The 72,089-nt window shown below is 40.1% G+C and overlaps 1 protein-coding gene across 1 annotated transcript; it reads right to left on the bottom strand.

Annotated features, from left to right (window-relative positions):
* Positions 1-21,753: 21,753 nt before the first annotated feature.
* PSAT1 (phosphoserine aminotransferase 1) lies at positions 21,754-56,017 on the bottom strand. Its single transcript, XM_060762164.2, has 9 exons — positions 55,564-56,017; positions 49,957-50,017; positions 47,920-47,989; positions 44,242-44,447; positions 42,001-42,173; positions 39,655-39,824; positions 28,811-28,939; positions 24,787-24,924; positions 21,754-23,640 (listed from the first exon to the last, which is right to left on the bottom strand). The coding sequence occupies exons 1-9, from the start codon at positions 55,885-55,887 to the stop codon at positions 23,535-23,537; spliced, it is 1,377 nt and encodes a 458-aa protein (XP_060618147.2). The 5' UTR covers positions 55,888-56,017; the 3' UTR covers positions 21,754-23,534.
* Positions 56,018-72,089: the final 16,072 nt, after the last annotated feature.

Genomic DNA, 72,089 nt, shown 5'->3' with positions numbered 1-72,089 from the left:
CTATAGATTTTCATCAGCAATTTTTTCATTAATGGGAAATTGTCATTTTTTTAATATAATCCTAAAAGGTACCAAACAAAGTGGCCCTCTTTTGCCTTTACTCTTCATTTTAATATTTGAAATTATATTGAGAACCAGAAGAAGAGAAATCAAATGCTTGAAGATAAAGATTGAATCATTCAAACTAAGAGTATTTGCAGACAATCAACTTGTAGTGATTGAAACCCCTTAAAAAGTATTAAAACATTACTAAGTAGGTTGGAAGAATATGATGATATAGCAGGTCTTAAAATAGAGAAACCAAAAACAAAAGATTTATTGAAAATAAGATCAAACTGCAAGGAACACCTAGCCTACAGTAGCAAAGAAATTGAAGTATTTAGGGATAACATTGTCATATAACAATTCAACTCTTTCAAAATAATTATGAGAAAATGTGGAAGGTATAAAACAAAACTTTCTCTGCTTGGAAGAATCACAGCTATTACATTTAATATTCACTCAGAATGCTATTCCTTTTCCAAGCAGATCCAGTTTTAATTAATGATACGCCATTTAAACAATGCTAAAAAGATGTGTCAAATGCATATAGTATGGTAAGAAGCCCAGAATTAGGTTCAAATTCCTTCAGGATGATAAACATAGGGGAAGCCTAGCAGTCCCAGATCTGAAGTTATACTTTGAAGCATGTGCTTTAATTTGTCTGAAGGAACGGTAAAGACATAACAATGAGATATTGCTGCAGCTAGAAGGATACAATCTATATTTTTGTTGGCACACCTACTCGTATGACAAAAGGAAAGTATATGCTAGGTTTATAAAGCAAGCTATCTTAAGAATGTGGAATAGATACAAACCTAAGCTGTGCTCAAAGATACCACACAGAAGAAGCATTTATAAACTCAATAGAAAGAAGAAAGAAATGTGAATTACTTATAAAGTCCTGCTAATTTTTTAACAAAACTAATATAGATTCAAAACACCACAAGAAATAATAGAAACTGGATATAATTTAAAATCATACAGAATATTGATTTGTGATTAATGGAAAAAATGACTGGCTTGGAAAAGAAAATACTACATTTGAAATAAAATTCTGTACAATTATGGGAAAATATATAAAATGTTGCTGAGAATGGAGCTAGAATCAGAACAGGTCAAAGACCTTATGGTCAAGTGTGCCCAAAACATAGATCATATCACTAAAATAGAGAAACAGGAGACAATGTATTATCAGCCGCTTTGAGTCTCCTTTAGGGGGAAAAAATTGAGAAATAATAATAATAATCATCATCATCATCATCATCAAAGTATGGATCATTGATGTCGCAATCCCAGGTGACAGCAGGATTGCAGAGAAACAACTGGAAAAGCTGACGCGATATGAGGATTTAAAAATCGAACTGCAAAGAAATCAAACAGCACAAAACTGTAAAGGTGGTCCCAGTGGCAATCGGCACACTGGGTACAGTGCCTAAAGACCTTGGCCTGCACTTAAACACAATCGGCGCTGACAAAATTACCATCTGCCAGCTGCAGAAGGCCACCTTACTGGGATCTACACGCATTATTCACCTATACATCACACAGTCCTAGTCACTTGGGAAGTGTCCGACGTGTGATCCAATTCAACAGCCAGCAGAGTGTCTGCTGTGGACTCATCTTGTGTTTCAAATAATAATAATAATAATAATAATAATAATAATAATAATAATAATAATAACAATAATATCCTGTTATAACCTTAAAGAAACCATTTACAAAATGATGCAAAGGTGCATTGCACTTCAATTAACATCAGCCCAGCAATCAGAATGCAATGCAGTTGTAAAATGCTGTTTGGGAACCAAATAAGCTGACAACTAAAGTTACCTTTGTTTCCCCTGGCTTCTTATTTTAAAACTAATTGCTTCCAACTTCCTTAGGTCAGCAAGAACGACTTAATTTCCCCCTTTCAAAAAATCTACAGTAATAAACAAATATATAAACATAACATTCCATGTTGTTAGGGCCCTTCCAGACAGGTCCTATATCCCAAGATCTGATCCCAGGTTTTCTGTTTATCCCAGATTATCTGGCAACGTGGATTCATATAATCCAGTTTAAATCAGAAAACCTAGAATATAGGGCCTGTCTGGAAGGGCCCCTAATCTCAACCTTGCCATTTTCACAGCTTCTTTTATAAGATGATGCCTCAACATTGTCCTTCTTGTGCTTGATGCTATGTGTGATCCTTTAAATAATATCAAGTGTTCAATTCTTCACATGAAATCAGTGAGATATATAAACAGTTGAATTTGTTATTGTGGATCATGTGAAACTAGACCTAACATGGGAGATGTATCAATACTCTTACATTTGTTTGACTATGGACAGCCAGCAAAACATGCTTTCTTTCCTTTATCACAATTAAAATTATATTCTATCTTCTACTTTGCACTTTGTTACAGTTTCCAGGACAATGCAATAAAGGGAACATGCATACCACTAAAATCAGGTTTCCTTTATAAAACAGTACAATCTGTGCACATAGGGGAACATTCTTGGATATCTCATGGACGCTTGATATTGTAGGCAGTAACAATCCCTTTTCTTTTCAATGGAAGAAACAATGGAGTTACTGATTAGATGTTGTACTTGTATAGGAGGCCCTAAGTCAGTAAATGAAACCATGGATAAATGAAACCACATATATTAGTTCTACATAAGGATCAGTATGTCATTTTCCTCCTATGTAATTCTTCTTTGGCATAAATCAAAGTCCCTAGATATGAATGTATTGTTGAAGGCTTTCATGGCTGGAAACACTGGGTTGCTGTGAGTTTTCCAGGCTGTATGACCATGTTCCAATAAGCATTCTCTCCTGATATTTCACCTGCATCTATGGCAGGCATCCTCAGAGGTTGTGAGGTCTGTTGGAAACTAGGAAAATGGGGTTTATGTATCTGTGGAATGTCCCTAGGTATGCTTTAGTTTACAGCAGCGGTTCTCAACCTGGGGGTCGCGACCCCCAGGGGGGTCGCTGGGTCATTTTTGGGGGGTCGCGAAGGCACCTCGGTTAGCCCCGCCCCTCCAAAATGGCTGCCGGCCCCTGTGCCAGCCAAACATGCAGGCACTCGAGGTCGGCTCCTCCTCCTCTTCCCACAAGGCTGCATGGAGTCAAGAAGAGGAGCTTAGAGGCAAAGGCGCGCAAGGGAGAAGGTACACTATTTTTGGAGACCTTCTTGGGCCCTCCCCTCCCCGTGAACTTAGAAGGGGTGGGGGTCGAGTGGAAGGCTCCCCATATGGGCTGGCTCTTGCTGCCCAAGTTTGACCCAGGACCATCATGGGGGGAGGTCAATTTCTCTGGTGTGGGTGAACTACAACTCACCAAAACAAAGGTCAGTTCCCCCATGAAGAAGAGGAGGAAGAAGAGGAGAAACCGCGGAGGCCGCACAGGGGCTGCTGCGGCTATTTCTCCTCTTCTTGCTCCTCCTCCTCCAGCTGGCCATCAAGGAGAAAGAGAAGGAAAAAGAGGAGAAGGGGCTCTGCTGCTGTTTCTTCTCCTCCAACTGGCCATGGAAGAGGAAGAAGCGGAGAAACTGCAGCAGTGTCCCTTCTCCTCCATGGGCAACTGGAGAAAGAGGGAAAGGGTCCTGCTGCCTTGCCCCGCCTCCCCCCTCCCTGGCTCCAAGGCTCTGCCTGTTGTTGTTGCTGCAAGTTTAGTGAGTGGACCAGCTGGTTGCTCCCTGGGTAAGAAACGTCTTAGCTGTTGGGGAAGGGGGAGCCCACACAGCCAGATAATCCACTTCAATGTGTATTTTATGCAGCTGTATGGAAGGGGACCCAAATAACCCAGGCCTCTTCCACACAGCTGAATGAAATCCCACATTATCTGCTTTGAACTGGATTATCTATGTCCACACAGCCAGATAATCCACTTCAATGTGTATTTTATGCAGCTGTATGGAAGGGGACCCAAATAACCCAGGCCTCTTCCACACAGCTGAATGAAATCCCACATTATCTGCTTTGAACTGGATTATCTATGTCCACACAGCCAGATAATCCATTTCAATGTGTATTTTATGCAGCTGTATGGAAGGGGACCCAAATAACCCAGGCCTCTTCCACACAGCTGAATGAAATCCCACATTATCTGCTTTGAACTGGATTATCTATGTCCACACAGCCAGATAATCCACTTCAATGTGTATTTTACGCAGCTGTATGGAAGGGGACCCAAATAACCCAGGCCCCTTCCACACAGATGAATGAAACCCCACATTATCTGCTTTGAACTGGATTATCTATGTCCACACAGCCAGATAATCCACTTCAGTGTGTATTTTATGCAGCTGTATGGAAGGGGACCCAAATAACCCAGGCCCCTTCCACACAGCTGAATGAAATCCCACATTATCTGCTTTGAACTGGATTATCTGTGTCCACACAGCCAGATAATCCACTTCAGTGTGTATTTTATGCAGCTGTATGGAAGGGGCCTCAGAGAACCCAGGCCCCTTCCACACAGCTCAAGTTTGGTCCAATTTAATTGTGGTTGAATTTCAGAATGCTCTTTGATGGCTGGGGAACTATACATCCCAACAACTCCCAAATGCCAAGGTCTATTTTCCCCAGACTCCACCAGTCTTCAGATTTGAGCATACTGAGTATTTGTGCTGTCCACCAGTCTTCAGATTTGAGCATACTGAGTATTTGTGCCAAGTTCTGTCCAGATCGAAATTGGGTTCACAGTGCTGTCTGGATGTAGGTGAACTACCTCTCGCATAATTCACTATCAGTTCCCCCCAACCCCCTCCAGTATTTTCTGTTGGTCATTAGGGTTCTGTATGCCAAGTTTGGTCCAAGCCTGTATTTCGGGGGGGGGGAGGGGTGTCTCAGTGGTCTCTGGAAGTCAGAGCTGCATCTGTTGAAGGTACTTCAGATCCCATCATCCGTTGCCCACACTCCCCCAAACATATTGTTTTTGTGATTTATCACTATGCTTTAATTATGTTCAATTTGTAACAATGAAAATACATCCTTCATATCAGACATTTACATTACATTTCATAACAGTAGCAAAATTACTGTTGTGAAGTAGCAACGAAAATGTGGTTGGGGGTCACCACAACATGAGGAACTTTATTTAGGGGTCACGGCATTAGAAAGGTTGAGAACCACTGGTTTACAGCAATTACTTCCTGCCTTATCTAAGTCTTTGTCTCCCCCCTGTGTTCATACTTTGAATGACAGATGATAAAATCAAATTCTGGGAAACTTAAAATTTTGTCATTAAACAATTACAGAAAACGCTTTAAACGTTTTTAAACATACAAAATGTTAAAGAAAGACAAAGGAAAGTATGTTTGAGTCTTCTAGTAAAATAAAAACCTTGAGCCTCGTCTGAATAAAATCAGTGCAAAAGCTCCATGGCTGCCCAAGAAATTGAGGATGGATTATTTTTCCCTTTGTACTCCTCAGTTAGAGATTACATTTAGTATTTCTAGGCTATCTTAAAATATTACATTCTATCATAGCTTATGTAGTGAAGATATCTAAAAATGTTACTTTCCACAGCTAAATAGCTTAATTGGCATGATCTCACCAAGTATTGTCTTATAATGGCATCAGGTATTAGTCATAGAATCATAGAATCAAAGAATTGGAAGAGACCTCATGGGCCATTCAGTCCAACCCCCTGCCAAGAAGCAGGAATATTGCATTCAAATCACCCCTGACAGATGGCCATCCAGCCTCTGTTTAAAAGCTTCCAAAGAAAGAGCTCCACCACGCTTTGGGGCAGAGAGTTCCACTGCTGAACGGCTCTCACAGTCAGGAAGTTCTTCCTCATGTTCAGATGGAATCTCCTCTCTTGTAGTTTGAAGCCACTGTTCTGCGTCCTAGTCTCCAAGGAAGCAGAAAACAATCTTGCTTCCTCCTCCCTGTGGCTTCCTCTCACATATTTATACATGGCTACCATATCTCCTCTCAGCCTTCTCTTCTTCAGGCTAAACATGCCCAGCTCCTTAAGCCGCTCCTCATAGGGCTTGTTCTCCAGACCCTTGATCATTTTAATCGCCCTCCTCTGGACACATTCCAGCTTGTAGATATCTCTCTTCAATTGTGGTACCCAGAATTGGACACAATATTCCAGATGTGGTCTAACCAAAGCAGACTAGAGGGGTAGCATTACTTCCCTAGATCTAGACTCTATGCTCCTATTGATGCAGGCCAAAATCCCATTGGCTTTTTTTGCCGCCACATCACATTGTTGGCTCATGTTTAACTTGTTGTCCACGAGGACTCCAAGATCTTTTTCACACGTACTGCTCTTAAGCCAGGTGTCCCCCATCAATGTAATCAAGAATAACCTGAAATATTCTCCGATTAAGCATTCATATTTTTTGTTGTTAAAGGATAAAATATCTGGTACAGTGTAATTAAATGATTCACAAATTTTATGTGTCTGCACATTGTAATTATGCCCTTCAAAGCAAATTAACATCAATTCCAGTAGAATACTGTTTATTTATAAACTCTGTAACTGGCTAGCAATTGGATTAGAATAAGCTAATGTTCATCAGCCAATGGGCACACTACATACTAGTTGTTTCAAGCACTGTGCATTCTAGGTAGTCCTATGCCTGCTGATTACCTAGAATGTACAGAGCAAACTCATTTGGTGTACTCAAAGTTTGCTGAGAAACTCATAAAATATTTCAAGCTTTCAATGAATCATCTGCACCTCATAGCTTGTGAATGCACAGGGAATGAGAAAGGTTTAAATATGTTTCCTTTCCAGTTGCTCTTCCAGTCTTGGAATTCCTATTAAGCCGTTTTGCAGCAAATAATCCTTTGACAGCACAGGTGGCTGTCAAATGATTATTTATTATTTAGGGTATTTGTATACCACCTTTCACAACCCTGAAGGGGACTCAGGGCGATTCACAGTGTTGACTATAATGCAGTTTTTTTCAGCACCACATAAAGGATTGCCAGTATGCCTGAGTTAATGAAGTAGATATACAGGGTTAGTCAAAATGCATAGGCCAATAAGCCATTCAATTGAATGGCTTATTGGCCTATGCATTTTGACTAACCCTGTATTCTTGAACATTAACAGAATGCCAGAGATGGAAACAACATAAGTAAAACAGCCAGGAGGTATGTGCAGATTAGAGTAGAGAGTGAGCCCTGGCATCACAATGACTGCAAAGAAAAGAACTAACTTAAGTAAATACATAGATGCTCTCTTGGGGTTACAGCAACAGAGGAATTAAGCCTTGCAAATTGTAGCAGACTGCTACTCTCCTAATTGGGCTAGAGACTACCCACACATCTTTCTTCTAACTTGGACTCGAGAACATCACCATCCCCTGCCAAATGGGAAAATTAGCATCCTTGTCTCTCCCTGGAGATGATCCATGGAATCTGGAGACTCAGGGCCAGTTCCTGAGATCTGACCTGTTCATGGACAGTATAGGCAGTCCCCAGGTTATGAACAAGATCAGTTCTTTATAGGTTTATTCTTAAGTTGAATTTATATGTAAGTTGGAACAGGTACATTTTTTGAGTACAGTGCTAGCCATGTTTTGGATAGCATAGGGAACTTTTAACACCCCTGTAATGTTTGTTTTGCTGTCTGTGCCCCTATTCAGAAGATTTCAATTTACTTTCTCTGCCTGTGACAATTTGATTTTGGAAAAATTTGGGTTGTTGTGGAAACCAGGATTTGGGATAAAGCTTCAGTGGAGACACCTTTTACCCATGAGTGAATTTCCCTCTCAAGCAGTAGATTTTCTCTCACTTCCTGTTGTCTCACCACGGTTTGTAACTAGGGGTCCATCCACACAGCCCTATATCCCAGAATATCAAGGCAGAAAATCCCACAATATCTGCTTTGAACTGGGTTATCTGAGTCCACATTCAGATAATGTGGTATTTTCTGCCCTGATATTCTGGGATATAGGGCTGTGTGGAAGGGTCCTTGGAGTCAGATGAAGTCAGATGTTTCTAACTTGGGGGATTGTATATTTTCATGTATTAGTTGGCCTTACACGTAAGTCGAAGTCAGGTTTTGGGGCCAATGTTATGGATGTTGATAAGTCAAGGGTCATTTTGCAGAGAAGGGAAAGCACCAACATTGCCTCAAGGAGACAACCACCTCTTGCCAACTGTTCCCCACCCAGGCATTCAAACAGGCCAGAAGCAGCACCACAGCAGAGAAAGAAGATAGGGTCAGTGTTTCTTTCAGGTTCTCCCAGGATGGGAAAGTTTTTGCTTTTTGCCACTCTCCTCAGAAGGGGGATGATTCCTTTCTTGACAAGAATTAAGATATAGTACTCACATTGGCTCATGGAAAAGTCAACCGAGGTTTTTAAAGTTGATTTTTATTACATTTCTAGACTTATATATGAGCATATATTAGGGGTATGCGAGGCACCAAAAATTGTACCATTTTCAATTCTGTTTTTGGCTGCCCCCCCCCCCCCCCCCAAATTTGGTTTGCCAGGAAATTCCTGAAATCAGGAGGAGACAAATACCATTCCACAATAAGGCAGCCAGAAGCTTCGTTTACATCCCTTTGGCAACAATGGGGGAACTCCTCTTTAAGTCATTTTTATGGCTATCAGGACAAAAATGGCTAAACTTGGAGGACATATTTACAACTGCAAGCCCCCCAAGTTTCAGAAAATTTCCACTGACTTTTTGAAGTTTCTACAAATAAAGGAGGAATACTGCTAGACTGGTGCAGGAGCACACACAAGACAGAAGATAGGGCTGGGGAGGGAATGGCAGAGAGTCAAAGAGGCGAACTAGAAGAAAGGGCTTTCTTTTGTAATTTTTAAATATTTGGGTGGGGGGGGGGGGTGGAGAGGAAGACTGCTGGTGCAGGACAGAGTACAAAAGCCAGAAGGTAGGGCTTGGGAGGGATTGAAATTAAAATAATATTCTCACTGTGGGGATTCAAGGGAATCAGGCTATCCCTCCCTTCCCTAAACCTATCCCACACTCATTCAAGTTAAAGTTTTTTTTAAAAACAAACACACAAAAATACCCTTTTAAAACTCACAGCCACCAGCCCTGAAATGCACACCCACCTACACCTCCCTAGCAAAATTAGTAAAATAAAAGAAGAACTAAAAGGAAGATAATAACTAAGAAAATGTAATGATATAAAGCAGAAGAAAATGATTGGAATTCTCAAAAAGCAATCCTGAGCAGCAACGACACTGAGATAAAACACGGAGCTAGCTAGCATACAATCTCTTTCTCAAACATCAGGACACCACAAACAAATGGAGGAGCTCACCCTGGTATGTATAGACCAGCTTTGCAAAAAGACATGTGATCTGCTTTCTTCTTCCGATTGGCTCTGGCAAGGCTAACGGGGGGAAAAACCTGCACGAGGCTGCTGTTTTCAGTCATGGAGCAGTCAAATCTCCTGAATGTAGCAGAAAGATCCAGTGTCACATTGTTTGTTCCAGCTAAGCCTTCAGCTGGCCCCCACCCGGTCCGTTTTTGGGTGGTCCAGCTGCCAGATCACCAAATTTCCCTGAATCTCGTATTGCATCTCGTATATACACCCCTAGTATATATGGTAAGTATAATTCCCTTCCTTCAACTTCTTGTAGGCAATCTAGAATATATTATTATGACTCAACAATCTATTTTAGTAATTCCACGCAAAGGCTGAATTGCCTGTGTGACAGTTTTGTTGTTCTGCTATAAAAAGAAACTAGGAATGTGCAGATATAGAAAACAGTCCTTTCAACATAGGTAGTAACCCTTAGACCCTATTTTTCTCAGTCCTATTATCTGATATTACTATTCACATTCTCCTGTCATCTGAGCAATCTATAAAGAGCCTGCAAATTAATGACCATTTTCATAATTGTTTGGCCTGGTGAGCCCAGCTATAAACTGAACCACATGGCTACTCTGCTCAGCCGAGGAACTAGCTAATCTTGATGGCTACCTGCAAAGAGACAGATGCAGTACAGAAAATCCTTTTCCTAAACATGGATGTTATATCTTGTTGACATATGTGACCTAGGAGAAATCAGTCTATTATCAAACACCTAGGAGTACATTCCCAAACCATTCTAAAGATGTCTGTCATTGTATAGCTTGCCCTAAAATCGATAAGCCAGTGTCTGAGCTCATTTATAACAGAGAGTGGTGTGTCAGCCGGGCGATACTAAAAATGTGCCCGGCTCTTTCTATTATATTGCCGCTCTTCTTAGCTATTACAAGATAAGGGTGGGATGGGAGAAGTCAAATATTTTGTGAACCCCTAAACTGTAGGATTTGTGAAGCCTTAAAGTGTTGTGATAACAAGTAATCCTGAATCCTCCCAACCCAAATTTCAAATATTACATCCCATTCTTCACATAGAGACAGCATTGTCGAAACATTTACCTTTTGTTGCCACATATTGAACCGTAGCAGGAAATGAGCCCGCCCTTCCTAATAGAGTTGTCTTTGAAAAGTGGAGCTTTAGTATCCAGTATTGATCCAGATCTTGCATGAGAGGATTCACAGCAGTTTCCCAGACATAACAGCAGGAGGGCTTCTCCTCAGCTTCACAAAGGAAGGATGGAAGGATATGGAAGCTCATATTGTTTTGATCATTAATTGTCTATCTTAGCCACAGGTTTAGCGAAATAAATAAGCTGTGCTGAGTGAGGGTTTGTTGACAAGCCTCCTTGCAAAATGAGATCTACCCATCAGTGTTTGTGGACATTACACAGTAAGTTTAATGAGCCCACAATCCCCTCACTCTTTTAAATGCCATCTCAAATAAGGAAGTGAAAAAGAAAACTTCTCTGAGGCATTCAGGCTCCAACTAATAGGCTTATATAATGGACGAGCAACCCTTAAGGTGGCCTTTTGTTTGGAATAAAAATAGCATGTTTGAATGTTGACATACATAGAATGCCATGTAGCCACAGTGGTAACTACATTTAAACTGATTCATTCAAATATGTTCCACTTGGGGTGTTGCCTTTTGAAGAGTGAACAATGCAAGAGTGGTGTTCAGCAACTATGGTGTTCATAGGGACACAGCTGTATGAACTATGTCCCTAGTTTGCGACTACAGGCAGTCTCCAAGTTACAAACAAGATAGGTTCTGTAGGTTTGTCCTTGAGTTGAATTTGTATGTAAGTCAGTACATTTTAAGTGTAACACCAGCCAAATATGTGTGTGTGTGTGTGTGTGTGTGTGTTAGATAGGATAGGGAAGGGTTAACGCCCTTGTGGTGTTTGTTTTGCTGTCTGTTCCCCTGTTCAAAAGATTTCAACTCACTTTCCGTCTCTGTGATAATTGGATTTTGAAAAGTTTGGCTTGTTGTGGAAACAAGGATTAGGGAGAACGCTTCAGTGGAGACCCTTTCCCCTCATGATAACCTTCTCAGGAGTGTATTTCCCTTCCAAGGGGCAGATTTCTCTCACTTCCTCTTGTCTCAGTGCCGTTCTTATCTATGAGTCATTTGTAAGTCGGATGTTTGTAACTTGGGAACTGCCTCTATTTTGAGGGATCTGGACAGCAACAAACTAAAGATCAGGTTATCAACTTGAAAGTCTGAAATAACTGGGCCCCCTTCCACACAGGTGAATAAAATCCTATGTTTTCTGCTTTGAACTGGAATATGAAGCGTGGACTCAGATAACCCAGTTCAAAGCAGATACTGTGGAATTTTCTAGCTTGATATTCTGGATTATATGGCTGTGTGGAAGGGCCCTTGATGTAAGGCTAGCCAAAAGATTGCTTCTTTCCTATCCTGACATTTTCAAGATTCTCTCCTCAGACTGGTGCCTAGATTGCTCAGGAGTCTCAAGGTAAGGGAGCCTCTAGTCACCTCTGCATCAGGGATCTCTCCATTGGTGGGTTGATAAAATATACTTTCTCAGTTTCTGTTTCATTTCAGTTACCCAGAAAATGAGGCTGCTTTGAATGCCTATTTTTAACCTTAGTATTTTAAGTCACCTCTGGTTTTAATTGTGGAAGGATAGGAGAAGATGGGTTGATTTTTACTTTTCTCTACTTAGGCAAAGGCAAACTGCTGCATCCTCACTTATTTGGCTCCTTCTAGGACCCTTTTGACATCTTAACCATAATCTGATATAACGTGGTCACCTGTATCCCAGTTTTCATCTGTGAAATGGTGGCAAGTAATGGAAGCTTCCCTGCTACTTGCAATCCTGATATTTGGATTGAAATAGTAACAGAAATAGAAATTTCCAAATATATGTATCATATCCTTATTTTTAAAAAAACATAAAAGATTTCACTCATATTTTTGAGATTATGTGGGCAATTATTTCAAGCATAACTTTCATGGATACAATCTAGTTCCGCAGATCCTAGCATTCGTCTATGTAATTGAATCTATGTTCTTAGTTTACTAATTCAATTATATGTATTGCTTTTGCCTCTACAGGGTATGCCAAAGCTAGGCATGAGTGTCTTGGATTTGTTCTCTTAAAGGTGGACGGGGAATATCTGACCCTCCAAATGTTTGGGTCTCTGGAAACCTCAAATAACTTGGTCAATGATAAGGAAGGAAAGGGTATCTCAAAACATTCTGGGAAGAGGAAAAATTTCCCATAATGACAGGCTTAAACAGAATTTCATCTATATATCCAGTAAACTAACAGTGCTCAGCTGTGCCATGTCTCCAGCAGAGTTTGGAAATTTTAAATTTTTGTCATGTTGTCTGGAAAATTAGTAGAACTGTAATAAAAAAACATAAAATAAAGTGGCATTGTTTCCAAGCTCCCATCTGCACAATGCCATTCTGTAGTTGATGTTTAAGTATTTAATACTTCCTTTGGCTCTTTTGAATGATAATTTTGTCTACTTGGAATGTGTGTATGTGCATTAAATCAAATATTCAGCCAAATAACCAAAATTACATGATACATAATTAAGTGGAATAAAGTAAACCAATGAGATAAAAAAAGGCTGCAGCATGTATCTGTGTGTATACAGTATATTGAATATATTTCAACTGATTTCGCATTATTTTCTTCCTGTTCTTTAAGGCTGCAACTCTATGGTTCCTGAGAGATGTTCCCATAGGGGGCCTGGCAAAGAACAGATGTACTTTGTTCTCCCCACACAAAGGGATATATCCATCCTTGCAACCACCTCACTTGTGCTCCACCATAAATGCTCCGCCATCACTAACAGAAAAGGGAAGTAAATTGGGAGTCTAAAAACCACATTCATGCTCAAGACAAGATGGAAGGGAAAGCACTTGTGCCCTGGAAGAAGTATACTTCTTTTATCTGCCAGAAATGAAGGTGGAAAATGGGTTTCAGCCCAGCTTACCTGTCCAAATGTTTCTCCTCCTATGAATGAAGGTTAAGATAATCTGGGGAGGCCCTGCTCTCAGTCCCGCCTCCACTGCAGGCACATCTGGTGGGAACAAGAGAAAGGGCCTTCTCAGTGGTGGCCCCTCAGCTGTGGAGCTCCCTCCCTCCTGGCCTTCAGAAGGAAAGTGAAAACCTGGCTCTGGGGTCAAGGCTTTGGAGATTAATCTATAGTGCAATAATAGCATCGAAATATGTACAATTGATCTTTAAAATGGCTCCAGATTGTGATTGAGGATGGTGTGGTTTAATAGCGAATGCAATGTTTTATATGCTTTAATGTGCATTTAATTTGAATTTGAATTTTGATTTTTTTTAAACTTAAGTGTATTCTGTTTGTTGTCCAAAGGCATTGAATAGTTTCCATATGTAAAGCCTCCTTGAGTCCCCTTCGGGGTAGAGAATGGTGGGATACAAATAGAGTAAATAAATAAATACAACACTTTTCCTTTAGTTCCTTTGGTGAAAACCCAGTTGGGCATAGGGCGGCCTCCCATGGACTCTCCGTTCTCATCTACAGGATTGCATTGATCACTCCCCACTGTTCTTACACAGGCCACTGAAGTTTGTTAGATTCACATGGGCAGAACTGTGGTCTGAAAACACATAATGCTAAAATACTTCTGAAGACAAGTAGTTCTGGCTTTGGTCAGTGCTTGCATGGAAAGCTACATTTGCTGCTTCCTACATTTGCTTCCTAGTGCATGATGGAAGAATGGTAGCTATGGCATCCTAAAGTAAATATCATCACCTTTGCTTACTCTTTCTCTTTACTCCTCCTCTTTCCCCTCTCTATATTCAGAGGAAGACAATGGCAAACCACCTCTGAGTATATCTTGCCTAAGAAAACCCTATGGAATCCGTGGGATCAACATAGGTGCATAGAAAATATGTACTTTATCTTTGCCTCTTTCCCAATTGCTTCAATGGCAAACCACTTAGACAGGAACCCTGTTGCTTCTGTCTCATTTCTGTGGTATGTATCACTCTTAGAATTTCTCTGGAGGCGGATAAATGTTACCACCATTTTTTTTATTAACAAAACAGCTCTGCAGTAAAAGCTTATCATAGTGTAAAGGATAGCATAAATTATTATGATATATTGAAGGCAAATCTGACAGCTTCTAAAACTATAGACTGCAAGACAATTTCACTTAGGATTTTAAAAACAGTTTTTGAATTTGTCAATATAGTAGAATTTAAAATAGAGCTATAGCCAACGTTAAATCCCCTCCTAGCATTCTCTTGTCACTGCTGTTGGCTGTTGGTTCCCATAGCAGTGAGGTATTGAATGTACTCTGGGATTTTCAACCTCATCACACAGGGTGTTTTGGGGTGGTGGTGAGTTTTTGACAGTTCTGCCATGGAGTCCAATGGCAGTCAACACACCCCAGAGAAGTACTTCTGGGGTGGCTCCATGGCTGAATTCCAAAAAAAACCTGACACCGCCAAAAAAATGCTGGTGGCAGACGACAGGAGCCTCCCTATCTTTCCATAAGGAAAGATGGAGTTAGTCAGCTTAAACAGGCTTCTCCCCATGTGATGAGGTGGGGGGGGGGGAGCGGGATAGCATGGAGTGTGGGGTGGCAGGTCCCCACGCCCCCTGGGTGGGCATTGCCAAGGTTGCTACAATTAGCAGTGATACTGGCCGATTCCAGTGGCACATGTGAAGAGGCCCCTAGTCTAAACTTTAAACAGACTATCTAATGTGCTGAACCCATTTTAGAGATAAAGCTGACCATGTTGGATAGTTCTCTGAAAGTTCAAACTAAAACATGGAGTGGATTCACAATCCAACTGACATGAAAGCTACCAACCTCTATAAGACAAAAAGGCAAGAAGCACTTTCTAGAGGTAAAGAAGAAGGCTGTCCTTCTCTTTTTGGCTTTTTGTCTATTGATAATTAATTCAGTTAATAGAAGAAATAATCAATAATGACGTGTACAAATTTCAGTGAAACTATAACAAGGGCAAATAATTAAATATATTTCATTTAAATGCCAAGGAATTGTTCTTCAGAGCCAGCTTTTAGAACCATTTCCATACTTGTCCAAAAAGGATCAGTAAGACCCATCAAGTAACATTGGTCCCTAAGCTGAAAAATTTTGTAAGGCAGATGAAGTTTACTTGGGGTCCGTTCATGCTACAGAATCATAGTGCTATGATTCCACTTTAATTGCCATGGTCCCATTCTGTGGGATTAGCAGTTTAGAGAAGGGCTTTTCAAATTCTCAGACACAGAACTTAAAGACCTCATAAAATGTCAATTCCACAAAATGGAACTATGGCAGTTAAGATGGAAAATTACTCTAGAAGACAAAAAAAGGATACTGTTAACCCTCTGTCTAACTTAGACAGAACTGTTATCTAGTCTTAATAGTGAATGACAGCAGTAATTTCCCTAATCCATTGGGAGCATGCTCACATTTTGACAGAAGGTTAACTATCCACTTTTCAACACTATTATTTTTGCTGTTTCTCAACAGAGATGTACAGCATCAAGAGATGCCTAAAATCACATTCAGACACAAGAGTGCAAATGGCAAAGGAATGAGACACACAGTAGATGTGGGAATATAAATGTGTGAGTGACTAGTGTTTTTTTCCCATCACTATACCATAAGATTTAAAAATAAATGAGGGAGTTGATTGATTTCTCTTTATTTTCAAGATCGTATAAATAAAACACAAATTCAGGTTGCACCTTTTTGTGACAGGTTTAAGACATAATCTAAAGCTATAATTTTAGGAACACCCAAGAGCTCAATCATTCCCAATGGAAGTTGTCTTTTTTCCCAAATAAGTGACAACTGCTTTTGAAGTCTGCCTTAGTTTTAAATGTCAGTTCCAATGTGGCATGGTAGGGACAACTTATAACACAAGCCTAGAGACCTCTCTGGATATGTGGACATAGTTACATGTGCATACTATTCTACAGTGAAACTTAAGGTTCATCTATACCAGGGGTCCTCAAACTAAGGCCTGGGGGCCAGATGCGGCCGTCCAAGGTCATTTACCCGGCCCTCACTCAGGGTCAACCTAAGTCTGAAATGACTTGAAAGCACACAACAATGACAACAATCCTATCTCATGAGCCAAAAGCAGGCTTCCCATTGAGATACTAATAAGTTTATATTTGTTAAAATTGTTCTTCATTTGAATTATTGTATTGTTTTTAAGTGTTTTTGCACTACAAATAAGATATGTGGTATGCATAGGAATTCATTCATGTTTTTTTCAAATTATAATCCGGCCCTCCAACAGTTTGAGGAATTGTGACCCGGCCCTCTGTTTAAAAAGTTTGTGGACCCCTGATTTATACAGATTGCAATTCAGATACATACAGAGCTTGTGGGACTGTCAATATTTTTCAGACAAGCAAATTCGCTGGTGGAATGTTTCACAGTGTGGATAAGAAGTAATAAGGAAAGGCCAATGTTGACCTCTTTGGAGAGGTTATTTGTTATAGGAAAGCTTCTAAGAAAAAATGGAAGTCCTAGGAGTTAAACAGAAATGCTGCTAGATGTATGGGAATGCTTTGGCAACAGGGAGAAAAAATACCTACCCAGTCCACATTTACTCTGACTTTTAATTCATATTCTATGTTTAATGTCTTTTACCTTTTGTCTCATGTATTCTAATATATGTATGTTTTAATATATGCTTTTATGGTTGCATCTTAACTATGTTTTAATATGTGATATTATAAGTGTATTTAACTATGTTGTGCCCCACTTCGAGCCAAAGGAGAGGCCGACAATAAATAAATAAATAAATAATTCATATGTGCCCATGGATAATATTCAGAAATGTGGTGGGTGGTTAGAGAGTTAAATAGACAAGTTGGAGAGAAAAAGATTTTGGAATGAATGGAGCCCCGTACACCCACCCTCTTTTCCCCACCACATAGGGGGAACGGGACAAGGTGTGTTGGCGCACTGTGCCTGCCCCCATCAGGCAGGGGAAAGGCAACAAAACACATTGCCACATTGCCGCCCTTTCCCCCACCTGATGGGGACAGGGACAGTGCACCAACATGCCTTGTTTCACATTGGTATACTGTCTCTGTCTCTATCAGGCAGGGGAAAGTGTGCCAACATGCCTTGTTTTCCCCATCAGATGGGGAAAAGGACAGAAAATGTGGGTAGCTCCATCGGAGCTCTGTGAAACACACTTTACCTTTCGTCGTGGCCAAGGAAGCATCTTGCAATGCTTCCTCAGCACTTCAAGCATCAATGGGGTGGGGCTTGCTGAGCATCATGTGATGGCACTCGGCAGGCCATATCCCCAAAGTATTGCAAAGGACAATTTGCCCCAGTGTGATGAGCTGGTTGGCTAAACAAAAGTTTCATAAAATCATAGAGTTGGAAGAGACTACAAGGGGCATCCAGTCCAACCTCTTAAAACAGCTTTGTGGAGGTACATGTTACTCTGGAGCCACCCTTGGTTTACCCCTGCACTAGTGGTATCATTCTACTAGCAGAATGCATTTTGATCTTTTGTAGGGACTCAATTTCATACTTTAACATGCAGGATATGACACAAGAATACCCACCAACATTTGACACACAACATCAGAGTATAGTCAAGGTTGCAAAAATTATGAATGGAGAAGAACACACATTTAGGAGATGGTGCAACAGGTAAGCTAAGGACAAAACAATAAGGTGGAAGGAAGAGAGAAGAACTAGGGCCCCATCTACCTTGACATATAGTACAGTTTGAAACTGCATTATATGGTCAGTGTAGATTCATATAATGCAGTTCAATGCATTTAAACTGCATTATGTAAGTCTAGCCTAACTGGATAATGCAGTTTCAAACCGCATTATATGGTAGTACAGATAGGACCCTAGATATTTTTTAAGCAACTGAGCCAGTGGGATGAGAGATAATGAATTGGGACTGCCCCTGCCAAATTGAGAGAATTGGGAGGAGATATGCATGAGTGTATTCACAGTCCTTTAGCCTAGAAGTTGGCTTGCATGAGCTCTCCTTGTGCAACCCCCAAAGGAATGTATTAACAAGTAACTAACTACCAGGACAACAGATGCACTCTTGTATTTCTCCTGATAACATTATGTTTCATTCAACCCATCACAATTCATTTGTTCGGCTATACTAACTCTTAATCCATTGACCTTTATCATGTGAGAGGAAAATGAAGCTTAGTTTTGTTTCACTGGCTTGTGGATAAAGCTGTTATTAATTAATATGTATGTATCAGCTTGTTGAGCTTTCCTATACATCTCTTATCAGAACTTTTCCAGAGCTGAAGGTGAAAGGTCTCTTTGGCTACAGCAGCAAGGTGCTAAGTTAGAAGAAATAGAACATGTTATCAACTACTATTCCAAAAAACATAAGAGTCTGGGTTTTGCTGCGGTTTTAAAATGTGACAAACTCTGAGAAAAGTGTGTCATAGCTTTAATTAGCTATAACCTTTTAAAATCTCTACATGCAAAAGCTAAAACTGTAGGTATTGGGAGCACACGAGTCTCTGAGTGTGGGGGCTTTTAAAGACTTCCATACAAATTTATTAAGCTTTGGAGGAGATTGTTATATAAATTTCCACAACTCAACATGAATTGAAACCTTGCCATATTGGTTTCCATAGTTCTAACACACCATTTGAAAACATTGACAAGCAACCTTCAGGGCTTAGTGCTAAAGATAAGAAGCCCGAAGGAAGAGTCAGAGCCATGGGAACATTAGGGAAAGGAATTCCATACATGCCCCCACCATCGCCACAGTTTAGGTCACCTGCATTTATAGATGTATGGCGCCATCATTCAATTTTGACTTATCTAACCCTCAGCTGAGAACAAAAACCTCATTGTTTTCGAACGTAGAGTCAAAGGCTCAAAGAAGCAGCATTAGGCCAAAATATATTTACATTAGTGAAGGTATGTTCCAGTAAGTTTGTTTTTATTGTCATTGTCATATTTAAGTGAGAACTTCTTTTTTAAAATCATGCATACAATTAATGAGAGCTGTGCTAGAGTGTTTCTTTAAGAGTGGTCCAAGACAGCATAGAGACTTGGTGGCATGTGAACTCGGCTAAAAGAAGCCGATTTATCACAAACCGTCATGAATCCTGATTTAAAATTATCAAGAGTCCAATTACCAATAGAAATAAGGGATTCTTCTTTCCAATTAAAGTGATTGATTTCATATAAAAAGCAAGTAACATTTCACTTTTTAATTATGCACATTCTTATCAAAGTGAAGAGGCTCTCCCACATTTTATTTTATATTCCAAGAGAATAACATAACAAACATTAATCATATACTTATAGAATGCCAAGCGTAATACTATTTTCACCCTAATTTGACAGAAACTAATCTATCAAAATCTCCTACCACTTTTAATGGCTATTCCTGATTACATCTGACTGATTATAACTGGAGGAGGAAAACAAAAACTCTGACACATTTGCTGAATTCAGCTGCCTGTACTGACATTAAATTCACCCCTTGTATTTAATAGCAGTTTGAGTTGGAACAGGACATCAAAATCCAGGTTGCCATGTCTGTTTTGGTGTTCTTTTAAAATATTAAGCTACTGTACTTTGATTTCGGACATGTCAAAGAATACAGGTTATCAGTTTTCAGATATAGTGATATAATCATGCAAAATAGTGTCCAAAAAGTCAAATCAAACCATATTATACTTTTGCCCACAAAATTAGAACTTTGGTTTCATGTTATTAATGCACACTGCCATTCAAATATGTATCTTTGTGTGCTTGCAGTCAATTTACAAGGGCATTGGGAAATGGCTCACCTTCTCACTGTTGTCTTTTCATTGTTTTGTGCCTTCAAATTTCCAATTTATCATAATCCTAGGCCTCACCTATCACAAGAATTTCTTGGAAGGTTTGGTCAGAGAGGGTTTCTTGTGCCTTCCTTAGAAGCTAAGAGACTTTTACTTGGCCAAACGGGGAATTGAAACCTCATAGACCAACGCGCAAACCACTATACCTTGCTGTCTTTTTACCCCAGAGAAAAATGTGACAATCATGACTATTTGCTAAATTGCCTATAAATCATGTTGAGAACTGTAATCTATGCCGAAATACCCTAAAAACACCAGATCCAATCTAATCTTAGATGTTAAGCAGGCTAAGATCTGGTAGTATTTGGGTAGGAAAATGTCAAGGAATAACATACCCTCTAGCCTATATTTCAGAAGAAAGAACTGGCAAAACGACCTCTGTTGTTTTCTTGCTCCTAAGTCTTTCTAATAAAGATAGGGTGCAATGCCCACTTTCTCTGCTGTCCGTTTTCCTCCTGTACCTCTGGGCGGCATCAGTCACAACCTGTTTAATGGCACTGTGGATGTGGCTGTGGATGTGGCCATTTCCTTCCCAAATTACACTTTAAAAGCAGACTAAATTCGAGGTAGGGAGGGAAAGAACTGAATGAGCCTGACCGGATAGGAGGATCATAATTGCACTACAATATAGGACAGAACAGTTTACCAATAACACCTTTTTGCTTCTTGGAGCTCATGTTTCACAGGTACTGTTACGTCTTTTCTTGCGATAGCTTTCCCTGGTGGCACCTTGCCTGGAAAACTTCAGTGATGCTCACTCAGTTCCTTGAATTCTTTTCCTGATTGGCCTGACACTTGATCTGTCATAGCTTTCCTCTGTACCTTTTTTCCTTAGTGAAAAAAGACACTACTATAACCAAGACATAAGCCTATTGAGTTGTATCTCTATTGCTGCCCATAAGACCTTTCCATTATTATTTTTTAGACTTTTGCATGTGAGCTATATATGTAGCAAATAGGAAATCTCCAGTCTCCCAAGGATATATTGTACAACCCCACTTTTATATTCTAAGACATTACGTTTAAAAAAACACAGCCACTAAGTTCATCTTGGCACTCAGTACAACATAGTTTAATCCTCTAGTTGACTGTCCTGCTCTCCCACCTCTAAACATGACAACATAGTAGAAAAGATGCATAAGATTTTTTTTTTAAAAAATCCTGCAGAATTTTCAATCTATCTGTTCTTTCCATTTCAATCTGCAGGGGGTAAAACAGCATCCGGATATTAAAGGATAACAAGTGTAATAGGAGGAACTTCCCTTCTGGACTGGGTTGAATAAAAAGGAATAGGATTATGAAGGTTTTCCTTGGAGGCAGATTAGTTCCTGGGCATGTATAGAATATTACATTAAGTAATATCCAACTTTATGCAACTATGTAAATATCCAGACCCACTCTTGAAGAGAGATAACAAGGATCACCAGAAAATGGGTTTTTAAAGACTTAATGCGCTATTAGAAGAGCTAGGGTTATTTGCAAAGTCTCAAAGAACTTAAGCATCCCATCATATTTGAGCTTTCTGAATTAAAGAAAAACCAAAGCCACTAAAACTATTATAGAAGTGTTTTATTGGTTTTCAACTCGTGGTGTAACACAAGAAGAAAGTAAAGCATGGTTATTTAAAACTAAGCAAATAAAAGTATTTGTTTTATAGCGGTGCATGTTCACCACCTTTGGCCATTATACCAAGAATAAATTGAGACATTATTCATACTATTTAAGCTTTCATACTATGTGTAATACTGTATACCATTAAACTGGGCAGGAAATTAAAATTCTGTCCCCAGCCTGATGAATTCCATTTGTAAGGAGACAGGAAGTGATGGGTAGAAATTTGATCTCTTAGTCATTTTTATGCCATGTAACAAGTGGTTTAAACAGATTTATATTTATATATTTATATTTATATAATATATATATATATATATATATATATAGAGAGAGAGAGAGAGAGAGAGAGAGAGAGAGAGAGAGCATATTTGTTACCGACTTCAAAAGTTTTGGATAAGGAGTTTTTGACACAGACATGGACTTATACTAAACAATGTATAGAAGATGTAGAAAAATAATAAGTGATGAAATCTCAGAGGGTCACTCTAAGAGCCCTTCCTCACAGCCATATAACCCAGAATATCAAGGCAGAAAATTGCACAATATCTGTTTTGAACTGGGTTATCTGAGTCTACACTTCCATATATCCTTCAAAGCAGAAAATGTGGGATTTTATTCAGCTGTGTGGAAGGGACCTAAGATTTGAACACTATCGTTGAAATGGGATAGATGCTGGGTTCATGTATAAAACCAATTTGTGCATGAAGAACATGCAAGGCCTCTTTTGAAAGCATAAACTGTACAAGATGGTTTCTGACTGAAAAAAAAATGAATAGCCGGAATTGTGCAATGGTTTCGGAGAAAAACAAAGAGGGTGTTGACTCCACGGGAAGAAAGCACTAGGAAGGAAACTAATTTTGACTCCCTTGGTAGTGAAACGCAAGTCTGCCAAAAGGTTATTTTCTAAGTCAATACATTTAGTATTTTAAAAGAAAACAGCCTACACCTCAGTGTAGTTGAATGTGTGCTTAATACTTTAGGAAGAAAAGCAACACCACAGCTAAGTGGATAAAACATAAGAGACTTCCTTTTTCAAAATGTTTGCAAAAGCTGAGGTCAGCAACACATAATTGACAGTCGTTCCCTCAGGCACCACAGAGTAATGTTCCTTTGGAATGATCAGATATGAAAAGTAATGCTGTTGAACTTAGCCTCATGTGTGTAAACAAACTGGTACTCGCTTAACTCTGCTTACCAGATCAAGCACTTGGCATTCTTAATTTTAGAAATGGAAAGGATTAAGAGAGGAAGAGCCAGAAAAACTGGAAAAAAGCATCAGCAAAAATGCACACAAGGTAGGTACTATTTTGCATCAAAGTGGATTGTTGGTGGGATGACTTACATCAACATCAAATATGTTAGTAGGGTTAAAATGAATGTAATTCCAGTTTCCAATGCACTCTATACCTTATGTGTGCTGAGATTTGATATAAAATTACTCGTTTACCCAATCCTTTTATGAGCTACTAAACATCCCCTACTAATACTTTAATACAGAGATATGTTTTGAAGAACTTTAAGCATTTCCAAAGGGCCCTTCTAGATGACAGTTTAAACTACTTAAGAGTACTAGTAGACCAGTGGTTGATACTGGAATGTTTATTATCTAAAATTTTTTGCTTCTCTTGTGGAAAGTTCTCTAAGAAATGTTTTTTTATAATCTTCCAATTCTTAAGACTTTTTTGTCACAGGGATGCAGCATATCATTTTATTTTTTGTATTCATGACCGGTAAGTCTCCATGAAGTTTTTCATGAATGTTGCTAACGTTCCAACATCTTCTTCTGTGACAGCATTATACAAGGAGGCCCGGATTCCTCCCACAGATCTGAAATACGAGAAGGACAATGTAAGAAACCAAGTAGGGGACCAACCACACACGGTTTCACAAGGACCTTGTTTTTCTTTACAGATACAGACTTTTGGGGAGAAAGAACTTGAAAGATAGTGGTTTAGTTTTCTCTGCACATCTAGATTGAAAAGCAATTTTCTGGGAAAAGCTTCTCACAATACAAAGTGGAGGAGGAGAGGGGAAGAAAATTATAGTACTAGAATAAAAGAGTTGAAGACAGAGAGTAAGAGAGACTGTGCATGAGGAACAGTCACTAAACAAGAGTAGCATTTTTGCTGAAATTAACCATCATCAGTTTGCGATGATATCAGATCCTAAGATGAAGGAATGTCTCATACATAAAAATACTATGATACACTATGCTAAGTAGTAGGTGCAAAGAGAGACTATAAAAACACAACTCAGAGTAAAATACCTTTTCTCAATTGTGAATGAAATTTTTGCAAATGAGCCACAAGGCTGCCATTTTCCTGAATATGTTCTTGACCACTGAAAGGTATATTCATCCTAGTTGTTCCAAAACTATTTCCATCATAATATGTTTCATTTGCTCTCATTGAACCCTGACATGATCACTCATACCATCAAGTTAAAGGAGGTGGGAAGTCAAGTAACAAAACCAGACAACCCAAACTAACTGGCTGTTGAGTGTCATTGCCAAATTTATGTGCCTAGCTGGATTGCTCTGGAAAAGAGAAAGAAACTGAAGGGGAAAATATGCTGAAGCAAGAGCAGATATGGAGAAACAGTGGTCGTTTTTATCTCCTTAATTCAATATTTATTTTGCCACACACAAAAAGGAACATCTGTTCAAGGACTTTTTTTGAACCTTTCAACTCTAATCTGAAACTTAAATGAAAGCTGGTCATAGCTTCGTTTCCAACATTACGAATAATTACTTTGAGGAGTTTAATTATTAAATTCCAATTAAAAATTTTTTTAGAAAATGCTGAACAGGACAAACAACAAAGCTCTATTAGGAACCAGAAATTCTGTCCTCAGTTCATTCAGAGAAAGGTAATAAGGTAATTTTATCATTATTCTTCATGAATGGTGAGCGCTGTGTGTTCTGTTATCTTGTTTAGTGGCTCCGGGCAAACATTCTGCATTGTTCTCTCTTACCTATGTCCTTTCAGGGATATCATGTTGTTTTCTACAGCTTTATCTAGGAATTTCTTTTCAAGGGCTTCATCTCCCTTAATACTACCAATCCGGAAGGGAACATTCATTCTGCTTCTGTTCTTTCTTTCCACAGGGCATCTGAAAATGTCATAAAAGAATATTTTTTAAAATGGTTCTGGCCCAGTTTACCTGTCTGAACGTATCTCCCTCAACAAACCATCAAGGACCTTAAGATTGTCCGGAGAGACCCTGCTCTCAATCCCACCATCTTCACAGTCGCGTTTGGTGGGGACGAGAGACAGGGCCTTCTCTGTGGTGGCCCCTCAGCTGTGGCACTCTCTCCCTAATGAGATCAGATCCACCCCCTCCCTCTTGACCTTCCAGAAGAAACTCAAATCCTGGATGCGAGATCAAGTGTTTGCAGAATAGACTGATTTGCTGGGAAATACAATGTTTTAATGTACAACAATGGACCGTTTTTAGGATGACGATTTGAACTGGCACACTCTTTTAATGCAATATATATTTCTGTCTTAATTTGTACTAATTGTATTTTATGCTATGTTTTATTTGGTGTCGGCACTGAATAGTGCCTGTTTGTAGCCGTCCTGAGTCCCTCTTCAGAGGTTGAGAAGGACGGGATATAAATGTTCCAAATAAATAAATAAATAAATATTTTAAATTCTTATTTTAATTTGTTAAAATTTCCATACAAGATAAACTTGATCACATTTTTGAATGTGTTCTTTGTTTAGCCACAAAACAATTCCACTCTGTTAAAACCCTTCCCACAATTGGTATCTTCTAGTGAAGGAATTCAGATCCTGGTCTCCCATAGTCCTTGTCCAATACAAACCACTATATCACAGTGTCTCTCACATAAACCCTTATCCTCTAATAGTTCATCAAATCCCCATTTAAAGGCATTGTTACCTTTAATGGGCATCACTACATTTTGTAGTGTTCTGCACTGAAAAGACCTAGAAATATGATTACAATTTGACTAGTTTCAGATTTCTGAAAAAATGTCAGAGAAGAAAGCAGACATAATTTCAGCAACTATGGCCCCTGTAAAGCTGCAGGTTAACTTTTTCACACGGCGGCCATAGGCCAGACCCAGAGAGTGGAAGCACAAGAGGAAATGCAGGGAAACTGCAGCCATGTGGAAGGTGGGCTACGATTCCTGAGGCATTGAAAGGCTGGTCACATTTTGGTCTGCCCAGTGAACCATTTCATTTTCTAGGTGGCATTTCACAGGTAAACAGCCTTGCCTCGGATAAGACGTTGCCATCAGTCAAAAAGCACGGCCCAGACATTGCCGCTTAACCTGCAAAAGGCAGCAATACATACTGATAAGACACATAGCACTCAGTGGCGGCAGCTACAGTTTAATGCTATCACAGTAATGGCCATCACTTCCATTTTGGATTCCTAAACAGTTTATGTGCTAGAGGCAAAATCTGAATTAGCTGCTGTGGGAGCAGGAACTTTCTCCAAGCTTTAAGCTTATTTAATTTCCCAGTCACTTCAGAACCAACAGCTGGAAAATATGAAATGGGTAAGCATGAAAGAACAAGTATTATAATTATTTTGCATTCAAAGTGTGCAATTTCTAGCCTGTTACTGTTCTTGCATAGCAAATCCCATGCCTCAAAACCTGCAAAAAGGCTGAAAAGTATTTTCAAGAGAAGTTTTCCTTATGGACAAGAGAGACTTTGTGTGAAAGCACCAGTCCCATGTCGGTCTCTGCAATAGGCTGCACCACAGGACTGCTGGCATATTTGAATTAACTTGTGGCTGATTTGAGGGAATGCTGTTAATTATGAGTAGAAAAAAATGAAAATATGATGGACACATGCCAGAAAGACACAAGCCTGGATGGACACATGCCAGAAGGAAACAGACAAAGCAGAAGAGTGAACTCAACAAACATGCAAACAGTTTTCTTGTTCAAAAAGCAGATTCCTCACACAGTCATATGACTCAGGGTTCTTCCACGCAGCCATATAACCCAGAATAGCAAGGCAGAATATCCCACAATATCTGCTTTGAACTGGGTTATCCGAGTCTACACTGCCATAATTCCTGGGCCCTTCCAGACAGGCCCCATATCCCAGAATCTGATCCCAGGTTTTCTGCTTTAAACTGGATTATATGAGTCCACACTACCAGATAATCTGGTATAAAAAGAAAACCTGGGATCAGATCCTGGGATATAGGACCTGTCTGGAAGGACCCCCAATGCAAAGCAGATAATGTGGAGTTTTATTCAGCTGTGTGGAAAGGGTCCCAGAATATCAAGGCAGAAAATCCCACAATATCTGCTTTGAACTGGGTTATCTGCATCCACACTGCCATATATTCCACCTCAAAGCATAAAATGTGGGATTTTATTCAGTTGTGTGGAAGGAGTCTCTACAGAACTTGATATTGGTGAGGGGCAGTTCTACCTTTGCACCCATTATGTTCTATGATTTAACAGTGGTGAAATTGGTTAAAATGTTTTTAAATGTTTTGATGTATTTATAATCCTATAATTAAATGTTTATTTTAATTTTACATTGTTTTTAATGGTATTAAATAGTTGACTTTGTTGTTAAGCTGCCTTGAGTCTGCTCCAGGGTTGAGAAAGGTGGGATAGAAATATTGCAAATAAATAAATAAATAACATGGGGGAAATTCATGCACCAGATAAAACTTCTTGCTTCAGAAGAATAATTCTTTGGGAAGAGAAGCAACTACTTTATATTGATCTAGACTGGGCTGGTCAATTTGGTAAGTTCATGACTAGCAGCAAGATTCAGATCCTTAAAGATGCCTCAGATTGAACTTGAGGCCTGTGATATGCAAAGCATGGGCATTAGCACTATTTTTTTTTCTCATGTCAGGAGCAACTTGAGAAATTGCAAGTTGCTTCTGGTGTCAGAAAATTGGCCGTCTGCAAGGACGTTGCCCAGGGAATGCCCAGATGTTTTACCCTCCTGTGGAAGGCTTCTATCATGTTCTCACATGAGAAGTTGGAGCTCACAGATAGGAGCTCACCCCACTCCCTGGATTCAAATTACCAATGTTTTGGTCAGCAGTCCTGTTGGCACAAGGGTTTAACCCATTATGCCACTGGGGATATTACCACTGAGCTACAGTCTTTCCCAACATGTATTTTGTTAGTTGCAATGGAAGCCCTGTAATTGTGGAACTCATATCTGTGATGGATGGATCTGTTGCTTCAAGTAACCACAGTCTAGCCAGGAACACACACACATGCACATCTAGACACAAGGCTCTTATTGTACATGTATATCCTGCCTTTCCTCAAAGAGGGACAAGGGAGTTTACATTCTCCATTTGCTCCTTTTCATCTTCATAACAGCCCTTGAAGTTAGTTAAGGCAAGAGGGAGTTATGGACTCAAGGTCATCAGTGAATTCCATTGCTTCTCCTCAGGCTAAAAGAGCCCAAGGAAAGAAAATGGAATGGAATTTCCCCTCACTACTAGAGGGCATTGAGACAAAAACAAATTTTAAAATGTTGGATTGGTTTGGTGGATAATACAGTCTACCACCCCTGTGCTTTTTGTTCCTTGTACTATTCCATTTACCAAGGCAAATTTAAGGAGATGCTGCTTCCCATTTCCTCAAGATTTATTTTTATGCTTGTAATCCAGCCAAAGGCAATATTCCTCTGCCCTGTGCTGCGACAGATAACATTTTAAATTAAGTTTTTCAGAAGTAATTCTACAAGCCCATACAGGTACGGCTTCAACTGAGTGTTCCATATGGCTGCTACACAGCCACGTTCTTTACCCCATACTTAACAAAAAAGAAAAATCCAAGGTAATTCCTATGATCATTAATTTCCTTGACTACTAGCCATCTCCTCCCCCTCATCCAACATTTGGAAAAGTTTCAGTAGCAATTTCAAAGGGCTTATTTCTCTTTTTTGGAACTGACATAACTGAAGTGGTGATTCACGTCTTCCTCAGAGCCATTTACATGACAACAATGAGAGCGGTTAGAGCAACTTACACATAGAATCCATTGGATTTGTCAATAATGTCATAAATCATCTGTGATTTAGTTTGACTGCGTTTATCCATAGCTGCAGTTCCACCGTTGTTCTTAATCCACTCGAGGACTAAACCCATGATATAGATGCTGCAATCAAAAGAAGCACCAGTTACTTGCAATAAACAACTTTAATTAAATCTGAACATGTCTTGACAAGAAAACAGCCCCATTTTACTTCCATTATACAAGCTGTTAGCTCAGCACATCGTGCAAGGAACAATAAAGAGTCTTGTGACACCTGAAAGTCTAGTGTTTTATTTAGCATGAAGCTTTTTGTGGACAACAGGCAACTTCAATCGTGCAAAGAGTGGATAACCTCCCCCTCCACCCCCTAAAAAGAAGAAGAAAAAACCACTGATGTGCTGCTTCTGACCTGCTTGAATACCTGGATGGGAAAATGTTGGAAATATGTGACTCCTGAGGTCCCTTCCAGACAGGCCCTGTATCCCAGGATGTGATCCCAGATTTTCTGCTTTAAACTAGATTATATGAGTCCACAGTGCCAGATAATCTGGGATAAACAGAAAACCTGGGATCAGATCTTGGGATATAAGGCCTGTCTGGAAAGATCCTGAGGAAACGCTGGTGCTTTCCCTTCTCTGCAAAATGACCCTTGATTTATCAAAAGCCATAGCATTGGCCCCAAAGCCTAATACATGAGTATATACAGCCATCCCCAAATTACAAACATCTGACTTACATCTCCTAGTTAGTTACCAAAGGAGGTTGAGCAACAGGGTATGAGTGAAATCTATCCCTAGGAAGGTAAATTATCATGGGGAACAAGGTGTCTCAAATGAAGTTTTATCACCAATCCTTGTTTCCACCACAAGCCACATTTTTTTTTTCAAAAATCCAGGGACTGAAAGTGAGGTGAAATCTTCTGAACAGGAGCACAGACAGAAAAACAACCACATGGGTGTTAACCCTTCACTATGCTATCGATAGATAGATGATAGATAGATACATAGATACATAGATACATAGATACTTTAGAAATGTGGCTCTTGTGACTTACATACAAATTTGACTTAAGAAATAGCCTACAAATACTATCTTGTTTGTAATTTGAGGACAGCTTGTATTGCAAACCATCCACAGCTCTCAATACTTCCTTCTGTTTGCTCCTAGTATAGACCATATAAAATATATTGAATACTGTGAAGTATTGAGTAGCATTAAAAAAAAACATTGGCTCGAAGCCAGGGAATCAATCAGAACTTGCTAAAAACATTGCAAACATTATCCTTTTTTATATATCAGGCATCTACATTATCCCACAAAGCTCCCCTTCTTTTAGCTAACTTTGAACTTTTCACCTAAATCTGCTTCCTTTGTAGTAACTAAGTTAGAAATTATGCACCATGCGTTGCTAATTAAGTTCTTAACAAGGAACGACCAGAATCCCATTGCTTTCATGTGGCCACTGACTAATATTTTTAGAGAGGGCTATTGAACGAAAATGAGAATGCAAAACATGTGCTGCTTGCTTTGTCTGTGTGGCTTTAGCTACATAACTCTGCTTGATGGAGCAGAGACATTTCCCATGGAAGCGCCTTTGCATAATAAACTGCCTATCTCTGTCTCTGTGTGTTTAATGGCATCGTTCCAATCTGCTCTCTTTCATTAATCTTTTAGAGGCTGAAAAGGGGTGCTCCAAAAGACTATGTTATAAAAACCCTCACACTTGTTCACAAAATACAGAACCCAAGCCCGTAGACAGGATTTTGATTCGGGGGAGGGGGCGGAGTTTGATTCAGGGGGGCTGAGTCTGAGTGAGAGAGGATCTACCTTAGCAAACTTTTTGTATCATTATCCCAATACCCCCATGCATATGGGATATATTGAGCATGGTGATCAGATCATGATATGAATAAACATAACAGTTTAAATAATGTACCAGTAAGACCTTTTCGTGGACCACCCTGAGAATTTCAAGGGGGGGGGGGGACTGAAGCCCCTCAAGCCCCCCTCCCCCCGGGTTACATGCTTGCCCAGGCCCAATGCTGCAACTCACTATGCCACAGATAAAAATCTTAAAATTATACCCTTAGCAGCCAGGCTAATAATAATAATAATAATAATAATAATAATAATAATAATGGCAAAAAAACTGAAGAAAGAAAGCTCTCCATGGACAGTTCCTGGGAAAAATTGAGAGCCAAATTGACAAAGAAAAAACATGGCTGTGGCTCACAAATGGAACTTTGAAAAAAGGAGACCAGGGGCCTGATTCTGCCAGCCCAAGTACAAAACATTAGAGCAAATGCTATCAAAGCCAATATTGAAAAGTCAACGACAGATCCTAAATGTAGTCTCTGCAAGGAAGCAGATGAAACAATAGATCACATCCTCAGCTGCTGCAAGAAGGTGAGCCCAGTGGTGATCGGCACACTGGGTGCAGTGCCTAAAGACTTTGGCCTGCACTTAAACACAATCGGCACTGACAAAATCACCACCTGCCAGCTGCAGAAGGCCACCTTACTGGGATCTGCATGCATTATTTCCTGATACATCATACAGTGTCTGATGTGTGATCCAATAGAACAGCCAGCAGAGTGATCTTGTCTGCTGTGAACTCATCTTGTTGTGTTTCAAGTTATTATTTATTTATTTATTTATTTCTATACCTCCCTATCTCCCCAAGAGGACTCAGGACAGTTTCCAATATAGGGCAAAAAAATCAATTATTAAAATGACACAAATGTGCTGAATGCACATGACTATCTACTAGTGATGTGTATTTAGGGTAAACCTTAATTTGTTTTGTGTCCCGGCTTTTGGTGGGACCCTCGATCTGTTTTTCCATTTTTGGGTGCCAAAATATTTGTTTTCTTTTGGCCCGTTATTTGGGAGGGGGCTTCCTATCCAGACTCCCCCTCTCAGTGTGAATTTTTGGATGGGGTTTACCCGATGTTCGGTTGCAGGCCCTGGCAGACCCAGGTGCATAGGCCCAAGGCGCCCAGGCCTGCAAGAGCCTGTACCCAAGCACCAAATAAGGAGCACTCCTTGCTCGATGCTTGGGTGCGGGCCCTGGTAGGCCTGGGCGTGTAGGACCAAAGAGGCAGCAATCGATCCGAAAAGCAGTCTTGGAGCTGGTACCCACTCCCGCCTGCCTTTCATATCAAGTTTATTTTTGTTCCAGAAGGGGCCTTCCTGTTCTGTGCCATCCAAATGGATTAAATGAAATGGAAACACAAGTCAAACAACTTATAGAGATACTGGGTCCATGACTAGTACCTACAAAATGCAGACAGGAGCCAACAGTTAAGGGGAAAGCTAACTTTTGAGTAGCATGGTGGTCTGGGGAAAGAAGAAGGCCCTGTTGAGGATATTCAGGATTTGCATAGGAATTGGGAGCAGACACCCTTCCCATTACTTCTGACAGAGCTGCATCCATCAACATTGCAGAAGTATGGTGCTGGATGTTAGATCTCAAATATTCGAATATCCTCCTGTGGGGTGGTCAACTAGTTCTCAGAGTACAGGGATCTAGGTCTCACACTTGGCTTGGAATTTGCTCTTTTCAGCCTTTTCCACCTTGGCTTATTTGAAATATGCATATTGAGTAAATTTTACAGAATATTATTACATTTATTCATAGTTGTACTGTCATATACTGCATTTCAGGCTTTTGGAACAAAAAAAGCTTTTTTAAAAAAAAATACAGTACTGCGTCCATCGGCTGTTTTACAGTCAGCCCTTATCCACCCTGCAAAGGCAGCTTTTCGCATTGTTCGGATTTGCCAAGAGAATTTCTGCATATTCCAGTAAGCAATATAGAGTGCTATGTTATAAACAGCCCTGGACTGAATTTTGCCTAAGCCTTCACTGTATCTGCCAGAGTACATCCACTAAACAGGGGGCAGCGAGTAATTGAATGACCCACTTTAAAGCCACATAGAAAGCTTTAGTGTCATCCCCAAAGCAGGCTGAGTTGCAGATTTGAATATCAAGCAAATCCCTGTAGGTAGGAAATGAGATTTCTTCTGGGGGAAAATGCTATTAATCTCCACCCAGGAGATTAATGTTAGGAAGCCAGGGCTCCTTTTGGCAAGAGGTTAAAATGATCCACATTGCACTAATTTAATTCAGCATTTTGCTAAACCGACTCATGGACATTCAGGTCAGGTTGCCAGCCAACAACTGCCAGCAGACAAAGGAAAGAGCAGCAGTTAAAGAAAAATTAAGCCAAAAAAGGAAGGGGGAAAACTCATGAGCAGCATTTTAAAAGCAAACCCAAGGCTTTTAAAATTCACTCTGCCAACTTGCAGGTTAATATTTACAGTGTTGTTACCATATGTTCTGCAGTATACAAAAAATCCAAATAAATCAAGCTTAGATAATTGACCACTGGCACAGTGCATCAGGGTTGGCAAAGTTGCTGTACCCTATCATGGCTCTTTTCTGTGCCCTTCTGTAATGTACACATTGGGGAAGAGCATACATTCACCAGTTATGCTTCTGGAAGATGCTACTGGACATTTCAATCCATTTTCGGGTGTCTGGTGTTTGTGGTTCACAAAGGGAATCTTCAAAATCAAAAGTTTCTTTGATTTGAGGTAAAATACTGGTTAGGATCATAGATACCACAGGAGAGCTTGGCATGTTCGGCAGTGCTCCAGAGAGCCTCTGGAGGCATGATTACTCAGTATCTTGACCAAAAGAATATTTCGGAGGTGGGGGATAGTGATAGCAGTTCCTGGAAGTTACTCTCCCCTACAGCATGGAATTAAGAAATGTATTGCAATTAAAGAGTTATTGCTTCAAGCAGCATTCACAAAAAATGTCTCTTTCATCTACCTAAAACACTCTCTGGAACACCCATTGGGCTCAAAAGAGCTCTGAGAGCATTAATACAACATTGCAACACAGATCAGCTCCAACTTAATTACAATAAAACCAAAATCATGGCTTTCGCTAATAGACCCAGGACTTACTCTTGGAGCATAGATGGTCATAAAATTGAACAAGTCACATGCTTCAAATATCTAGGTGTAGTTCTCCAATCTAATGATAGCAGAAGAGCTCATGGGGATCAAGTAGCCAACACCACACAGAGGAGCTCAATTGCCATTCTTAAATATCTTAAGACAAGAGGGGGCCACTTTACACCGGCAGTGCTCAAACTGTTTGAAGCTAAGTCATTAGCCCAACTCTTGTATGGTGCTCAGCTGGGCCCCTTCCCCAGTTTTGCTCCATTAGAGCTGGTTCAATCAAAGTTTCTGAGATCGGCCTTGCAGGTACCTAAATGCGTTTCTAATGCCACCCTGCGACTAGAAACGGGCTTTATGAGGGTGGAAGCCAGGGTGTGGGTGGCCATACTCAACCTCTGGCTCAGACTATCCTGTGCACCCCTTGGTCTTGCCCCACTAATTATGGAGGATGACTTCCATTCCACATGGAAGCAGGTGGTAGCATCCAAAATCTCCTCATTGGGACTTTCTCCAGGTCTACTACTCGCTATGGATTACAATCAAGCCAAAGCACTTATTAAATAACGTATCACAGACTCAGAGCACCAACTAGATCTGGCCTTGGTTCCAACCTTCCTTATCAATGAAGACAGCAAATATCTTGCTTGACCAGGGCATATTTAAAAAACTTAGAAGTTCCTATTCACCGAAGGGCTTTCACCCTGACTCGATGTCACGCTCTCCCATCAGCTGTACTCGAAGGCCGCTACCAGAAGATCCCTTTCCCAGAGAGACTCTTCGCCTGTGACTTGGGTCATGTAGAAACAATACAACATGTGCTCCTTCAGTGCCCGTTCTACAGGGATATCCGTGCCAGGCTTATCTAACCTCTGATATACAAGCACCCAGGCCATTCAGGACAATTTTATACCTCCCTGCTACTTGCAGATACTAATTCAGCTACAACCTACAATGTTGCAAAGTTCTGTGCAGCAGCATACAAAATCCGTCAGGGGATGACTAGTCCTAAAAGTTAACTGTGTGTCCAGTAATCATCTTCCCTGAATCTACAATTTGGTGATGGATCTGTGCATTGTATGTTTTTCCCTGTTTCCCCCTCCGCTCCCTCACCCACATTGCGCTTCAGTAGTTATATTTGTATTTTTAATGTACTAAACGTACCAAGTTTGTATGAAAATGTGATTTCTATTTCCTGCGCTGGTCTATGGCCAAAATAAATGATTTGATTGATACCTAAAACACTGTATTGTCAAAGGCTTTCATGGCCAAAATTACTGGGTTGTTGTAGGTTTTTCGGGTTGTATGGCCATGTTCTAGAAGCATTCTCTCCTGACAGTTCACCTGCATCTGTGGCAAGCATCCTCACAACCTCTAAGGATGTTTGTCACAGATGCAGGTGAAACGTCAGGAAAGAATACTTCTAGAATATGGCCATACAACCTGAAAAACCTACAACAATACAACAACCCTGCCTAAAACATTCCTTCCAAAGCAAAGAAATAAGGGAAGAGATTATTAAGGCCGACTGGCACATTACTTGAGATATATTGTCACCAGTGTGGGCAGTTATATACGGGCACAAAATGCGACACTGTACCAACATGAAACATCTTTGTTTGGACCACTTTATGGCCGAACAGGGGTGCTGACAGCCTCCGCTGCAGGACAGTGGCCCCACAGCCCAGTTGGACCAAAATCATTCTCCAAAAGTTCAAGGGCAAGTCTGTACTTCGCAGGGGTGTTCTGTTGTGTAAGCATTGCAATCCACAGTATTTCAAAACTTTGCGGTCAAGTCTAGGTATAAGATTTATGAATGGGAAGAAAAGGCTATCCATTCCAGATTGCTGACTTATCATTTGTTCAGGTAATAGGGAAAGAGCTACTGTAGTATGCTCATCCCATTTTCCCAAAAGGTTTGTAAAACAAGCAGAACATGACCAAGACGGAAATAACAAACACAGCTGGCATGCTTGTTCTTTTCAAAGAAAGTTCTCTCTTCGCCTATCTACAAAAAGAGTATATTTTCCCAATGATGGATAGGGAATCTGCAACCTACCAATAGTTTTTGGATAAGTCTCCATATCCTTCATTTTTGCTGCATAGGCAAGGGGTGATAGGAATTTCAGTCAAGCATCTGGAGGAACACCCCATTCTAGCTCCTGTATTGAGCCCCCAGTAGTACAATGGGTTAAACTTTTGTGTCGGCAGGACTGCTCACTGACAGGTCAATCTGGGGAGAGTGCGGATGAACTCCAGCTCCCCGTGTGGGGACATGAGAAAAGCATCCCACAAGGATGGTCAAACATCCAGGCATCCCCTGGGCAACGTCCTTCCAGACGGCCAATTCTCTCACACCAGAAATGACTTGCAGTTTCTCAAGTTGCTCCTGACATGAAAAGAAACCTCCTGCACTAAACCTATTGAATTCTCCCTTAATCTGCAAACACTGGTTCAGATGTTATTTTCATTGCAAAACAAACTATCAGCACATTATTTTGCAGCTTTTAACATGGTCCTGAAGCTTTTCTTATGAAAAGCTCTCATAAGAGCTCTCCTGCCCACCCATGTGGACAATTTTGGATCATTTTGGATTTCTGGATTAATAATAATTAATCTGTATATGCTAGAGATAGTTGTTGGATTTTAGCCTTTCTATTATATGAGGCATGGAAAGACCATATTTTCATACATTAAAAAACCTCTTCTTTATGATGTTTACAGTTGTTACATTGTAGCAAAACAGTCAGAAAAAAGAATAAATGGTTTCCAAATCAATACATAATTTAGTAATTTGAGATTTAAAAGCCTGACATTTAAGAAGACTACCTTCACTCAATATAGAAGACATGGTTTCTCCAATGTGTGAGGAACAAATTATTTATCAGTTAATGCTGGAGAGAAGGGGTCTTCCATTCTGTTGTGCATGCAGTTTTACATTAAATATGGAAAATCCTTTTGAAGCCTCAAGTGTGATAAGGCTACTCTACTCCAACATGCCCCCGATAAGATAAGAATGACTGTTTTTCCATTCGTTCATTTGTCAGCTGAAGTAGACTTTCAGAAACACAGACCCACAAACTTTAAAAAGTCAAACACCTATTCCATACATGTCTTCCCTGTTAGGAAAAAAGTTTGAAATGCAGCCGACATAATTTCTGTAATCTGTTCAAATGGAAATGCTCTCTCTGGGACCATAAATTGTTGGGTGGGTCTGTATTTAGAAATCTTCACAGTGTCAGCTGCATACATTCATTCAGCTTTAACCTGAATAGAATTCCTGATCACTTCTAACAATTTCATTACTGTCAGCAAGTCAGTCCAAAAAGGGAAGCGGTGTGGTCAGGTTTAACTTGTTTGCAAACTAAATGATGACTCTCGATATCTAGGTGATAATTCAGTGGAAAAAGACACTCTTTTTTGTACTTTGCTCTAGACAGAAGACTATGAATAGGTCAATGGGGGCACTTAGGCAGCAAAAAGCGATTGCAAAACCACTGCTAAGGATTTTTTTTTGCTCTTTTCACATTATCCTTGGAAGACACTGAATACTAACCAAAGTAGAGTATCCCTTACCTGAAATACATGAGACCAGAAGTGTTTTGGAGTTGTATTTGTTGGAATATTTGTATTTACAGAAATAGATATCTTAGAGATGGGAGACTAAAACATATACAGAATTTATTAATGTATCATATTCCCCTTTAAGCATAGCCTGAGGGTAATTTTATATATAGTATTTTTAATAATTTTCTGCATGAAACAAAATGAAGTATCCAAAAGCATACATGTCACTCTTTTGGACACCCATGTGGACAATTTTGGAGCATTTTTGGATTCCTGGATAAAGAATACTTAATCTGTGTATGCTAAAGATAGCTGTTGGGTTTGTCACAAGGCTGAGGAAGGCACTGTTGCTTTTACTGCTGCTCCTTCAAGGTGAACCGAAGTTTCACCACTATTGAAGCTTCAGTTCCAGCTTTGTCAGAGCCCCCGTTCAATTCAGAGCAGCAATGGAAATATCAAGAGTGCATTTTCTACAAGTCTTGCAGCAAGAGATCTACTGTTTGCCCAGTATAAACCTGCTTTGGAAAGCAAGATCTAAGTCAGGCTGAAAACTGGAGCCAGTCCTATTCTGAGGACAAATCAAGAAAAAGTTAAGTCTCCACCCCTCTCAAATCTACACATTATGCTATTTTTTCCATCAGAATAAAATCACCTACTTCCAAAAATGGAAATATGAAAATCTGTTCAGAACCAGGTTTTATCAAATTCTATTAGCACAATGAAGAGCAAAAATTATACCATGTGGATATAAATTGGTTTCATTTAAAAGCAGGTCATCCCAGGTCAGCTAAGAAACTTGAAAGAATTATCTATCTCTTACATGTTAAACTCAAGGATATGGTTTATAACACATGAAAGCTACTAACAGAAAACCAGTGTAGATCATATCCAGGTAATAAAAGAAGCCTGAGGAATGATATAAACCTGGCAATTTCTGAGGGGAACTGTAGTACATTGTGGTCTGAGCTGCTGTACAAAATTATCTCATCAGCAAGGAAGGAAAATCCACTACAAGAAATAATGTAAGTGGCACTTGGCCCCAATTAGATTACCACCACATCTCTTCAATTTCCTGGAGAATTTGCAAAGACAGAGGCATAATGTCACAGAAGTGGTGTATACACATGTTCATGAATCTTGGAAAAAAATCTGATATGTATTCCCGAAATGAAAACTAATCAGTAACTTTTGTGGGGCCCTTTTGTTATTATTGCTACTTATGGAAGCAATGACAACTTAATCAGGGACATTGCAGATATCTTCATAGTCGCAACTAAATTGGAAATTGCACAACACTGAAGGCATTAAATTGGACTCTCCTCATGGAAATGATTGGAGTGGGTCTGGAAAGTAACACTCTGGGGAGAGCTGACCTATAACAATAAGATCTTAATAGAGAATAATAACAACTATGGTGGGAAAAACAGATGACACCCATTTAATTATCCTTTCAAACAAAGACTCTTCTATATATAGACATTCAGTTCTTAAAAACCTTTTGACAACCATCTCCTGAGCAAATGATACATGACATTATACCCAAAACATCTGGGTTGATTTATAAATGAGTAAAATAAGTATTGGACCTTAACTCTTATTGTAAAAGGAACTATTCCTTTCTCTGAAAACAGTAACACAAAGTAAAAGCTTGGTATATCCCAGGAGAATCTAAAAGAAGCCTACTCTCTTTGCCACTATGTCACTTCTGACCTTTTTGGGTGCCTGGATAAGCAAAGATATTTTTGAATGCCTAGGTGGGAAAATAGCAGTGGCAACCAGGAACGGCTAACCATCTGAGATGATGCTTTCCCCTCTTCATGAAATGAGCCCCAACTCAACAACTAGTCATTTCAAATTCCATATTTTTAACTCCAAAACCTACCCTCAACTTATACATGGGGTTGATTTATACACAAGTATATATGGTAGTTGTTAGATAAGATCTTGACTTGCACATAAGTTTAAGAAGCAAGACTGTATCAGAGATTCTGGTATGCCAAACACTTATTTACTTATCTTTATTTTCTGTATATTTCTTTACTACCTTTGTTAACATATTAACTGTATATTGAGTGTATTACAAAAAAAGAAACAATTCTAGTATCAGTTCTAATATGCTTCAAGGGAAGGCCACCATGGGTTTCTCCTGAGTGCTGTTAGAGCTTCATGCAGCTCCTCCAATACACAGCAAGATTGCTTTTGCCCACTTTACCGCCACTTATCAAACCAAAAACGCTCTGCACAGCAAATGACATCCAAGTAATTAGCAGGGTGAACGATGCTATACTTTGGCAAAATTACCTGAAGCACGGAGGAGTGTTGTATAATGAGGCATTCTCCACTTGCACTTTGTAGTCCAACACTATAGGGCATTCCTTCAGCGCATGGCCAATTAAATCCTCACGCACAATTACCACCGTTACGCCAGCACATCCTATGTTCTTCTGAGCACCAGCAAAAATTACTCCAAACTTTATATGGGGAGCAGAAGTAGTGAGGAAAGAAATAAAATAGACATTGCACTCTTGAATGCATTTATAAACTGCAATTAGGGGTTATATTAATCAATGAGGAAAACATCTTAGCTAAGGACTGGGGAAGCATTGGATTCCAGATGCTTTGGGCTACAACTTTCAGAGCTCCTTACTCTAGAGCTTCTGGTAAGTAAAGTTCAAAACCTCTGAAGAGCCAAAAACATATCCCTCTGTCAGAGATATGAGGTACCCAAGGGAATGTCGCTTGTATGGATTGGGCTAAGAACTTCAGGAGAAGCCAAAAGGCTATTCATAGTTCGTCTAAAGATTGCTGCTGTTTATTTCCTTTGATACTGATAGTTTCCTTTGTGTCAGGAAAAAGGGTGTACAGTTAGACCCCTACATTTGTGGATGTAATTTTTGCAGATTTGATTATTCATATATTTGATTAATATGTTCTCTCTAGGAATCTCTTCATCCTTCAGGATGATTCTATAGTGAACTTTGCCAGAAGTTGGCCAATTGGTTAATATGTTCTCTCTAGGAATCTCTAGGGGAAAAAATAGCTGTTAAAAAAATGCCCAACTCAATGTCGACCTAAGCAGTTCAAAAACAGCTATGAGCTGTGAGTAGAGAAATTAGGCACTGCTTAAAAGCGGGGAGGCTAATTTATAACACCATAAAAATGCCAGAGACCAAGGAGGAAATAGTACAATCAAAAAGGCTCGGCATCATAGTGGAGGAAGCAACAGCTCACTCTGTGGCCAAATTGAGCAACCTCCAGGAGGATTGGAAGTGGAAGCACTGCTGAATGAATGGCTTCTATCTGTCTGTATATCCTGTATGTCAAAAATGGCATTGAAAGTTTGCCATGTATATGTACATTGTGATCCGCCCCGAGTCCCCTTCGGGGTGAGAAGAGTGGAATATAAATAATGTAAATAAATAAATAAATAAATCTTTCAGCATGACTCTATAGTTAACTTTGCCAGAAGTTGGCCATAGAGATATCTATAGACTCATGCTGGGGAACCTAGAGATTTCCTAGAAATAACACTTCTGTAGGCATTTATGTCTTCCAGAACAATTCTGTTGGAAGTGTTGCACTACAGAGTTCCACTGGAGGACCTGGGGTCATGCTTCCCAACCTTTTTTTGACCAGGGACCACTTTGACCAGGAACCACTCTCCAGGTTATGAATCAGTTTTTGGTCAACTTTAGATTTGGTTTGGTTATTTGGGGTGCTAATTCAGAAAATTGCATTGGCTAGAACACATCAACTCTAGTTTCTGATACAGAGCATATGCCATCCAGTAGTCGCCATCTGCTCAGCCACAGAAAACCATATTTAATAAGCCTCGGCACTATAAGAGGGTTTCGTGAGACCAGTCACTCTCATTGCAACAGTGTAGTAACGGTGAGGTCGCAGACCATATTTCAGTTCTTACAGACCACAGGTTGGGATCCATTGACCTAGGGATTCCTATAGAGGCATTATCTTAAGTTTTAAAAATATGTTTTTATTCACTTTTTCATGTTCATGGGAGTACTGCACCCTTAAGCCCAAAGAATTTGGAGAGGTCACTGTACAATGAAGACTGAAAAGGACCACACTTATACCACTCATAAATATTACTGGCAAGCCAAGGAACAGGCCAGCATTCACAGTAAATGTGGAAAACAATTGCCAGCTTACGGTGCATAGTGTACATGTTCAAAACAGCCATAATCTTGTAGTACTTTCAACGAAGTTACTGGGATTTAACTTGATGATCCTAGCCAAGTACATGTTATTTGCACTCATCACTGAACTCTGAAATGGTAGGGAATACAAGCAGCTGCTTACTGCTTCAAAGAAGCTAAACCTTTTTATATTATTATTTTTAAAAGACAACATAGGTTTATGTCCAAAGTCTCAAAATGTTAAGTGGAGATGAGACTTAAGAGGCACAAAAAATGCAGGAACATGAGAAGTGACGCATAATAGGGGACACTGAAATAGTTATTGGAAGTTACAGATCCCAGGATATTTTAGAGAGAGGACTGAAACCACATAGAAAAAACTGTGTAACACAGGTATGCCCTGATGTTCCTAAAGGTATTAAAGGAATTGGCCTCAGTGACCCAATATACTAGGTCACACTTTGCAAACTCTGCTCTTTGAAATCTTTACCTTAGAGACATCCACCGGTCTAGAGAGGAAGTTTGAAGACATATCGGAAACCAGGACTGTCTTCCCAACATCGGGTGCGAAGTCAAACTCCACACCATGGACCGTCTCATTTGCACAATAATAGACATAGGAGGCATCTGGGTTAAGGTTCCAAGTGCTCGGGTCAGGGATTTCTAAGGCAGATAAGATAACAGACAGAGATATAAGGTTCAGTAGACTCAGCAAAAGAAAGTGTATGCAGTATGTCTTAAACAGTGAACTTTGACAGCGACTTCAGTTCTGCACATTTCTTTTGCTTTGCCAGCAAAATCGATTAAAGTTTGGACTTATTAAAGAGGGGGAAACTGCTATTGTTAAACAAGGAAAAAGAGGAAGATGAAAAGTAACATTGTACATGACTTAGAAGGAGGTGGTAATGCTTGCTGGCTTTTGGATGCCAAAAGAGGCTATCATTATAAATGTCATTAACATGAAAATCAAAAACTAATCTGCAACTTAATATAATTTTAGGCTTCTTAATCAATTATCTCTCTCTTTACACAGAGAAAGATGGAATTGCAACCATTCACTATGACACAGATGTTATCCAACATAACCGTTCTGGAGTCAGATGAAGGGATCCAACAGGATGGTTTCCCTCAGGGGAAAAAGCTAAAGCTGCTTTAAGTCTCAATCAAGAGAGAAAAGCAGAATATAGTAATACTAACATCAACAACAACAACAACAACAACAACAACATGGAGGACAGCATGCAGCAGGAATAGAAAGTCTAGCCATTGATATCCTCTGGCTTGATGCTGGGTTTAGGCCTTGAGATTTCCTGTTCATGCATCTAAGCACCAACAGTGAACTAACAATAACTGTCATAATGTGGGAGTTGCACTTTATACACACAGGCCCTATTGAAATACATAAACTTTGCATACTACAGGAACATGCCCTACTATGCATCAGTAGAATGATACATTCTATGCCTATACTTCTCAGTAATGTATGAAAACATCCTTAAAATATAACAATTAGGACAGGCATCCTGCCCCAGATGTGATGTTTCAATTGTTCACTGTATAACAACTCTTCATAGAAATATATTCATGTGTATTTAAATATGTATCCCATATTTAAGATTTATTTCCCACACAGCATGCCATGATGGCCATATTTCACAACTTCAAAGAAACTTAATGTTTCTTGGGCATTTTTGCATCATTCATAAAGAAATATTCTGTGTGTCTGAAAAGCTTCCAAAGGTGAGAAGAATCAGTAATAAGGCAATACCCAATGAAAGACTTTATTCTTCCACCTGTTTGCTTTGTTTTGAATAACAGTGTTTTCTTGGTCAGAGACAAACAGATAACTCTTTGAATTATCACTTCTGCAGCCTAAACTCCCTTTTCTAAAAATCCTGAAGATGATAAAATCTTGCAGCTTTAAGAAAAACTATGAGTCTGTGCAAGCCAAAGAAAGTCAAAGATTCAGCACTTTGTTTTCATGGCAATAACCATGCAACTGGCATATACTTGCATTCATGCTCTGCTTTACAGGATTGATTACAGTTTGGAAATAAAAGCAGGATAGAAGAAAGCAGACGCTTCTGGTAAAAAGCAACAGAAGGGCCACAGAGCTGTGGAAAAATCTGACATGTCACTCCAAAATAGCAGAAAGAACCCCTGCCAAATCTGGCTTTGGAAGTATTGTTTGCTCTGTCTCATGCTTTTCTCTGCAACTCTGATGTCTAAATATTCTAGTGAAGGGACAAAAGATACTCTAAAATATATCAAATGCAGGAATCTATGTATTTGTTTTAGGAACAAAACAAGATGCTTTTCTTTATGCAGTAAGTTGTCGCAATTTCTAATTAGTCCTGACCTAGCACTCTTGTCAAACTGCACCACAGTTGTGATCCTAATCTCCATGTACTAATTTTCCCACACATTTCAGTAGCTGTTTTTTTTCCTCTCCAATGCACAACTGCACTCTAACCCATTCCATTTTTTCTTAGTTTAGACTGCCAAATAAAGCAATCTGAACTGCATTATATGGTCAGCGTAGACCCATATAATGCAGTTCAAACTGCATTACTTGACAGGGTATATTCAGCCTTAGACAATGTGTTTCTTACACACTGTTTGTATAGGGCCATATATTTCACACTGTTTTATTAAATTATGCAAAGCAGATAAAAAGAAATAAAAATAAGCTTATAATAATGAGTACATGTCAAGATTAAAGTTAACTCACTTGTATAACTGGAGAGTTTAGGATGAACAAGGTTGACCTTGCCATATTTCTCTGCTTCCTTGGCTGCCTTTGCTGACCATGCACCGGTCACAACATAATCGGCACACCTTGCTTCTTTTAATCCAATAAGATTTAGTGGAATGCCACTAAATTGTCCGGACCCACCTCCTTGGAGAAATATCACTTTGTAATTTTCTGGTATCTTGCTGTGAAAAAGAAGAATGAACCAAAAATAAGTATTAATTATTACTTATAACAATATAGTACTTTCCCCATTTTGTTGTTATTCATATCAGGTAGAGAAAGCCTCCGTTTTAGGAGATAGTAAAAAGAGTTTCAACTGCTCTGCTAATTCAAAGTGGAAATAATGTAGTTCCTTCTCATAACATCAACTTAACAAAAGATTCACTAAACATAAGTTATCTTCTCCCAAGCTAACAACAAACATTAGTGTTAAAGCAGCGCACATACAATTCCACACCTGTTCTTAATCTTGAATGAGTACTGACAATTAGGGCTGTGCGGTTTCGTTCGTTAATTTCGTAATTCGTTATTGATTCGTATTTAAATTAGCTTACAATTCGATATTGAGCCATGCAGGAGCAACTAAAAATCGAAACGAATTTTTCAATTTATTTCGTAATTGTTTCGTAATTGATTTGAAATCGTTTCGAAATCGTTTCGAAATTGTTTCGTTATTATTTCCATATGTCTGGTGCAAGTTTTAGGGTTGTTGTTTGTTTTATCAGTGATAAAAAATAAATTATCACACCAACAGTCAACAACAGAGGGAGAGGGAAGTTTCAGAAGTTCCCCCTGTCCCATTTGGAGGGTTTTTTTTGCATATTGCGCAATCGCGTCCGCCATTAACGAATCGATTCGTAATTGTTTCATAATTGTTTCGTAATTTACGAAATTTTGTATATTTTGAACTTTTTTAAAGAAAAATTTTGGAATTCTTTTAAAAAACAAAACACAAAAACCCCCTAAAAACAAATCGAGTTTAGAAACAATTTTTTCCGTGGTTGCACAGCCCTACTGACAATAATAATATCTATTTATAACCAGCTAGAGATGAGCTTTGTGATAGTCCACAAAATTATAATGAAGTGTGGAATTTAACCATTCAAGATTTCCAGGGTCCACTGCAGAAGCTGCCAGTTCATTCTAGGCAAGGTTCATGCCAGAGTATAGTAGCTATGCCCACTTTGGCATGGTCAAGGTGGCATTATAGGGATGCTAAAAGCTTTGGGAGATATATCTCCTACCCCTAGGTATGATAAAAAGCATTATGGAACCCTAGGGATGACCCTGGCCTCTGCATTCTCTGCCAAATATCCAATCCTGACAGCACTTAGCAAAAATATACCTCTTGAGTGGGTGAATATTATTTTGGTAACCCTGTCCAGCCTCCAAAATATCCATAGGGATTTTAAGCTATACCAGGAAACCAGCTCATACATTCTGAGTGTTTGGAACAACTATCATATAAGAATGTCGGGCTCATTTGACACAGCTGAATAAAACCCCACATTATCTGCTTTAAACTGGAATATATGGCAGAGTGGACCGATAACCCAGTTCAAAGCAGATATTGTGGGATTTTTTGCCTTGATATCCTGGGTTATATGATTGTGTGGAAGGGTCCTCAGAGACTGCCTTGCACTGAGTGAGCCTTGGTTCCTTTAGTCCAGGGCTCTTCCACACAGCCCTATATCACAGAATATCAAGGCAGAAAAACCCACATTATCTGAGTGTGGACTCAGATAACCCAGTTCAAAGTAGGATTTCAAACAGGATTTTTTATGGCTTCCACCTGTATAGTATTCTCTGCTGGTCTCCAGGTCCTACAGGCTAACTTTAGAAATCACATGATATTGGGTGTATTTATGATAGAATAGTAGTGCTAGGTAATATGTCCATTATTAACATTTGATCACAGAAGTGACCCAAAGCAATGCAAAAAAAAAAAATAGTTTCTGCCCCAGCCAGTGCCCAGGGTCTCCTGCCTAAAAAGGAGACTTACTTGGAAGTATCCATCCATGTATTCAGGTTATATCACAAATAGCTGATAGTCAGGCCCAGTCTTGATTTGTTTTTTCAGAGTAGGCTAAGACCTGCATTTTTAATCTTACTATATTCTCTCAATGAGTTCTGCAAAGTTGACTTTGACTCACATACATTCTTGCTAACTAACATGGTTATATATTGATAGAGGATTAAGGTAAAAAGATGATAAGGGGAAAAATGACCAGAAGCTTTCCAAAGTTAACAGGCATGGCTCTGTGGTCCCCATGTTGCATTAGGACCACGGGAAGCTCCCCTTCTTTCCTGCCCCATAGTCATTTCAAGTGTTCATGATATATCATGATCTTTTCTTTCCCAATGGTTCTATTTAAGTTATCTTTCCCCCCAATGTTGCTTTGTTCTTGAAAAATATTAATTTGGGTCCAATATGAGTCATTTCTGTATTACATTTTAATTCATGTGGTGCACTTGTGATTACTAACTTCTTTACCACTGATTTCAACAGAAAGAGTAACTTCTGTCCCACTTATTTTTAATGGAAAGTGGTTTCAAATCTAGTATAGCATGGATCAAACCAGTGGTGCTGGTAAATTATTACAATATTAGCACAAAGCACGTAGTCTTTAAAGAAATACTGTAAAGGTTAAAATTACAATGAAACCTGAACTGTATATGTTGAAGATGCTAGATGACCAATTAGAAAAGAAACATGGAGGACTACTATTATACATGATTACAGCAGCAAGAATCATCTATGCCCAGAGATGGAAAGAACCAGATATACTGACGGAAGAAGATTGGCTGATGAAAATATGTGGATTAGTGGAGATGGACAAATTGACAATGTTGATTAAGGAAAAATCCTTGATGAAAATCAAGAAAGACTGAGTCATATTGATTACTTTCCAAGTTCTCTGTCATTAGTTTTCCATTTATCTGACAGACATGCTGCATGCTTATTCTTTTAATATAGATTTTTAATGCAAAGGTGGAGGCGATCTTCAACCATTGGTTTTCTGATGTAGAAGATTGTTATTAAAAGTAGAAAGGTAGTACTAAAGTAATACTTTAAGGGACCAATAAATAAGAAGTTAAAATCAACAGGCAACAGGCTGGAGGCTTATAGATTCATTTAGTAGGTGTTTGCTTAGAAATCTGTATACATTGTACGTTGTAGATAAAGGTGTATTAGTTACTTTTGTACACAATGGAAAATTGTTTTTAAAGGTAGTTTTAATTTCATTTTGTGCTGTAATATTTTGTTTTTTTCTTTGCTTGTAACTTTGAATAAAAATCATTTTTAAAAACAGTACAGTCTATTTCTAATAGTTAATTCCAGTTGAATTAGGTATAATGAATGAGTGCATGTTATATACAAGTCTCATTAGTTCTCTGGGTCCACTTTAGTTGTGACTAATGAGTGGATTGAGTCCTATAATAGGAATGATAACTAAATCAGTTCATAAATGAAGCTATTCTAAAAGCACAAAATGTTTAGCATTATTTCCATATCAATGAAGGAAACACTTTCAACTTCTATAAAGGAATTTCGCATGCTGGTGTGTGTGGGGGGGAACTGTTCTAGAGCTATAATGTTATCAAAAGGAAGTCTTTTATGGTGTCAATAAAATTTAAAAAACAGTAACTCACAGAAGCTCCCGCAAGCAATTTTCAGCTGCTTTGATTATTTTTGAGAAGTCAGACGTTCTGTGACTCATTTCTAGGACAAAAGAAATAAATTAAGCACACTACAATAAAAACCATATGACATACAAACAAAAATAATTAATTTGAAGTATCAAAGACAATATGGAGCCTGAAGTAACTCCTTTTTAGGGGCCTTACTGCAGACCTCAGAGTTTCAGCCCTGCTCCCCATGTCATCACACGCATCAGTGACTTCACTGAATACACACTGCCTCATATCTTTTAAGGGAGGTCAGAAGATCTGTGCTATAGGAATTGCATTCACGCAGAAATACCATTACTGCACTTAAGTAATAATAAGTAATGGGGCTGCGGTGGCACAATGGGTTAAACTTTGTGCTGCTGAACTGCAAATCTGAAGGTTGGCAGTTCGAATCCACAAGACAGCATGAGCACCTGTCTGTAACCTCCAGCTCCTGCTAACCTGGCGGTTCGAAAACATGCAAATGTGAGTAAATAGGTACAGCTTCGGCAGGAAAAGGCAAAGAGACAATCCAAGCAATCTTGCCGGCCACACAACCAGGAAGTAACAACGGAGGCTCTTTGGCTTGAAAATGGAGAAAAAAAGCACCTCCCCTAGAGCCAGAGATAATCACTGCATCCAGAAGCCGAAAATGAAAGAAGCCACTGCTTTCGTGTTTGTGTGTCTCATTGTATATTATTGTAAAGGCATTGAATGTTTGCCTATGTATGTAAATGCTGTAATCCGCTCTGAGTCCCCTAGGGGAGAAGGCCAGAATATAAATAAAGTATGTCACAAAAAACAATATTTATATGCTGGATTTCATATAAAAAAATCACAAGTCGAACACTTCCCAAGCGTCTAGAACTGTGTGATGTATTTTTGATTGATGCACGCAGATTCAAGTAAGGTGGTCTTTTGCAGTTGACAGATCGTGATTTTGTTGATGTTTATTGTTTCCAAATGCCGGGTGAGATCTTTTGGCATGGCACCCAGTGCGCCAATGACCACTGGGACCACCTGTACTGGTTTATGCCAGAGCCTTTGCAGTTCAATTTTGAGGTCTTGATAGCAGCTGAGTTTTTCCTGTTGTTTTTCCTCAATGCGACTGTCACCTGGTATGGCAACATCAATAATCCAGACTTTTTTCTTTTCCACAATTGTGATGTATTGTGTTCCAAAACTTTGTCAGTCTGGATTTGAAAAGTGTATTATTATTATTAATAATAATGTTATTGTTATTGATATTATTATTAAGTGAATAGAGCAGCCCATTCAAGTGAATAGAGCAGCCCATTGAGGGCTCCATGTGTACCCACCTCAAGACTAAGGCTTCTTATATCCATTAGGAAATTCCTAGATCCGGATCAAAGTTTCAGTCTGTTTCAACTATTATAGGACTAGGATAGAACAGGCAGCTTATCCCAATGTGAAGTTCTTCGTGACCTTTGGATTCCAGTTTTCAGAATTTTGATCTATAGTCCACGTAGGCTGAGACTGATGGAAACCAAATGCCAAAAACACCTGAAGATGCTGTTTTGCAGTACGGGTGGAAGGCTAAACTGGACCAATACCAAAACCGAAGGATTAATCTGATTGGTTGACTATGAATCAATCAGGCTCTTCCAGGCACACATTTTTCACAGACTTGTTATTTTTAAAAAAATGGGATAATATCACAACTACCAAAACACACAGTGTATGGTGTCCTGTGCAAAACATGTGGAACAAAAATATGACACAGATGTTTTAATTCCTATTGGATTTTAACTTGAAATTATTGCTAAATCTAACGTTACTTTTAGTTTATTGAAGTTGATTTTTTATGTCAACCTCAAATCAGTATACTGGCCAATATGTATTTCTGAGGAAATATTTCAAAATACAGATTTTTTTTAAAGATAGTTTGAAACTACAAACATCAGGAATAAATTGTATAGTGTTTATGTCTTTCTTTCTGTTTAAAACACAAATTTTAAATCCCCTTAAAAGGCATCTAGAATTAATATGATATCTTACCAAGAACACTAATGCCAAGGCCTTTATAATCCACCAGATCTTTCTGGGCATCTAATAATACCTGCAAAAAAGATAAATTCATCATAGCTGAACACATGCCAATAGCAAATTACACACATTTTACACACTATACTTTATACTATAGTGACAATCGTGTAGCCATCTAGCTATTTCTGGACTGCAATGTCCAGCAGCCCTAACCAACACAGGAAATAATGAGGAATACTATGAGTTGCAATTCATCAAAATCTAGATGATGACATGATTTCCACTCCTGTTTTAAAATATAAATACACACAGTATACCAGGCAAAGATGTGAATGTTAAACCACTGAGCTACTCAACTTGCTAACTGAAAGGTAGGCAGTTCAAATCTGAGCAGGGTGAGCTCCTGCTGTCAGCTCCAGCTTCTGCCAACCTAGCAGTTCGAAAACATGCAATTGTGAGTAGATCAATAGATACTACTTCAACGGGAATGTAATGGCACTGGCCAAATGACCTACGTGTCTAAGGAAATGCCGGCTCTTCAGCTTAGAAATGGAGATGAGCACCACCCCACAGAGTTGGACACAACTAGACTTAATGTCAAAGGAAACTTTTACATTTACTATCAAGACAGAAACATAACTATGCCAGTTCAAGGGATGCAATTTCGTAGCTTTACTGTGACTAAGAAAGTGGTCTTATCGATCATCTGGTCCTTTTTAGGGGGTATACCCGAGATATCAGAGACCAAGACTGGGAACTTCTGTAGGCAAATTTATTTTCTTTCATTAGAGCTATTGTACTTCTGCATTCTATTTCTGATAGGAGCTTAATTGTGCTTTTAGCTAACTACAGACTCTGCATACAAGAAAGACAAATATGTCATTAGAACATGACACCATGTAACATAGTTTTTGTTCCTGGGTCATAAATTTCATTTCCAAATTGGTTCTATCATTAAAAAAAACATGGAAAAGGTTTTTTAAACTGCAAAAACTTGGTTTTTGTGGGACGTTCTGCAACATGTTTTGCTATAATTTTTCAATGACTATCTCACAGAGTTTCAACCAATTCAACATAGTTCTTGACAGCCACAAAAATGAAGTTTGTGGAGTATAACAATGACTTTCAAAATATGTATCGTGCACTTTCAAATAACACTTTCAAACAGGAACAGAAATAACACGTTCAAACCAGGAACAGATTTTTTTTTTCAAAATGTTGTTACATAGTGTGATACAATTTTGCCCTTGGGAATTTCAACATAAGAGTCCTATTTCTAGAGTTCTGCTGTTGTTGTTGTTGTTGTGTGTCTTCAAGTCACTTCCAACTTGATCGCCACTTGATAGGTTCTACCATGGCATTTTCTGGGGCTGAGAGTATGTGACTTGCTAAATGTCACTGAGTGGGTTTCCATGGGCAAGCGGGAAACTGAATCCTGGTCTCGGATAATGGAATATACTATTAGGAAGACAATGGCTCATGTTCCATTTCCTTTCACTTTTTGAGTAAAAATTCTGTAAGGTATTTGGAACATTTTTTTTCTTCAATTTCACCATTCGGATAGCCATTTTTAGACAACTAACAAGAGATACGTTACTACCAAGTTTTCAGAAACTGGATCTTGCATGCTGCTAATATTGGGCATTTTATTTTGAGTGAAAATCTTTAAAATATAGGCATTTCTACACATTTCTATTTAGATATGTTTACGTGCAAGTCTTGTGAAATGTCAAAGTTTCTTCGCTGATAAGAAAATCTACCTAACAGAATAAGACTGTGCATAAAAACCTTCTTTATATAAGGCCCTTCTACACTTGTCACATAATTCAAATTAATGAATCAGATAATCCACATTATCTTCTTTGAATTGGATTGTATAAATCCACACTGCCATATAATCCAGTTCAATACAGACAATCTGGATTATATGGCAATGTAGAAGGGGGCTAAGATTACAAAAATGGAATCCAAAGAGAATTGGGGGGGAAATGTTAAGAGCGGCTCTGTAATTCAAAATGATATTAGAACTTAAGGGTAACATCTTTTCTCTCTAGAACCTTTTCCACACAGATGAATAAAATCCTATGTTATCTGCTTTGAACTGGAATATATGGCAGTGTGGACTCAGATAACCCAATTCAAAATAGATACTGTGGGATTTCCTGCCTTGATATTCTGGGTTATATTGCTGTGTGGAAGGGCCCTGAGTCTAAACAATATGCAACAATGATTAAATTGCTTAAAACTGCTTAGGCACACAGATCTTAAAGAAAGCTGGAAAACTGGATATATCCAACAGAAGCCACACCTCTTCCAGATGTGATTGGATTGAGGCAGCTGCTGATGCAATCTCCTCTAGAGATGTCTACAGCATGCAGAGTATTGATACGATTCTACAGTCTGAGTAAAACTATCTGACATTAAAGTAGTGTGCCCTTTAAGATTATGTTCTGCCCTACATATTCACAAAGGTTTCATTCATTAGCAGGAGACAATGGATTCTTTAAATCCTCATCCCCAGAATGCACACACAAAATGGATAAGACTGCTGCCGTTCTCCCAGCTTCAAGCAAAATATTCCATATTCTGGCTTTCTGAACTGGAAAAACAGGAAAACCAAAAGCCTTTTCTTGGAATTTTCATTGGTGATTTTCTTTAAAAAGCCCGGAGGCACGGTAAGGCCCTGGAGACACAGGAAAAAAGCAAAATTCAAACCGATCTGAACAGATTAGAGAGATGGGCCAAAATTAACAAAATGACATTCAACAGGGAAAAATGCAAAACACTCCCCTTAGGCAGAAAAAAATGAAATGCAAAGATACAGAATGGAGACTCCTGGCTTGAGAGCAGTACATGGACAACAAGTTAAACATGAGCTAACAATGTGATGCGGCGGCCAAAAAAGCCAAAGGCATCTATAGGAGTAGTGTGTCCATATCCAGGGAAGCCATGCTACCCCTCTATACTGCCTTGGTTAGACCACACCTAGAATCATGCTGTGTCCGATTCTGGGCACCACAATTGAAGGGAGATGTTGACAAGGTGGAATGTGTTCAGAGGAGGGTGACTAAAATCATCAAGGGTTTGAAGAACAAGTCCTATGAAGAGCAGCTGAAAGAGCTGGGCATGTTTAGCCTGAAGAAGAGAAGGCTGAGAAGAGACATGGCAGCCATGTATAAATATGTGAGGGGAAGTCATAGGAAGGAGGGAGCAAGCTTGTTTTCCACTGCCCTGGAGACTAGGACGTGGAACAATGGCTTCAAACTACATGAAAGGGGATTCCACCTGAACATGAGGAAGAACTTCCTGACTGTGAGAGCTGTTCAGCAGTGGAACTCTCTGCCCCCGAGTGTGGTGGAGGCTCCTTTGGAGGCTTTTAAGCAGAGGCTGGATGGCCATCTCTCGGGGGTGCTTTGAATGCAATTTTCCTGCTTATTGACAGAGGGTTGGACTGAATGGCACATGAGGACTCTTCCAACGCTATGATTCTAGAACAACTGAAGAGAGGGGTATATATTTGTGTTTTCCAACTTCTCCTGACCAAAGTATCACCATCATCTTGTTTTATCCATTAGTGTTGAGATGCAATGCAAAGCAGATCACATTTAATGTATCGTCAAAGGATTTCATGGCTGGAACCACTGGGTTGTTGTGAGTTTTCTGGACTGTTGTTGTGAGTTTTCCATGTTCCAGAAGCATTCTCTCCTGATGTTTCAGCCACATCTGTGGCTGACATCCTCAGGGGTTGTGAGGTATGTTGGAAACTGCGAAAATGGGGTTTATATATCTGTGGAATGTCCAGGGTGGGAGAAAGAACTCTTGTCTGTTTGAGGCCAAGTGTATATGTTGCAATTGATCACCTTGATTAGCATTTAATGGCCTAGCAGCTTCAAAGCCTGGCTTCTTACTACCTAGGGGAATTCCTTTGTTGGGAGGTGATTAGCAGGTCCTGATTGTTTCTTGTCTGGAATTCCTCTGTTTTTTGAGTGTTGTTCTTTATTTACTATTATGATTTTAGAGGGTTTTTAAAATACTGATAGCCAGATTTTGTTCATTTTCATGGTTTCTTCCTTTCTCTTGAAATTGTCCACAGCTAATCACCTGTTGACAATTTCAGCTAAGCAAAACTCGAAAATCAGGACAGTAAATAAAGAACAACACTCAGAAAGCAGGGGCATTCAAGATAGGAAACAATCAGGGCCAGTTAACACCTGCCAAAATGGATTCCCCCAGCCAAGAAGCAGCCAGGCTTTGAAGCTGCAAGGCTACTCAATGCTAATCAAGCTGGCCAATTGCAACATTCACACTTGCCTCAAACAGACAAAAGTTCTTTCTTTCACCCTGGACTTTCGACATATATAAACCCCATTTTCCTAGTTTCCAAGAGACCACATAATGCCTGCCATAGAAGTGGATGAAATGTCATGAGAGAATGCTTCTGGAACATGGCCATACAGCCCAGAAAACTCACAATAACCCAATTCACATTTAAATCAATTATGCAGTTTGAAATCCACAACATCCAAAAGTATGCCCCTTTGAATCCCTGGAAGGCAAAGCAGAAACTATGGGATACAAGGAAAGGAAAGACCCTGCAATGCAGGCATCTGCCTTGACAGATGTTTGGGGACGTCCTTGAGAGTGAAGTGTGTGCCACACATTTACCTTCCAGAAGAGCTTGAAATGCTCCTTTTCACACCAAGTTTGCACCTTTAAGAAAGGCAATAACACATTTTTTTCTCCCCAAGACAGAAATCAAAAAGAAAGAGAGAAAGGGAGGAGAACGCTGGGAATATCAGGGTTGTTGCTGCGTGCTTCAAGTCATTGGACTTATGGGGAGACCAAGGCAACCTCATCCCGGCCAGATGTGTTCAGATGTGCCAGATGAGGCTGAGAGAGTGCGACTCGCCCAAGGTCACATGCCAGCTTGGCCCATGTCTAAGGCGAAGCAGCCCCGCCAAGAGAAGGGCTAAAAGACACCCGGAGAAGGGAAACTGCCTTTTAGAAAGCGACCCCAAAATCCCAACGCCCATTGCAATTCTCTCCAGGCTTAAGCACCGTCTCCAGGTCTAGTCTTTGTCTAAAGGTGCGTCTACACTGTGGAATGAATGCACTTTGACACCAGTTTGGTTGCCATGGCGATTTTGCAGCTCGGTGAGACACACCAGCAAGCTTTGCAAGAAACGACAACTTCTATGATGCCATAGCATTGAGCCATGGCAACTAAAGCGGTGTTAAACCGCATTCAATCTGCAGCAGGCATGTAGCCAGGGGGGGGGGGGGCTCGGGGGGCTTTAGCCCCCCCCCCCGAAATTTTCATGGTGGTTCGCGAAAAGGCCTTATTGGTGCATTATTTAAACTGTTATGTTTATTCATATCATGATCTGATCACCATACTCAATATATCCCATATGCATGGGGGTATTGGGGTAATGATACAAAAGGTTTGCTAGGCTAGACCCTCTTTCACTCAGACTCAGCCCCCCCCCCCGAAACTCAGCCCCCCCCCCGAAACCCCCCCTGAAAAAAAATTCAGCCCCCCCCCCCCCCCGAAACGAAATCCTGGCTACGGGCCTGATCTGCAGTGTAGATGAACTCGAGCCAATCTCAAGTACTTACCGCCCGTGGCAACTTAGCAGGTCCGGCGCCGAAGTTGACCACATACTTTTTGCCGTCCATGGTTTCCGCAGCCGAACCGAATTCCCGCTTCGGATTCCCTTGGCCAAAAGAAGCTCCGATTCCTCGAGTAGCAGCAGTACTAGCAGCGCCTCTCTGCAACAATTGCAAAGGCTCCCTAATCTGGAGGCGCGCTCGGCGGCCCTGCGTCCCCATTGGCTGGCCCGAGAGGGGTGTGGCAAGGACGGCGCTCCGATTGGCCGGCGCTTTCCAGCCGCCTCTTGCCATTGGCCCCAGGGCCACGAGGAGGCCGCGTGATCGCCCCATCCTTAAGGTAGAACGAGAGGTTGGCAAAGCGAGACGCTGGATCCACGGCACTTTCGCGGGCACGAAGGCGGCAGCTCCTGTGGGCGCTTCCGAGGGCAACCAACCTGGTTCTGGGCGTTTGGGCTGTGCCTCCCTGCAATAAAATGGAGGAAGAGGAAGGGTGGACTTTGGGACAGAGAGAGAGAGGAAGGCAGGGCAGGGCGGGGCGCAGATCCGAGCCAGGCAAAGGGGGAAGCAAGGACGCTTCGACACTGGAGAAACAAGGCAGCTCAATGCCACTTTCACTGCCAGGGCTCAAGGCTGTGGAATCCTGAGAACTGTACATGAGAGATCTAATTGTAGATCTCTATAGATTAAGCATGGGGCAACTCTTGGGCCTTCCAGGTGTTTTGGACTCCAACTCCCACCATTCCTAACAGCCTCAGACTTCTTCCTTTCTTGCACCAGCACTCCTTGGTAGAGAAAACTAAAGACCTTCTAAACCAGGCCTGGGTAAACTTGAGCCCTCCAGGTGTTTTGGACTCCAACTCCCACCATTCCTAACAGCCTCAGGCCCCTTCCTTTTCCCCCTCAGCCGCTTAAGGTCATGAGGGAGGGGGCAGATCTGATCTCATTAGGGAGGGAGTTCCATAGCAGGGGAGCCACCCCTGAGAAGACCCTGTCTCTCATTTCCACCAAACCATCTGTGATAGTGGTGGGACCGAGAGCAGGGCTTGTCCACACAATTTTAAGGTCCTTGGGGGTTCGTAGAGGGACAGGTAAGCTGGACTGGAGCCGTTTAGGGTTTTATAGGTCAAGGCCAGCACTTTGAATTGTGCTCAGAAGCGAATAGGCAGGGGATTGTATGTTCCCTGTGTTTGTTTTGAAAGTATTTGATATACTCCAGAAACTTTTTTATACCTGCCACAGACTATGTTGAATTGGTATACCCAGGCATGTAGCCGGGGGGGGGGGGGGGCTTCAGGGGCTTCAGCCCCCCCCCCCCCCCGAAATTCTCATGGTGGTTCTCGAAAAGGCCTTACTGGTGCATTATTTAAACTGTTATGTTTATTCATATCATGATCTGATCACCATACTCAATATATCCCATATGCATGGGAGTATTGGGGTAATGATACAAAAGGTTTGCTAGGCTAGACTCTCTTTCACTCAGACTCAGCCCCCCCCCTCCGAAACTCAGCCCCCACCCCCGAAACCCCCCCTGAAAAAAATCCCCCCCCCCCCCGAGACGAAATCCTGGCTATGGGCCTGTTGAGACCCGATGAGATATTCATTGAAAAACTATAGCAAAATGTGCTGCAGGGTGTCCCGCAAAAACAAAGTTTTTGCAGTTAACTAAACTTTCCCCATGTTTTTATGATACAGCCAATTAGGAAATGACATTTATAACCCAGGAACCACAATTGTGTCGCATAGTGTAATGGGACTTGAACATCCACAGATTAGCATCCACAAGTTGTCCTGGAGTAAAACTGCAGATCCCAAGGTTTTGCTGTAGCTATGTATACACACATACATATTATTGTGAAAACAAATTGAGACTATTAAAAAACTAATTAGGAAAGACATTAAAAACAGAACAAAGCATGCCGTTAAAAGCCCATTGCAGACAATTCCCAAAAGCCTATTAGGAAAGTTTTCAATTGCTGGGAGAATGAGAGCAAGAAGGATACTATTCTAGGGTGCATCTACACTGTAGTATTAATGCAGTGTGATGGCACTGTAACTGCCAAGGCTCAATACTATGGAATTCTGAAGTCTGGTAAGACACTAGCCCTCTAGAGCAGAGAAGGCTAAAAACCTTCTCCAGGGGTTCCATATCATTGAGTAATGGCAGTTAAAGCTGTACCAAACTGTATTCATTCTGCTGTCAAAGGCTTTCATGGTCAAAATTACTGGGTTGCTCTGAGTTTTCCAGGCTGTATGGCCATGTTCCAGAAGCATTCTCTCCTGACATTTTGCCCACATCTATGACAGGCATCCCCAGAGGTTGTGAGGTCTGTTGGAAACTAGGCAAGTGGGATTTATATATTTGTGGGATAGTGTCCAGGATGGGAGAAAGAACTCTTGTCTGTTTGAGGTGTGGATGTTGCGATTGGCCAGTTTGATTAGCATTGAATGGCCTTGCAGCTTCAAAGGCTCGCTGCTTCCTGCCTGGTGAACCCTTTGTTGGGGGTGTTAGCTGGCCCTTATTGTTTCTTCTCTGGAATTCCCCTGTTGTCTGACCGTTGCTCTTTATTTTCTGTCCTAATTCTAGAGGTTTTTTTAAAAAAATACTGGTAGCCATATTTTGTTCATTTTCATGGTTTTTTCCTTTCTGTTGAAATTGTCCACGTGTTTGTGGATTTCAATGGCTTTTCTGTGTAGTCTGACATGGTGGTTGTGAGAGTGGTCCAGCATTTCTGTGTTCTCATATAATATGCTGTGTCCAGATTGGTTCATCAAGTGTTCTGCTATGGCTGACTTCTCTGGTTGAGTGTATCCATTTTACCGTGTAGATGCAACCTAAGTGATTGACACATCTTCACCACCTAAAACAATCCCAATAAGAGTAGATCCACTGCATCAAAGAAATTTAGCTATGTGCTGACTCACCAATTAATCCTATATTCAATGGAATTACTCTAGTTGGGGCTTACCAGGTCACAGATTTAAGGCAATGCTTAGGAAATGTTCTCACTGCCATGACCCCTAGTAAATACGGGTATTTAATGATTTACATATTAAAGCTGCCAGCCAGAAAAGCATTGTGTTGCAACCACATCTGTCTTTATAGATGTCTACATGGACATTTAGCCAACTCATGTTTTCAGTGGTGTTGAACTTGGACTAGGGAGATCAGAGATTATTCAAATCCACACTTATCTATTCAATTCACTGGTGACTTGGGGTTAGAGGGGAGAGCAACTAACCCAACATACTTCTGGAGGTGGGATGTAAGCACCCAAGTTTCAGCAGGGAGGCTGGCTAGGTCGGTCTGAGGCCCCTTTTACACTCATAAAATCCAGTTTCTGATCCCATATTATCTGCTTTGAACTGGATTATGTGGCAGACTCATATAATCCAGTTCAAATCAGATAATCTGGGATCAGATACTGGATTATATTGTAGCGTATATCCAGCCTGACTGACTGTGAGTGAGAAATTGTTTCAAAATTTCAGAGTATAGTCAATGAGGCAGCAATCCTAAACTGTCCCATAAAGGTGATATGAAGAGATTAATTAAATTTACCAACTCTTTTTTTTTTCTGGAGACCCAGCATGGTATAGTGGTTTAAATGTAGGACTACAACTTTGTAGTCAGGTTTCTTTGTAAATCAAGTTTCTAATCCCCAGTAAGCCTCCGGTGGAGTAGTGGGTTAAACCGCTGAGCTGCTAAACTTGTTGATCAAAAGGTCGCAGGTTCAAATCCGGGGAGTGGCATGAGCTTCTGTTGTCAGCCCCAGCTTCTGCCAACGTAGCAGTTCGAAAGCATGCAAATGTGAGTAGATCAATAGGTACCGCCCTGGCAGGAAGGTAATGGTGCACCATGCAGTCATGCTGGCCACATGATCTTGGAGGTGTCTATGGACAATGCCGGCTCTTCAGCTTAGAAATTGAGATGAGCACCAACCCCCAGAGTTGGACACAACTGGACTTAATGTCAGGGGAAAACTTTTACCTTGACCTTTACCTTCTTGGACCGCAAGAAGATCCAACCAGTCCATACTTCAGGAAATAAAGCCTGACTGCTCATTGGAGGGAAGGATATCAGAGGCAAAGCTGAAGTACTTTGGCCACATCATGAGAAGGCAGGAAAGCTTAGAGGAGACAATGATGCTGGGGGAAATGGAAGGAAAAAGGAAGAGGGTCCGACCAAGGGCAAAATGGATGGATTGTATCCTTGAAGTGACTGGCTTGACCTTGAAGGAGCCGGGGGTGGTGACGGCTGACAGGGAGCTCTGGCATGGGCTGGTCCATGAGGTCATGAAGAGTTGGAAGCAACTGAACGAATAAACAACAACAAAGCCATGTTCAGAGCAAAGTAAAGGGAAATACCCCCGGTGACTGAACAAATCTTGCAAAGAAAACTCCATTTGTCTTAGCGTCACCATAGTAATGACTTGATGGCAAACAACATTTTTTTCTACCACAGAGGCATATGCCACCCGTTGTTACACCAGTTGTAACTGTAACAACTTTGAGACATTCTGCATCAATGCTTTGTTACTGCAACAGTCTTGGTTATGGTGCCTTCTACTTGTGTTCCATCCAGACCTCCTCAAGAGCCTGTCATCAGGGCTGTAACTTACATCCAATGTCACACTTGCTAGAACAATGGAAGTTTGTTCTCTTCATTGCATCCCTGCTATAAAACACTTTCTGTGCATGTACAAAGGAGGGGGGCATCTGGGGTGACAGCTAGAAAGTACCTTGTCTCAGTTTCACTGGTAGATTCAGTTGCATTATTAGGAGCCCCCGATGGTGCAGTGGGTTAAACCTTTGTGCTGGCAGGACTGAAGACCAACAGATCGGAGGTTCAAATCTGGGGAGAGCATGGATTAGCTCCCTCTGTCAGCTCCAGCTCCCCATGCAGGGATATGAGAGAAGCCTCCCACAAGGATGGTAAAACATCAAAACACCCAGGCGTCCCCTGAGTAATGTCCTTGCAGATGGCCAATTCTCTCACACCAGAAGCAACTTGCAGTTTCTCAAGTCACTCCTGACATGAAAAAAGTTGCATTGCTTGACAGATTAGTTGGATCTTGCTTTGTAATTGTATAGAAGTTTGCTGCTTCCCAAGTGGGAAGATGGACGACTTTGGTGCATCTGCATTGCAGAATTAGTACAGTTTGACAGCACTAACTGTCATGGCTCCCTGCTAAAGAATCTTAGAAGTTGCCATTGGATGACACATCAGCACTATTTGGCGGAGAAGTCTAAAGCCCTTTTAAAACTACAACTCCCAAGATTCCATAGCATTGAGCCATGGTTAACATGATGTCAAACTGCATTAATCCAACAGGATAGATTCATCCTTTGAAATATTAACCTTTATGACATTTCTGTTTACAACTGCAATTTATCTCTATCATCCAAGGCTAAAGTAAACTACTAACACTCTTTTAAGATGGTCTGTGGAAAGGTTGTAGAGCTATAAAAATATCATTTAGATCCAGCACTTGATTTATTTTATCTAACAGCAGAAATTGAAGGAGAAACTAAGGTATAGTGGTTTGAACATTGGGCTAGTACTTAGGTTTACCCCAGGCAAGTCACATTATCCCAGCCTTGGATGAAGGCAACAGCAAACTTCTTAAAACAGTTTGCCAAAAAAAATCCCCCTCCAAACCCACTTATAATGGGGTCCATTGTTCTGAGTTAGCTTGAAGACACAAAATGGCAAAGAGAAAAGGTCTATTTTAATCAAATAGGATTGTCAAATGACAGCCTTGCTTAAGGTCCCTAGTATTCGTTGGTGCGGTGTCTAATTTGGTCTTCCGAGAGCTTATACCTTTGCCTTTAACATAGCAAAGGAAACACCAGTGTAAGTACACTGGATCAGTTGCATAACCAGTTGTGCAATGGGTCACTTGTTCTTGAGTCTACTCATCACATAAGATTAGCCAAGTGAAAAAAGAGAGAAAAAGCAACATGTCCGTTGGTTTGCTGACTTGTTGTCTACATGAGAAACTGCACCTAATCTCCAAAAATGTTCAACACTTGCAACCATTTTTCACTAGCATGAGCCCCAACAGAATTCTAGCATTCAAGTCATTTATACACTATCAACAAACAACACAAGGGCTGGAGACATCTGCTTAATAGTGGCAGCCCTGTTTTGGGACTTCCTTCTGTCTGAAATCCAGCTGTTCCTGAGTTTTATTTATCAGACAGCAATTAAAAATTCATCTGCTTGTACAGGATTTTAGAAAACAAGCAATGTTCATTTTTTTAAAAAAAAAAACAAGGGGGGGCAATAAAAATACAGTCTATAGTTTCAGCTTTTTGAAATTTTAAATGTGTAATTTGTGATTTTAGATTTGTGATTTCAGACATTTGTGATTGTGGATGTTTTTATATAAGATTGCTAGCTGCTTTGAAATATTATCAATGAGGAAAAGCTATTAAAAAACAACAATACTACCACCAATAAAATGGACAATAACTGAAAGACACTGCAAACTAATTCAACCAGAGAAGCCAGCCATAGCAGAACACTTGATGCACCAACCTGGACACAGCATATTATTTCAGAATGCAGAAATCCTAGACCACTCTAACAACCACCATGTCAGACTACACAAAGAAGCCATTGAAATCCACAAATATATGGACAATTTCAACAGAAAGTAGGAAACCATAAACATGAACAAAATTTGGCTACCAGTATTTTAAAAAATCAGGACAGTAAATAAAGAACAACACTCAGAAAACAGGGGAATTCCGCACAGGAAACAATCAGGGCTAGTTAACATCTCCCAACAAAGGATTCCCCCGGGCAAGAAGCAGCCAGGCTTTGAAGCTACAAGGCTATTCAATGCTAATCAAGCTGATCAGTTGTAACATTCACACTTGCCTCAAACAGACAAGAGTTCTTTCTCCCACCCTGGATATTCCACAGATATATAATCCCCACTTGCCTAGTTTCCAACAGACCTCACAACCTCGAGGATGCCTGCCACAGATATGGGTAAAACATCAGGAGAGAATGCTTCTGCAACATGGCCTTGCTGCCCGGAAAACTCACAGCAACCCAATAACTCTTGTTTGCTAGGATAAACATACCATGCTCTGATAACAGAAATCCACCAAAGGACAAGGCTAACATCACCATACCTCCGCTACCTAGCAAAAGCTTTTAGTACATCCTAATCTGGAACACATTGGTAAAATATTACCCATTTATCAAAGCCTGTATTTGCATGGAAAGCAAGCACACACACACACACAAATCAGCTGACTTCAGGGCATTTAAAGGACATTTCTAAGATTATCACATCAAACCTAGGACTTTATGAAGAATGTCTTTCAACTGAATGCTCTCAGCTCCTCCAGTTTCCTCACAAAGGGGATGGAGAAAAGTTGGGTAGAACTGAACATGAAAGTTCTCGATATACACAAAGCCTTCTTGGAAAGAAGAATAGGAAGCCCCCCCCCCCCTTTAGCCCTCATATTGAACAGTTTTGGACACCATTGTTAGGAAATGTATGTAGTTCGACAGCAGTTGGAGTCCCATCTCTAGAAAGACCCATGGCTCTTCAGTGCAGCATACTTTTTTTGAAATGCAAAAGATTTCAGTTACAATCACAGCCTGAGCTCTCAAACGAAAAGCTGGGACAGGCCTCGGTCTGAAAATCTGGAACTCTACCACCAGTTAGTCTAGATCACTCCTTCTTTAAACTGTGGGTCTGCCCCCAAATGATGTCCCCTTAGCTCAATCCTGAAAAATATTGGCAACTGTAAGAAGTTTCTGATCAACATCTAGTGTTTGTTTTAGATATTTACACAAATCTATTGTGCAGTATTTTCAATGAGCTCTGTAAAAGATGCTTCAGTTGGACTTCATAAAAGGGAAAATCAGACTACTTAGCATGCCTTACAAATGCTAAATATTTATCAGTAAATGTTTGATTTTGGAAAAAGCTTAAGAAGCCCTGGTCTAGATTAGCAGAGAATTGTGCAGGCCCCTATATGTCGTTGGACTGCAACTCCAAGCAGTCCTGTCCAACGTAATATAACACCACCTGAGCTCTGCGAGTGCGGCATTTTTCCAAATGAAGCAGAGAGTGTTTCAGGATCGGGACATTTGTAGGGATACCAAGGTGCTTGTTTATAAAGCTATTGTCCTCCCAACCCTGTTATATGCCTGCGAAATGTGGATTGTCTACAGATGTCACACTCAACTCCTGGAATGCTTCCATCAGTGTTGCCTCCAAAAAATCCTACAAATCTCTTGAGAAGACAGGCAGACAAATGTCAGTGTGCTGGAAGAAGCAAAGACCACCAGCACTGAAGCAATGCTCCTACACCATCAACTCCACTAAACTAGCCACATTGTCCGAATGTCCAGTTACTGTCTCCCAAGGCAGTTACTATACACCCAATTCAAGAATGGAAAGTGGAATGTTAGTGGACAGGAAAAGAGATTTAAAGATGGGCTTAAAGCTAACCTTTAAAATTGGGAAGCCCTGGCCCTTGAATACTCTAGCTGAAGGTCAAGCAGTGCTGTAGAATTTGGAGGTTGAAAGGGAGAAATGTGCCAAGAGGAAGGTGCATCAAGCCAACCCCAACCAGGACCACCTTCCACCTGGAAACTGATGCCCTCACTGTTGAAGAACATGGCGGTCATGAATAGGGCTCCACAGTCACCTACGTACCCACTGCCAAGACACCACACTTGGAAGGCCATCATACTTAGACCACAAAGGATTGCTTAAGTAATAGAGAATACTAGGAATTACAACTGATAGAGGTCAGGAAAATCCTCACCTCTGCTTACAGATAATATAGTAATGGTATAGTTCCATATGAGGCATCCTTTTATATTTATCTCAGAAAACCTGTCAGCACTACCTTACTGGACAGCAGCCAAGTATAATACTAGGACATTGTGAAGAAATGCTTTCATTTGTTCAGGTGAAAGGTTCAATTAGGCAGGAAGACAAATGGTGCAATCATTTTATGTGTAATGTGTGAGAAATCCACTACTTTCTGAGAGATGCGGATTGCAACCACAGCACACATTGCACATTTGTCAAATGATGAAATGGGCAAACTGACGTCATGTACAAAAGGGCGAATGCTTTAGTCCATCATGCTAGAAACTTCCAAAAACTTCAGGAAGGTGTTTTGCTGGAAGACTTTTTACAGGAACCATGGAAACGAATATTTCAGGTTGTAGAAGAAAGGAAAAACACAAAGAACTATTATGAGTAGCCATACTCATTTTATGTTATCAGAAGTGAACAAAAGCTATCAAGAGATTGATACTTAGACACTGTTAAGATACTCTGTTAAATTGTGTAACTGATAAAGGTCAGTGTATTGATTTAAAGATGATTAAACCACACTAAAGTAAAACATTAATTGTCATGGACATTGGCCTTTTCATACTTTTTTTTACTACAATACAGCTATAAAGAAGTGACTTTTGATGGTTTTATATACCATGTACATTACTTACAGGATTGTTCAAACAAAATATAATAAACCACTTTTTGAGTCCCCTCAGGAGTGAAAAAGGCGGTATATAAATGCTGAAAATAAATAATAAAATAAATAAATAAACATACTGTTTAGGGAAATCTTATGCTAATGTACTCTTGGTAAATGTAGCTACTCTGATCTATAGACTCTTAATGGAAAGCAAAACCAATCCTTTAAGTCAGTTAAGGTTTAATCATTAAAATAATTAATTGTGAAAGAAGGTACAACTTATGCACACAATAAAATATAATATAGTCAACCCCCCACATTTGTGAGTTTAAATTTGCAGATCTGAATAGTCGTGGAATTGCTTAATATGTTATCTCTAGGAATCTCTAGGTCCTCCAGCATGACTCGCTGGTCACCTTCTTCCAGATGTTGACCATCACACTGGAGGACCTAGATATTCCTAGAGCGAATCCTTCTCTAGGTATTAGTGGTCCTCCAGTTTGAATCTATAGTGTTGTTAGAAGTTGACAATCAAATCTGACTGGAGGAACAAGAGATTCCTAGAAAGGTATTCTCTATGAGAGAGATTCCTAGAGGATTGGTGACACTATCAGTAAGTTTTCCTGACAAGATTTGTTCAGATTGGAGTTGCCTTGAAGGATTTGAAACTTGATCTCGAGAATAACATTTCAGATCTCTTGGATTTTGGAAAAAGGATATTTTTGGAATAGTCTGACATCTCATTGACTTACTACCTGTGTATAAGATGTGAGGCTGGAGAGAGACTAAGGATCTGTGAAAAGGTGGAAATCCAAACATGAATCAACTCTTCCTACCATTTCACGGAGCCCCTATCTCTCTCATTTTACCACCAGCCGCTTGCTTCTGCCTTGGAGGCAGTGACTGCTTTACTCCTGTGCATTCATTTTGTGAGAGGAATGGACAGAAGCAGTGTAGTTGCCACCTCAAAAACAGAAGCAGGTACATAAGGGCAAAAGAGAGTGTGTGTGTGAGAGAGAGACTCTGCCTTTGGGAGATGAACAAGCAGGAGTGCTGTACTCACTTCCTTGAAGGCCAGAAGCGGGTGACTGGCAGTGAAATGTTTCAGGTTTTAGAGGTTTTCCAATTCAGGATTTTCAGGTAAGATAGGCTCAAGGTAGAACTATGGAATTATAGAGTTGGAAAAGACCATAATGGCCATTCTCATACTGGCATGCATGAAAATACTATCAAAGCACCCCGACAGATGGCCATCCAGCCTCCACTTAAAAATCTCCAGAGAAGGAAATTCCACCACTCACTGGGGCAGCATATTCCACTGCCAAACAACTTTCAGGAAGTTCTTTCTAATGTTTAAATGGAATCTCTTTTCCTGCCATTTGATATTTTCCAGCCATAAAGAGGAAATAAGAGGGGTAAATTCTTGGGTGTGTAATTTCTATGCCATTTACATCTACCATAGTTTGTTGGCTCTATGATGCCAATGATAATTGAATATTGCTATATCCACTTGATCCTCAGGCTCTTTTGTTTTGTGATATTGCAGTGCTTAGATTAAAAAAAAGATGTGAATGCAATACAGAAATTGCACTATAAGGAATTTACCTGTTTTGTTCCCTCCTGCATCCACAATTATTCAAAGTGAAAAGGGCCTAGTTTGTACCCTGGTAACTTCAGCCTCTTTCCAGATCCATTTCTCCCTTTTTGAACTCAACCAGCAAGTCAGCCCCTTCCTTTGGTTTTCTAACACAACAGGCTAACAATTTGTATGGGTTACATAAGTCTAATGCTAGTCAAACATTGCAACATCAACACCATGTAAAGAGTGTGGTACCAGGTCATATTAAGCACAAACACTTTGTCAGGTCATGCAGTTTGACAGCAATGTGCTGCCATTTCATCACTCGACAGATTCTGAGTTATATAAGACACCCATGTCATTTGCAGGTTTCCTATATGGCCTCCAGTAAAAAAGAAGCTGCTCTCTCTCCAGCTCAGTCCCAATATTATACAATCTTTTAAACTGGGGTTACATTATAAAGGGAAGTTCGAAGGCCTTGAATAGAAAGGAAATTAGACCCTATTGCATCTTATAACTTCAGAGCTGACAATTGTGTATGCTCTGTTGAACTCAATTTAGAAAGCTCCTAAAAACTAAAATCCCAGAAAATTCAATTTTCTGCCAATATGCGGAAAAGGCTAAAATGATATCTAAAATGGGACAGATTAGATGATTTAACGATGGAGTCTAGAGTTCTTTTTAAAAACAAGGTAGTAAGAAAGAAAATGAATGCTGCATCTATTATCCATAATGCAGTGATTACTTTTGCTTTTTACTCTTATTTTTATCTTAATTGACATGCTTTAGCATCCATCTGTCAGAAGGAAGACTAGTCTGTTGAGGCAGGTATATTCCAAACAAAGGGTCATCTAAAAAGAGATTCTGGAGGATTTTAAGTTTTTCAGGTTATAATGTATTCTCTGTTCTTACAATCTAGAATGTTAATCTCAGCTGGAATCAAATTCAATAAATTATGACAATGGTATACTGTTTGTGTATATGCCGAAGCGTAGAACAATAAAACAATAGAAATGCAGTATATTTGACTCCTTATGGTTGGGAGGAACCTAAAATAAAGGTATTCACGTCTCCTAAATCTGGACACATCAGAGGAATAGATCATTCTACATTGTAAGCTCTACCACAAAATAGATTCTTTCATGAGTTAAGAGATATAGGCAGGCCACTGGAAAAATAACAAAGAACAATTTTGTTGTGTTGTCGAAGGCTTTCATAGCCGGAATCACTGGGTTTCTGTGAGTTTTCTCAGCTGTATGACCATGTTCCAGAAGCATTCTCTCCTGATGTTTTGCCCACATCTATATGGGAAAAAATGTCACATATGCCTGCCATAGATGTGGGCGAAACGTCAGGAGAGAATGCTTCTGGAACATGGCCACACAGCTTGGAAAACTCACATTAACCCAACAGTTTTGTTGTCTTAATTTTATATAGGCTGATAATATATACATAAATTAGTTAAATTTGTAGGGATATTACAAGTCTTAGATATATTATCTAATTTCTTCCAACAATTTACTTTGAACATCAGGACTCTAAACAATATTACTATCACTCATCAGTTACATGGAACTAGGCACCAACCATTAGCTACAATTTTATAATCTTAAAATAACCCTAAAATGATTATTTCTGTGGATTTTGATTCCCTCTAGTGGATGTCACTTGAAATAGCATTCATATGGCAAAAGAAAAAAGCCTACTATTCAAGAGGGGGGAAGAAGAAAGGTGTTTTGTTGCACTTTTAAGACTAATATATTTATTTTAGCAGGAGCTATGGTGGATTGCAATGTACTTCCTTGGACCAATGGAGTACAATTTTTGAATTTGTATATCTATGCCAAGTTACGTCGTTGGGTGGCTGGAATCAAAGTGAAGACAGAAATTGATAGCTGTAACAATGGTAGTAAACCTTCAAAGGTTTGGCATAAACATCGCATTCAGGCCTGCTTCCAGGAAAGACAGTTTTGTTGAACACAGAGAAATGTGAGCTGTAAATGCATGCATTTTGAGATACTGTTTCATAGACTGAGCAGATGCCATTGTACCAGAAAGCTTGGCAGATTTTAACAGCAATGTTGGAGTTATCCGTTGGTGGCATTATATTCCATATCACTGAGACTGTGTGGTGAATCATATCTCTTGTTTGATCAGCTTGATCACAATGGAGGAAACAATCTATGTAGAAATCCAATTTCATAATTTAAAAGACAAACAAAGGCAAGTTGTTGCCATCATGATCGAGTTGGATTACATACACACATATGAGAGACTCACAGAGGCTATTTAACATTCCAGTTTTTTCATGAGGGTATTCTGGCCACCAGGGGAGCTGTTGCTTCACAGTCCATTTGTGACACTGATGAAGTACTTCCTCATTCTTTGCATGCTTGCTGGAGATCTTTATGGTGCCATAAATTAGCCTCCCCTCATAAGTGGTACCTAAATTTCCTACTTGACAGATGCAACTGTCTTTTGTGCTGCAAAAGTTGACAGCAAGCAACACAAATTGGTTGGAAGCTCACTCTGACCCGGGCTGACTTTGAACTCATGATCTTTTGGTCAGTAGTGATCTTAATGCAGCTGACTCCCAGCCAGCTGCGCCACAGTCCCACAACCCAAAGACAAGCCTGGTATCAAAAACAATACTGCAAGACAGAAACAAAATAGAAAAGGAGATGGTACGCCGGTGGTCATTTACAACTTTTCAACATGGTTCCATCTTTAACAAACCACGATTTATTCTTATTGCTTCTGCAGAGTCTAAAGCATCTATTTCACCCAAAACAACCTTTGTTGCACCACCTCTCTGAGTTTCCGATGTAGAAGCACTTTCCATTGTGATTTTCACAGGAGCCCATATAAAGTGTGGCAGAGCTGGATTTTCCATGCTTGATCTAATTATGCTAATAATCTCACTGTCAAAGTGGATTATATAACACTGGTGAGTGTTTCAAATTAGATATCATTTCTCTACATTCACAGATAGAGTATACCTTCTACAAGTTAAGATCACCCTATATTTGCTGTTGAATTAGAATATTTAAGCTAGACTCCCTTAGCTAAACTAAAGAAGGATCTTTACAATCAGACTAGTTTAAAGATAGCCTTAAACTGTTCTTCAAAAAACCCAATTATGATACTTTACTGGATTTCCACTCACTTCTCAGCAATGTTATTATTTTACTACTCTGCCCCTCAATCCCTTCACAAAGAAGCTACTTGGGTGATAAACAAAAGACCAAAAAACAAACAAACAACAGAACAGAAAGAATGAAAGGACAGATTCATAAATTAAAGCTGTTTGGCATCTAATTATGCAGTACTAATTAGTTTCCTAACATTCCCGCTGTGGCTACTGACAACTGAGCAAGTAGGTGGAAGCCATGCCCTTCCAGTTATCAAGAGAACATGGCCAGAGTATTTCTCAAAATGTTAGCTTAGTAACAGAACAGATGTTGGCAATCTGAGAGAGCCAGTACGGTGTAATAGTTTTAGTGCTGGAGTGTTTGTTTATTGATTTATTGCTTTGATCTATACCCTGTTCTCTCCCGAATGAAGCTTAAAGACAGTTATATGGCATTGACTTGTGATTTGGTTTACATTTGTAAGGCATTGAATTTTGCCATATTTCTGTGTAAACCACTTTGAGTCCCCCCGAGGGGCGATAAACCAGTACATAAATACTGTAAATAAATAAATAAATTTACCATATTGATTAAAACAGGACAATGTAAAATACAGAGGTTAGAAAGCATTACATGCTTTTATGTTCACTTAAAACACTGAAAAATAAAACAACCAAAAAATTTAGTACGTACATTACATACAAAAAATAGGAGTCAGGAAACCAGGATTTGAATACTTGCTCAACTATAGAAATCACTAGGTGATTTTGGGGGAATCACACTCTCATAGTATCAGAGGAAGGCAATGCAAATCCCTCTGAACAAATCTTGCTCAAAACCCCTGAGACAGGGTTTTCTTAAGGCTATCCTATGCCAGAAACATCTCAAAAGGACATAGTAATAACACACAAAAAGGGAAGGTAACAGTGCCATATTTAGGACAAATGAGGCCCTGTGCTAGATAAGTGATGAGCCCCCTTTCCTGGGCCCTGAAGGAGGTAGCACCTGTAGGCTTACATGGCCTGCTTTTTGGCACCTTCCCATAGACTATCAACTCTATCATTATATCTGGAATTGCTCCAAAACTGCTCACATTCAAATTTAGAATTGCATCACATAACGAGGAGCCCCCGGTGGCACAATGGGTTAAACCCTTGTGCCACCAGGACTGCTGGTTGTTTTGCTTGCTTGTTTGCATGCTGCAAGTCGCTTCTGGTCACTTCTGGAGTGAGAGAATCAGCTGTCTATGAAGACGTTGCCCAGGTGACACCCGGATGTCTTGCAATCCTGTGAGGAGGCTTCCCTAATCCATCTAAAACACAGACATGTGCTTTTCACCTTAAGAACAGACAAGCATCTCGAGCTCTGAGGATCACCTGGGAAGGAATCCCACTGGAGCATTGCAGCGCACGCAAATACCTGGGAGTCACTCTGGACCGTGCTCTGATCTACAAGAAGCACTGCCTGAATATCAAGCAAAAGGTGGGTACTAGATACAATATCATATGAAAGCTGACTGGCACAACCTGGGGATCACAACCAGACACAGTGAAGACTTCTGCCCTTGCGCTATGCTACTCTGCTGCTGAGTATGCATGCCCAGTGTGGAACACATATCACCACGCTAAAACAGTGGATGTGGCTCTTAATTAGACATGCCGCATTATCATGGGTTGTCTGCACCCTACACCACTGGAGAAACTACACTGTCTAGCCAGTATTGCACCACCTGACATCCGCTGAGAAGTAGCAGCCAATAGTGAAAGGACCAAGGCAGAGACATCTCCAGCTCATCCCTTGTTTGGGTATCAGCCAACACGTCAATGACTTAAATCAAGAAATAGTTTTCTAAGATCTACAGAGACACTCGCTGGAACACCCCAGCAAGCGAGAATCCAAAAGTGGCAAGCACAAACCCAGAACCTCAATCAATGGCTAATACCAAATGAGAGACTCCCCCCTGGGCACACAGAAAACTGGGCGACTTGGAAGGCGCTGAACAGACTGCACTCTGGCACCATGAGATGCAGAGCCAATCTTAAGAAATGGGACTATAAAGTGGAATCCGCGACCTGCGAGTGTGGAGAAGAGCAAACCATAGACTATCTGCTGCAATGCAACCTGAGCCCTGCTACATGCACAATGGAGGACCTCCTTGTGCCAACACCAGAGGTACTCCAAGTGGTCAGCTACTGGTCAAAGGACATTTAATCAACTACCAAAACTTTGTGTTTTGTCTGTTTGTTTGTTTGTTAAAAATGTAATACAAATGTCTGGTTGCTCCTGACACAATAAATAAATAAATACCAGGACTGCTGACCGAAAGGTTGGTGGTTCGAATCTGGAGAGCGGGG

This window comes from Anolis sagrei, chromosome 2 (genome assembly GCF_037176765.1).
Source record: "Anolis sagrei isolate rAnoSag1 chromosome 2, rAnoSag1.mat, whole genome shotgun sequence".
Taxonomy (NCBI): Eukaryota; Metazoa; Chordata; class Lepidosauria; order Squamata; family Dactyloidae; genus Anolis; species Anolis sagrei.
The sequence above is the reverse complement of the archived record's forward strand: the minus strand, read 5'-3'. Positions and strand labels throughout refer to the sequence as shown.

Bases quoted from the DNA above. Each gene is read 5' to 3' on its own strand.
- PSAT1 (XM_060762164.2), bottom strand. From the start codon at position 55,887: ATGGGGCGATCACGCGGCCTCCTCGTGGCCCTGGGGCCAATGGCAAGA. The intron at 44,448-47,919 runs GTGAGTTACTGT...TCTTTTTCACAG, and splicing joins AATTGCTTGCGGGAGCTTCT to CAAGATACCAGAAAATTACA. The intron at 28,940-39,654 runs GTAATTTTGCCA...TTTTGATTGCAG, and splicing joins AACACTCCTCCGTGCTTCAG to CATCTATATCATGGGTTTAG.